The following is a 65,102-nucleotide window of genomic DNA, read 5'->3' as shown; positions in this document are numbered from 1 at the left end:
TTTAAAAATAATCTCGACCAACCCTCTCATTTTATAGATGACAATCCCAAGTCCCACAGTATAACTAGTTTCAACTCACAGAGAACCAAGTCTTTTTTTAAAAATTTTTTATTTTTTCAGTGTAACAGTATTCATTATTTTTGCACCACACCCAAGGCTCCGTGCCCTCTCCAATACCCACCACCTGGATCCCCCAACCTCCCACCCCCCGCCTCTTCAAAACCCTCAGATTGTTGTTCAGAAAACCAAGTCTTATTAGACTCTTATTCATCCTTTACATTGTCTAAAGTTCTTGATGGGTCAAAAGACATTTTTGCGTTTTCACTTTCATTGTTCACCAGAAAGAAGATTTTTGTGCTTCAGTTTTGCAGTTGAGGAAACCAGAGTTTTGAGAAGTCAGCTTACCTGCCTACTATTAAGAAGAGGATCCAAGATTTGAACAGTAGTCTTGCCTTCCCTGCCCAATTCTCTGAGAAAGAGCAAGTACCATAATATTTTAGTAAGTTTCAACAGAGGACTTATTTCATGTATAAATCATTTACAGACAGTCTTTCCTGATAAGTCCTTGCAGTGTGGCAAGGCGTTGTGCAGAATACAAACAAATATAAGACTGTAAGATATAATTCCTACTCCAACAAAGCAAATGCTCCTGTATATATGGTGACTGCTGCAGAGCAACTTTGAGATTAATGACTCAGTATTCAATAACTTTGTCAGCAGGAATTCTTCCTGGACACTACAGAACATGAATGGATCAGAGCACATTTGTTTTCAGCCTTGAGAGTGGGAGTTGGGTCTGCAGCCCACAGAGAGAGCGAGCCGCAGCCAATGTTCACTGGGCACTGAGCACAAGCTACAAGAAAGGCATGCTGTGAGGTCTGTGAAGGAATAGGCCATAGTCAATGCCATTCTTGCTTTGAGAGCAGCTTACAAACAGTGCAATAAAACAAGGCACATGCTTCCAGATAGATGGCAATTTGAGGCATTTTTGGTCATGGTTAAGTGAGCAGTATGGAAAATAATAATTAGAAATCTTCAAAGATGAATCCTATGGGCAGGGAAAGCTCCTTGGAGGAAGTGGAACTTGAGCTAAGCTCTGAAGGGGTAATGTAGAAAGAGCCCAGACTTCCAAAAGAGGAGACTTAGCTTCTAGTCAAAACCCTTCCATCTACTAATTGTGAGACCAGCTGAAGGCACTTATCTTGGAGCCAACTTCTTCCTCATCAAAATGAAGATAGTAGTAGGCCACACCTTCCTGAAGGATGTTGTAGGGTCAAAGGAGATAATGGAGAGGAAAGCATTTTTAAAGATGCTACCCTCTTGCTAATGATAGTACTGCTACTGACATTGAAATTATTACCATAGCTGAATGGGGAGTTTTTGACCGACAGGGACCCACTTAAACCAGGAATGAAGATGGGATTGCACATGGCAGGACCCTCTGTTGGCATAGGCTTGTAGGAAAAACAAACCACTCAGCTATCAAGTCAATGGACCACCAACTCCTCAGTCCATTACTTCTGCAGGCAGTTAGGACTTGTTCCCATCCAGCTGGATGAAGGGCCTGGGCCTCTGAGAGCAACTGTGCCTCTATAGACAAACTGTTTTTACTGCAAAACTTCTGTAGGATTCCACCATTCAGTTACTCAGATCCAAGTCCAAGAACCTCACCTCTTATTCATGACCTGAGATTTTTCTGTTGTTGGCCTGTGATTATTTCATAAGGGGTGTGTGTGTGTGTGTGTGTGTCTGTCTGTCTGTCTGTTTGTGGTGGGGTCAGGGTGAGGAGAGGGAGGTTATTTTCTGTAGTATATTTAACCAGCAAAAAATTAGCATCTACACATGTGTGTGTATGTATGTGTTTGTGTGAGTGTGTGTGTGTGTGTATAAACTTCTTACAAATCAGTGGGAAAAAGATAGACAGCCCAATAAAAACACACAAAATGGAATCTCTCAGTCAATTGTTCATGTTGATTTTACTTATCTCCAATTTAGGGTAATGATGAACAATGTCAATATGAACTTTTTGTCCTGTGTCCTGGCACACATACGCATTCAGCCACTTTTCTGTTGCTAGGTAAAAATAAAGCAAATCACAAACAAACAGAAACAGAATTATGGAATGAATACTTCTGCTTTATTCCTGACTTGGATGGTATCTATTGATATTTGCTTCATAACTATTATTAAACACAATCCAAGATCTATAAAGAACTCCTCAAACTCAACACACACAGAACAGATAATCACGTCAAAAAATGGGCAGAAGACATGAACGGACACTTTCCCAAAGAAGACCTACAAATGGCTATCAGACACATGAAAAAATGTTCATCATTAGCCATCGGGGAAATTCAAATCAAAACCACATTGGGATACCACCTTACACCAGTTAGAATGGCCAAAATTAGCAAGACAGTAAACAACGTGTGTTGGAGAGGATGTGGAGAAAGGGGAACCCTCTTACACTGTTGGTGGGAATGCAAGTTGGTGCAGCCACTTTGGAAAACAGTGTGGAGATGCCTTAAGAAATTAAAAATAGAGCTTCCCTATGACCCTGCAATTGCACTACAGCTTATTTACCCCAAAGATACAGATGTAGTGAAAAGAAGGGTCATCTGTACCCCAATGGTCAGAGCAGCAATGGCCATGGTCGCCAAACTGTGGAAAGAGCCAAGATGCCCTTCAATAGACAAATGGATAAAGAAGATATGGTCCATATATACAATGGAGCATTACACCTCTATCAGAAAGGATGAATACCCAACTTTTGAATCAACATGGATGGGACTGGAGGAGATTATGCTGAGTGAAATAAGTCAAGCAGAGAGAGTCAATTATCATATGGTTTCACTTACTTATGAAGCATAAGTAAGTGAATATTCTTAATAATATATTAATATTATATCTTAATAATATATTCTTAATAATATGGAGGACATTGGGAGTTGGAGAAGAGAAGTGAGTTGGGGGAAATTGGAGGGGGAGACAAACCATGAGAGACTGTGGACTCTGAGAAACAAACCGAGGATTTTGGAGGGGAGGAGGGTTGGGGGTTGGGTGAGCCTGGTGGTGGGTGTGGTGCATAAACAATGAATCTTGGAACACTGAAAAAAATTAAATTAAATTAAAAAAATACAACCTAGATGTTTGATGCACTTTTTTGAATATATCTGTGTATATATATACACACTTATATGTGTAAGACAAATATATATGTATGTAATCACAATAAAAATGTTAAAAAAAGAAAATGAAACAAAGTTCCTATATTCATCCCTATATTTCATCACAGAACTTTATGTACTTTTCCATTATGTGTCCTATTATGTACTATTCTGTATAAGATGTATTTCATAATACGAATGTTAAAAAAGAGTTCCTATATTTAAGAACTTTATAGCATAAACTGAAGTGGAGACAGCACCTACATATGAATAACTTTAATTCTATGTAGCAAATTATAAAGACCAGTAAGAGACGCAGATAAACTGTTATGGTAGATTGCAAAAAGACTAGATCCCTGGTGGGGGGTATTGCTGGTGGGCACTAAGGATGAAAACACTTGTTCTGGACAAGACACATGCAGTGAAATGAGAATGAAGCTATGCAGATGTATTCAGCAAAGTGTTCTGTTTGTCTGGAATGTAATATTCATGAAGAGAAGTAATGGAAAGTAAGTTTGGAATGCTGTAGGCTGGTGCCCAACTGTGGAGAACATTCTCTTTCAAGTTAAGATTTTCCAATTTAAACTAGATTCAAACTCAACTGAAAGTGGAAGGTCTAGATATTATGCAAATATCAGAAGCAGAGGCGGAATCCCAACTAGTGTAGACCATTTAGAGCAGTCTTGCTTATGCACCTATGTTAAGGCAAAGCATTTGTTTACTTCAGGCAAATTCAGACTTTCCCTTTGGAGAATGATGTCATAATCACTGGGTTGATGGGAGAATTCCCTGTGTCTGCCCAAGCCTATGGGAGGCAAAGTAAGGGGAATCTTTCCTTCTCCGTCCCTATAGAGAGATTTCCTGCAAAGAAATGCATAGAGGTGCACAGAGAGCAGGTATGAGTCCTAAGCTCAGCCAATTAAAAGTTCTCACTCTCCCAACTTTGAACCTGAAGCAAGTGATACATCCACCGCCTGAAGGCTTGGGGCTCATTTGCTCCCATGATGGGATTCCAGTTGGGCTATTTCAGACAGGATATAGTTTCTTTACCACTGACTTTTGTTCCTTAGTCCTCCAATGCTCCCAGTTCCTGCCTTTTGCCCTTTTGTCAATTGATTCTGTGAACCTCATATTCTTTTAATTACCTCCCTTTACCCCTTTATGGTAGCCAGAATTCGTCTGTACTGAAACACAACTGATATATCTAGCAAGTGAGGAACACTCCACTGGGGACCATAGAGTGGACAAGAGACAAGATGCCAGCCTCAAGAAATTGAGAAATAGAGTAGAAATGTAAAATGTTAAAAGAACAAGAAATAAAACCCTCAATAATTCAAGGGAAATCTTAAGCATTTTTACTAGGACGTTAGTAGGAAAATGAACACTGCTGAGAAAGCATAGCCATAAGATTTATCTTACCAGCAGAAAGCAAGGTAATGACCAAATCATCCATTTTATAATCATGTTTTCTTGCTAACGATGCTGATTATGATCTAGAATTATTGGTATAGAGATGGAAGGACCTCAGGGCTATTTTTGTTCTTCCATTACATGTTGCAAATGAGGAAGTTGAGGCCCTGGGAGGGGAAGTGGACTCGTGTCCAAGAAGTGGCTGAGCCAGATCTTGAGCCATGGTCCACCACTGCAGATCCTCACGCACACCACAGCTGCCCTGGCCACTGGCCACTTCCCATATCGTGCTTGCAAACACCTACTTTTGCTTCTTCCTGGATATTGAAAGGATCACTCTTTGTCCTTATGAACACAGTATTGGTTCTCTCTTCTGATAGTGGTTGCTTTATACCTGCATGACATGTGGACCCTACTAATTGTCTTTAGGGAACCCCTTCTTCCAAGGTAACCTGCAACCAAGACTGGCCAGTGAAAGATACAAAAGCCTGGCCCCTTGTCTTTTCTCTTTGAGATGATTCCTGAGATCTACCCCAGCTCAAGTTCCCCAAAGGATAGGCTGAAGCCCTCGTGTCTGATCCTGCCACCATCTCTCCTTCACCGGGGCTAATCCTGAAAGCAACCCCTGGTGAGCCACCTGCATGCAAATCTCAGTCTCAGAGCCTGCTTCCCAGAAAAGATGATCTAAGAGGTCTTCTCACCTGCTCTTAATTCTGCAAACTTATTATGGCCAGATAATATTGTTTTACCTTCTTTGGGATCATGCTTTGGGTTGCTCACAGTTTCAGAGATAAAATCCTAAATCTCCAGACATTTTTTCTTTTTTTTCAGTGAAACTTTGTTTATTTTATTTAAATTCAATTAATAATATATAATGTATTATTGGTTTCAGAGGCACAGGTCTGTGATTCGTCAATCTTATGTAACATCCAGGGCTCATTACATCATGTGCCCTCCTTAATGTCCATCACCCAGTTACTCCATCGCCCCCCTTCCCTCTGGCAACCCTCAGTTTATTTCCTGTGATTAACGGTCTCTCATGGTTTGTCTCCCTCTCTGATTTCGTCTTATTTTATTTTTTCCTCTCTTCCCCTATGATCCTCTGTTTTGCTTCTTAAATTCCACATATGAGTAAAATTATATGATAATTGTCTTTCTCTGATTGACTTACTTCACTTAACTTAATACCCTCTAGTTCCATCCACATTGTTGTAAATAACAAGATCTCATTTTTTGATGGCTGAGTAGTATTCCATTGTGTGTGTATATGTGTGTGTGTGTGTGCATGTATATATATACATTCCCCATCTTCTCTATCCATTCATCTATCGATGGACATCTGGGTTCTTTCCATAGTTGTGGACATTCCTGCTATGAACACTGGGGTGTAGGTGCCCCTTTGGATCACTACATTTGTATCTTTGGGGTAAATACCCAGTAGTGCAATTTCTGGGCCATAGGATAGCTATATTTTTAGTTTTTTTGAGTTAGCTCCATACTGTTTTCCAGAGTGGATTACCTTCGAGCTTGCATTCCCACCAATTGTGTAAGAGGGTTCCCCTTTCTCCACATCCTCACCAACGTCTGCTATTTCCCAAGTGGTTAATTTTAGTCCTTCTGACTGATGTGAGGCAGACTTGTTTTCTGCATAAGCAGAAAATAATAGCCCTGAGTTGAGTGCACACAACTTTCACATTTCCTGGAGATGTAAAGAGCTTTAGGGGCCATTACCTCCCTCCAACAAGTCTTCCCTAAAGGTTTCCAGGGTGCTAGGCACCCTGTCACTTTTGTTTCTTACACTTAATTTCTTAGCATTGAATTCAGTATCCTAATTTTATGGTTGATAAAACCAAGCCTCGGAGACATGAGGTCACTTACTAAAGGTCATCCACCTGGAGGAGCATATTCTAATAAATGATAAGGTTTTTGAGGATAGGCACTCTGTCATCTTCACCTTTGTGTCCCTAGTACCTAGCTTAGTACCTGGCACATAGCAGGTGTTCAAGGATGCTTACTGAATGGATAGATGATTGAACCCTCAAGGAAAGGGAATTATCATTTTATCGAGCACCTTTATCACACCAGATTTGTTTTCTATAATTCAATGTACATTATCTCCTTAAAGTTCACAACAAATGGGTGAGTGGTGAATTAAATTTCCCATTTGACAGATAGCAAAACCGAGGCTCAGGTACACAGACAGTAAGTGGTAGAACCAGAATTTAATCCTTATATTTTGGAGCCTCTACATGTCTTTTCCTGTACCTGGACCTCTGCACCATCTTCTGTCTCTTAGATAAGGAAACAGGTACAAAAGCCTTGAGTAGTTTTACCTAAGTCATGTTGCTCGAGTGGCTGTATCAAGGATCCACCCAGATTTCCCCTCTCCCCCTCCACAACACAAGCCAGTTCTCCTGCTCAGCAGGCTCAGAATCTGTAGGACTGTGGTCACCTTTTCCAAACATGGTTGGTAGGATGTCATTGTCACTTAGATCGCAAAACTTCTCACCAATTATAAAACTGAAAATGTAGGCCACCTGCCCATGTGATTGTATCTCATAACTCAGAGCTAAAAATAGCTCTCGGCTGACTTGACCTGTTTATAAGATATTAAAAGCTCATATTCAAATTCACTCGCCTCCTGGATTAATGTCAAGATTACGGCTTTCCAGGTTTCTTTCTCTCCCTGCCTCTACCTCCTCTAGCAGGGAGTGGATTATGCTGGCCCATGATATTTTCCACATAAATTACTAAGCGCTTATTTTCTTTTTTTTTTTTAAAGATTTTATTTATTTATTTGTCATAGAGAGAGAAGCGAGAGTGAGCACAGGCAGACAGAGTGGCAGGCAGAGGCAGAGGGAGAAGCAGGCTCCCTGCCAAGCAAAGAGCCCGATGTGGGACTCGATCCCAGGACGCCGGGATCATGACCTGAGCCGAAGGCAGCTGCTTAACCAACTGAGCCACCCAGGCGTCCCTAAGTGCTTATTTTCAAAGATGAATTTCATGGCCCTATTCTCTTTGCTGTACCTTCAGGATTCACTTCTGAAGGTGGAAGAGAGAAGTGGTTAAGGGTGTGGCCTCTAGAGCCATATGGGGCTTAAGGCTGTATGTTCTTGGGCAAGGCATGCAAACTTTGTCTTAGTTTCTTTGTCAGTGAAATGAAGATGAAACAATACCCATTTCCTAGGATCATTTTGAGGATTAAAAAATTAATTCATGGCAGTGTTTGACTCTATTTCCAACACATGGAGAGAGTGCATGAATAAGATAACTAAAACCAAAAATCAACAAAACAAAAAAATCACCACTGCCTGGCATGATGATTTTGTCCCAGTTTGCCTGGGACTTTCTGGATTTTGCACCGAGAGTCCCAAGTGCCAGGGACTTGGCAGTCCTGAGCAGATTGGGATGGCTGGTTACTCTATTCCCCATCAATGCAACAAACAAAAGTTTCTGATTTATTCCTTTACTCGCCAAGTATGTATTGATCACTAAGACAATCCAGGTGTTTCGATGGTATCTGAAAGGTAAATATAACAAAATGAGTCCTCACAGGGTGCTCAGGCTAATGGGACAGAATCATGAAAGTGAGAGTATTCTATATGGCTGAAAGCTGGCATGAAATGTTCAGAGTATAACCCTGAAATGCCTTGCTCTCAGGGGACAGTCTGTAAGAATTTCACAGGTTACACATTTCTATCTAGTAGGGATTTTTCCCCAAATGCTAATGCTATGGAGAGTTGGGGAGCCAATAGATTTACATAAGGAAATGTATTTCTATGAGGAGTAAGTTAAACAGCTTTTTTGGCTTCAATGCTTCTGGACATATTTAATAGGCTAATGAGAATTGAATTCTCTAGGATGGGGGTATTTTATTTTATTTTTATTTGACAGACAGAGATTACAAGTAGGCAGAGAGTCAGGCAGAGAGAGAGAGGAGGAAGCAGGCTCTCCGCCGAGCAGAGAGCCTGAGGTGGGGCTCGATCCCAGGACCCTGGGATCATGAGCTGAGGCAAAGGCAGAGGCTTTAACCCACTGACCCACCCAGGTGTGAGGATGGGGGTATTTTCAATACTGTCTCCAACTTTTAAAATTGTGATAGCACAGAATTTTTTTTTTTTTTTTTTTTTTTAGGACTTATGGGATGATTCCACTGTTGCATAGAGCTTTGACAGAAAGAAAATCTAGATGGCATCTGGCAGTGACTATAGAAATCTCAGAGGAGGGAGAAAGTCTCCAAACCCCAGCTTCTCATAAATGGCGCAGCCTGGCTTAGTCCTGACAGATTGAGCTGTGGTTTTTAACCTTCTTTTTTAGTTCATGAGCCTCCAATTTGATGAACACATAAATGCACAGAAGATCAAAGGCCTCAGTTCAGAGGCTTGAACTTTGCAAGAACATACTGGAGAGATGCTATGCCTCCTTAGGAATTGCAAAATCCTGTTCTCTAAGAGAATTTTGAGCTGTCATATCAGCAGGGATGGGGGAAAAAAGTCCACAAAGACTGAAATGAATTCCAACACAAGAAAAAAATACTCAGGTGATGAGTAGCATAACTTATCGTGGGGATAAACAAAAGCAGTACTTGCACAAAATAATAGTAATCCCTTTGATATATTGAGTGCTTGTGTGTGCATTACTTTAATCAGGAGCTAATTTCTCACAGTGGTTTAGGCTGTGGCTTCGGAGATCAGACTCCCAGTTTCAAATATTATTTTTGTTACTTGCTGGTGATGCAATGCTAGGGAAATTACTAGAATCTCTCTTAGCCCTAGAATTCCTGTCTAATCAGTGGCGATCATAACAGTATCTTTTTCATGAAGCTTGTGGATGTCACATGACCTAATTCTTGGAGCCTCGTGCCAACTCTAGTAAAGCTCAGGAAACATTGGTATTATTACCAGTATTATTATTAGGTGGGTACTATTATTAATTATTTTTATTTCATAGAAGAAGCAACTGAGGACAAGCGTGATCTGTAGCAGATTAATCTTACCAACCACACTCACCTCTGAGATAACCATCATTCATTAGTGAGGAAGAACTGAAAGCCAGGGTCATATTTTTTAAAGCCTATTTTAAGTGGAACCTAATTTTTTCTTCTCAGAAGAAATATTTAAATAAAACAAAATAATGTACTTGGGGTTCTTCTAAATTATTTTTATCCTAATGACTGCTTACCTATGTGAATCGTATTTATATCTTTGCAAATCATGTTTATTTGTCTATATGAATGGTATCTGGACTTGTGTGGGTTCTTTCCTTGGGTCGGATGTGCCTTGAGGGTGTCTCTGTATTTGGGGGACACCCAGAATTGTTCTTAACAAGACTTATATAATCTTAAGTTACTCTCTTCTGGTTTAAGAGACATTCTTAATGTCTTACTGTCTCTAGGATCTGATGCTGATGTCATTCTGCACAGGCTTCAGCATCCTTTATCTCTCTTCTGTCCAGGGACATGGCAGAAGCAAGACAGAGACACCAAGGGAGGGAGAGAGGGGGGCGGAGAGCCACTAAAACATCAACATCCTGTGACTACTTTAAGTTGGAAGCCCTTCCTTCCTTCCTTCCTTCCTTCCTTCCTTCCTTCCTTCCTTCCTTCCTTCCTTCCTTCTTTTCTCTGTCTTTGTCTCTTTCTTTCCTTCCTCTTCTCCCTCCCTTCTTTCTTTTCCTTCCTTCCTTTTTCCTTACTTTCTACCTCCCTCCCTCCTTCCTTCCCTCCCTTCCTTCTTTCTTCCCTCCCTCTTTTCTTTCTTCCTTTCTTTCTGCTCTGATGGTAAGAACGCTAACATGAGATCTGTCCTCTTAACTTTTTCAGTGCACACTAATGTATTTTTACCTATAGGCACTGTGTTGTACAGCACATCTCTAGAAATTCTTCATCTTGTATAACTGAAACTTTATACTCATTAAGCAGCAACTCCCCATTTCCCCGGCCCTTCAGCCCCTGGCAACCACCATTCTTCTCAGTTTCTTTGAGTTTTACTATTTTTGATACTGTGTGTAAGGGGAATCATGCAGTATTTTTCCTGTGACTGGCTTATTTCACTTAGCATAATGTCCTCCAAGTTCATTCATGTTGTCACATATGGCAGGAATCTCATTCTTTTTTAAGATTCAATAATATCCCATTGTGTATGTAGAAAGCACATTTTCTTTATCCATTCATCTGTTGACGGACATTTGGGTTGTTTCTATATCTTGGCTATTTATGAACAATGCAGCAGTGAACATGGGAATGCAGATGTCTTTTTGAGATCCTACTTTCATTTTCTCTGGATATATACACAGAAATGAGATTGCTAGATCATATGGTAGTTCCAATTTTAAGTTTTTTTTTTTTGAAGAAATTCTATACACTTTTCCATAGTGGCTGCATCATTCTGTATTCCCACCAACAGGGTAGTAGTGTTCCAATTTCTCCACATCCTTCCCAATACTTGTTATCTTTTGTGGTGTTTTGTTTTGTTTGTTTGGTTATCCTAACATCTGTGAGGCTCATTGTGGTTTTGATCTGCATTTCCCTGCTGATTAGTGATGTTGCATAAAACTGAAGGTCATTTCTGTGTTTTCTTTGGTGAAATGTCTATTCAAGTAGTTTGCCCATTTTTTAATCTGGTTGATATTTGCTTCTTTTGCTATTGTGTTGTCGGAGATTTTTATATATTTTGGATATTAACCTCTTTCTAGAGAGAGGTTTTGCAAATGTTTTCTCCCATTCCATTGGTCACCTTTTCAGTTTTTTTCATTGTTTCCTTTGCTGTGCAGCTTTTTAGTTTGACGTAGTCCCATGTGTCTATTTTCTGTTTTGTTGCCTCTGCTTTTGGTGGCAAATCCAAGAAATTGTTTCCGAGACTACTATCAAGATGTTTTCCCTTTATGTTTTCTTTGTGTTTTTCTTTATGTTTGCTTCCTTTAGAAGCAGAGAATAGAATAGTGATTGCCAGTGACTGGGAGAAGTGGAAATGGCAAGTTGCTTTTCAATAGGTACAAAGGTGCTTTTCCATTAGTACACAGTTTCTTTAATGCAAGATGAATAAATTCTAGAGATCTACTATGCAACATAGTACCTATAGTTTGTTGTATGGTATTGTGCATTTTACAGTCTAAAAGGAGGGGCACTTGAGTAGCTCAGTAGGTTAAGCATCTGACTCTTGATTTCAGCTAAAGTCATGATTTTAGGGTCATGAGATTGAGCTGCGTGTTGGGCTCAGTGTAGAGTCCTCTCGATATTCTCTCTCCCTTCCTCTCTGCCCCTCCCCCAACTTAAAAATAAAATCTAAGAAGAAAGATCTCACGTTAAGTATTCTTAAAATGAAACAAAACAAAATAAGAAACCCCACAAAAGAACACAAGGACATTTTGGGAAGTGATGAATATATTTAGTCTTTAGTTGTGGTGATGTTATCATGGATGTATGCAATGTCCAAACTCATCAAGATATATACATTAAAGTGTACAACATTTGTATTTCAATTACAGCTCAGTGAAGCTTTAAAAAAAGATCAGGGCGCCTGGGTGGCTCGGTGGGTTAAGGCCTCTGCCTTCGGCTCAGGTCATGATCCCAGGGTCCTGGAATAGAGTCCCACATCGGGCTCTCTGCTCAGCAGGGAGCCTGCTACCTCCGATCTCTCTCTGCCTGCCTCTCCGCCTACTTGAGACCTCTGTCTGTCAAATAAATAAATAAAATATAAAAAAATTCAGGGAAGGAATCTCACATTTGTCAAGTGTTGCCTCCCTTAGGCGTTGCTCTTGGTGCTTTACATTTTTTGTTTTATTCAATTTTCACAAAATCGTAATAAAATATATACTATAATTCCTATTATTTGAATGTGTAAATTAAAATTTAAAGGTATCCAATGACTTGCTAAACACCTGGTAAAGGCAGAGCCAGCATCCAAATTCGCTGTCTGACGTTAAAGCATACGTTCTTCGAAAAGCATATTCTTCATTTCTTCTGAATGGTCATTGCCAGATGAAGGTGTACATTTCTTGGCATCAGGGAGCAGTTCAATCCATCTCTCCAACTCTAGCAGCTAGCCTGGATGAAGGAGATGGCCAGGGAGTGCTGGAATGAATGTGCACAGTTACATAGAACTCCAGACAACTGGACAATATTGGCTCTCTTGTTGAAATGCTATGAAGCATTCCCTTGCCCATTGCCCAGATCTATATATATCTTCCAAGATATGTATTTGTGGCTGTTTCTGCTGACATATTTTTATAGCAGAAATAAACCCTCAATTTAGAAAATGCCTGCAAGGTAAAGAAACTCCACCAGAATTTTCTGTTGACTTTTTCTTCTTCTGGACATCATGGATAAATTTCATGGGACTATTATGACTGTCAGCCTGAGTGGATCTTGTCTTAAGACATTTCTTTCAGGTCTACACTCTGCTGACTTAGTTCCTTTTCAGGAGGAAAAGTTGCTTCTTCTCCCTTTTCTGTCATTTGAGCTACACTCTGCAATTCATTCCATCTCTTTTTCTGAGAAAGAAGTACTTTTTACTTAAAGAATTATATTGTGTGGGTGGTCATGTATTGAGGGTCAAACATGGTTGTATAAAAGCAAGCACTGTATGACTTGTGATGGTAAATATTACCATTGATTGATTGTCTTTTATACACTGGGCAGTGTGATGACAATTCAGAGAGGAAGCTAATCTAGGAGACTGTGGGTTTGAAGCAGAGTTCAATAAAGGGCTCCTCTTTTATGGGGGTGGGAAACATAGATTCATAAATTTGAGTTAATCATCCTCCTCAGTTCATCATAATCTACTTAAGTGGTCTTTGCAAGCCCCTCTATCCTATGATTTTGCCACTTTCCTCCTTAATTTCAACCAACCCCTGCCCCATTATCTTTACTGCAAAGGCACTAGTTCTAATATATTTAGATATATGCCTTTTCTTGAAAATGATTTAGTGGTATTACACCTGTATGCTTTAAATGTAAAATATGTTATAGATATCCTGTTTTCAGAGTTTTAAAATTGAGATAATTTAAGTTGAAGGTGTACAAAGTGCTGATTTGACATGTTTACTTATTGCAATATGGTTACACCTGTGGTGTTAGCCATTACCTCTATCAAATCACATAATTATCATTTCCTTTTTGTGATGAAAATACTTAGGTTTAGTCTCTTGGCAACTTTGATGTTTATAACACAGTACCAAAAGAAGAAGATTTTGCAGTTGATTGGGATTGGATTAGAGTACTTCTCACCACCTGTTTGGTCCACTGTATGATATTACAGCCTCCCTTACAATCAGATTGGTATTGTTCTAACTGATGCTTACTTTTGGATCATGGCAGAGACATGCTTGGGACAAGTGCATGCTTATGATATAATTCTTCTTTCTCGGCACAGAGACATTCCCTTGCAAATATGCTAGGATGTATGGATTGGTCCCCGCTAATGGCATTATGCATCCTATACATTTCTATCCACACTCTATCTTCTGACCCACAGAAACCTTTGGAGTCAGCAGGTACAAGAAGGCTGGGTCTCTATTTACTACTTGGTACTGAACCACTTGGAAAACCACACAACCTACATGTAATTGTAAGAAGGCCAAGAAATAAAATTTCCTTTGAAGTTGTGCCATATGCATAAAAAGAAAAAAAAGATTAGTGTTTGAGGAGAATAAAGTTGGAGTACCAGTCACTTGCCAGCTTTTAGTCCCAGTCAGGTAATATGGCTTCAGAAGTCAAAGGGCACAATAGACACAAGGACATTTACTGCCAAAAGGAAAGACAGGAAAAAAAAATCTCCACCTGATTTACAGGAGTAACATTGTCAGTAGCCTCTGTGACTGGTTGGAAGCCCACAACCTGCGTTTCTTTTCCTGCTCTGATAGCCACATCGTCTGCTGCCAAGAATGTGGGTAGCCTCTTTCTCTTCATTTTTGAGAACAGACGGATAGACTAGAGAAGAAATAACAGCTCACACACCCATGACGTTCCTTAGTAAGTTCACTTAGATCTTCGTCCCTATAGGCAAGATTTTAATTAAAATATTTAGTCTATGAAGCACGGACCTGTAGATGTGCTCGCAGGAGAATTTGTTCCCTAAGAGCTCCACAACAACGTCATCCCCTTCAAGACATCGGTCACTAGACCCTTAAGTCCCAATCTGGCTTTATTCAAGTTCACTAGGAAAAACCTGATGCGCGAGTTTATTATTATTATTATTATTATTATTTTTTATTTTAAGAAGGTCTTTTGGGTCTTGCTGCTGGAGCCCTTTTCTGTCACAGTGATGCTGCTGTGAGATGTTAGTCAGAATGACCTGGGACTCTCTGATAAGAAGAGTCCGTTTTTGTATAGGTTGAGCAAGTCACTAAACATTTCACATCATCTGTCTTATTTCATCCCCAAACCCCTCTGGAAACCATCAAGGGTGGGTATTACTAATTCCATTAAAAGGATATATAGAAAGTGAGGCTGAGTGAGGGGAAGGAATTCATTTTTTCCTATACAAAACATGAAATCTGGAATTTAAGACTTTCGTGGCTTGACATGTAGTGCCAAGTAATTCATTCATGGCCAGAAAGGTGTATTCAAAAAGTTGATATGAGATAATTCAGAAGGTACAAACTTCCAGTTATAAAGTACATAAGTCCTGGGGATGTAACATACAGCATGGTGACTACAGTTAATAACACTCTGTTGCATATTTGAAAGTTGTTAAGAAAGTAGATCCCAATAGTCTTCATCACAGGGAAAAAAATTTGTAACTATGTATGGGGACGGATGTTTACTAGACTTCTTGTGGTGATCATTCTGCAATGTATACAAATATTGAATCATTATGGTGTTCACCTGAAACTAACATAATGTTATATGTCAATTATACCTAAATAATAATAGTAATAATAATAATAATAATAATAATAATAATACAATTCTGGACTCAGCACAAAGAGGGAGCCATAATCTGTATTTCTTACTAAGTCATTATCCAATCTCACCTCATAAGGATGTTGATGGTTTTGGTGCTCCGACTGGAGCAGGAAAAAGCTGGTAGAAAGGGGTTGGGATTGCATCTTCTTAAGGTAGCCTTAAGGAAAGTTGAAGCTTCATTAGCATAAATTAAGGTCTGGCAGAAGCCATGTAGTCCCCTCTTTTTAAAATTAGAAAACGAGTGTTTTATGTGATCAGATTTGTGAAGCATAATAAAATAACACTCATGAATCAAGCTAAAGAACTAGAACATTAACAATGATATTATGGACAAGGCAGAGAAAAAAAGAGCCAGATGCCATAAAAAAAACTCTGGATTTGTGGGAAAATGTATGAAGTTAGATTTGGGGCTCAAACAAGGTCATTTCTTTGTATATGTTTGTATATGGAGTAGTGAATGCATTCTCTCCCCACGTATATGTGCAAAATCCTGGGACATTTTTCTGTTCCCAAATTGTAAACATGGATTCTGCTTAAATGGATATTTGACATAGTTTTTCTAGGCCACAAAAATGAGGAGCAATTGGAAGTTGTGAGTATGATCAGGAAGCTTGTTTCTAGTGCCTTCACTTCTTTAGAACCATCTATGAGGTATGACTCATCCCTTTATTCATATGTAATCTGACACCTTGATGGGCCAAAAGGGGGTATGTTTATTCTCTTTACCATTGGACTTCCAGAAATTTGATTCATTGCTCAATTTTAGAGAGAAATTGAGAAAGAGAGAGAGAGAGAAAAAAAGTGAGAGAGAGAGAGAGAAAGCATGCTAGTGGGGGTAGGGTTAGAGAGGGAATCTCAGATTCCCCACTCAAGCAGGGAGCCTGACACAGGGCTAGATCCCAGGATCCTGGGATCATGACCTGAGCTGAAGGCAGTTGCTTAACCCACTGAGCCACCTAGGCTCAGTGGCTTAAGCCACCTAGGTACCTAAACCACCTAGGTACCCCAGAACTTTGACTTTTAAAAATCCTTTCCCAAAACATTATTTCAAATGTCACTAATGCCTGGTGATAGGTATTAAGGAGGGCACGTATTGCATGGAATACTGGGTGTTATACGCAAACAATGAATCTTGGAATACTACATCAAAAACTAATGATGTACTGTATGGTGACTAACGTAACATAATAAAAAAGATAAATTTAAAAAATAAATTAAATAAGGCAATTAGCTACACTTGGGGTGAATGTACAGAGAAGCTGAATCACTCTTGCTATACTCTTAAAACTAATGTCACATTGTGCGCCAACTAGACTTAAATCTAAACATTTTTTCACAATGCGTATAATTGTTGGCATTTTACCTCATTTGGAAAAATAGATGTTACCATTGTATCGTTAAAAAATAAATAAAACAAGGCAATTTGACATTATAAGTTTTTTAATTATTCAGCTAGTGAGCAGCGGAGCTGTCTTAAAACAAGATTATCTGGCTCTGCTTCCAATGTTGTTTTCACTAACGCAGTAATCCTGTTACACAATTTGTCGGCTATTATTGGGTTTTGGTAGCAGAAACCAAAAGAGTGATGATTTAAATAAGACAGGAGCTTATTTCCTTTTGCCATAAAAGAAGTCTGGCTTATTCCAATGAATGGTGTTGTATAAAAAAGAATGTTCCTTTTTTCTTCTTTATAGATAAGTTAATCTTACAACCTGTCCTTTCTGGTTCTGTGGTCCATACCATTTATCCCTGCTGATAGTTTTGGTGTTTTGGATGAATACTTATGTTTTTGTTTGGTTTGTTTACAGATTTTGTCCCTAAAAGGACACGGAAACCAACTGCCAAGGAAGAGGTCTTAACCAACTACGCTGCAATCACTCTAACATCCTTATATTCCGCCAACTTCTTTGACAACCAAGCCCTTTACCACAGCTTCTCGCTTTGCTCAGGACAATCTTTTTCAAGCTGCCTCTTGTCATCCTTTAGGCATTGGCTGAAATGTGGATTCTCCTGAGAAGACATTCTGACCAATCAATTCAATCTAGATTTTTACTGTTCTCTCCCATGTTGGCATCTTGTTCTATTCATAATTATATGCTTATCTGTGTTTGTTTCATGTTTGTCTTCTCTGTTTGACTGAAGAATATGAGACTAAGAACCATGTTTGTTTTGCATGGGTATATATACCCAGGGGCCATGACAGTGGCTGATTCTCAATTGAGATCAATACACAGTTGAATGAATAGATAATTCTTATCAATGCTGCAAATATTTAAGGTGAATTAGATGATGCAATACTTTCTAGGATCCATTTGGTTTGTTTCATGACAGAGACTGTGTCTTTATCCCTCCATATTTATGTCCAATTGTGCCCTAGAGGTAATGATTGAACTTGCTTTTTTTTTTTTTTTTTGCATTATCAAAGGGAATTAGTACTAGTAATGTAAAAATATTCATAATCTCCCTCAATGGGCAGAGGTCGATCCCCATAGACATCTTATTTTTAAAATATTTTTATTTAATGAGTTTGACATGTTGCATTTTGTAAATTTAAGGTATTTAATTGCTGGTTGTGTAAGGTAAGTTTTTGTTGCTCTCCTTGGGGTGTTGTCCCTTGGGGGTTCCATGAATGTGGAACTTCTTCCTGGTTTCCAGCCTTGAACCTAGCCAGCCATGAAAATGCATCGAGGAATGCATATCACTAAGCAAAAGAAGCCAATTAGAAAAAGCTACATACTGTTTGATTCCAGCTGTGTGATCTTCCAGAAAAGGCAGAACTATGGAGACTACTGTGCTTTCCAGGAGTTGGGCGGAGGGAAGGATGAGTAGATGGAGCACAGAAAAACTTTAAGGCAGTGAAAATGCATTTCTTCTCAATATTGCTGTGAACCTAAAACTGCTCTAAAAAATAAAATCTATTAAAAGCTTAAGTCAGGGGCACCTGGGTGGCTCAGTGGGTTAAAGCCTCTGCCTTCGGCTCAGTTCATGATCCCAGGGTCCTGGGATCAAGCCCCACATCGGGTTCTCTGCTCCATGGGGAGCCTGCTTCCTCCTCTCTCTGTCTGCCTCTCTGCCTACTACTTGTGATCTCTGTCTGTCAAATAAATAAATAAAATCTTTGAAAAAAAAAAAAGCTTAAGCCAGAGATACATAAAATGTTTATGTAACATATATATTTCATGAACTTTATACATATATGCACACATAAGGTTATATATAAACAATATACATATTAATTTATAAGTGTATATATATTATCTTTCTGTGTATATATGTGTACATTTTTATATATACACAAAACCTTATATATATATAAAAATTAATAAGTATATATAGTCTCTCTCTATGTGTATATATAGTCTCTCTATGTGTATATATAATCTCTCTATGTGTATATATAGTCTGTGTGTGTATATATATATGTACCAAAATAGTGCATTAATATCAGAACTCTCCTGATTCCATCATGCTTCTTCCCATGAAGTAAATACTATTTGTAATTTCATGCTTATTCTACACAAAGTTCTATATATTAGCATTTCATCCTACATGTAGTTACATACTTCTTAGAGTGTTCACTCAGTGTCTGCTTTCTCTGTTAGACTTAAGTACCATGAATGCAAGAATGATGCTAATTTTGCATGGGTCTGTATTCCCATGGCTCATCATTATGGCTGAAACACATTTGGGATCAATAAACAGTTGAATAAATTGACATTTCTTCTCAGTAGTACAAACCTTTAAGGTGAGTAAATTCCTGAGGTCTGCTTTTCTTGGCTAATGGCAAAGCCCATTATCCCCATCCTTCAATATTTATGCAAACGCAGCCCTGGAGTCCGTGGTATGGCTTGATTTCCACATTATCAAAGAGAATTACTACAAATAATGTGAATATACTGATGACCTCCCTCAACAAGCAGAGTGGCTCCCCGTAGACACTTTAATCACTTCTTCCCTGGTTAGGTGAGATAGAGTTTTGTAGCCCTCATAGGATATTTGTTCCCTGGGACTTCCATGATTATACAACTCCTTCCTGGTTCTTATTACTTAACCTTTCAAGGTCCCACATGACTCCATCTGGCTTCATTTTAGAGGGAGCAGCCCAAGAACCAGACTCACTTTGGCCATTCATTTATTCATGTGATTTGTTAATAGTTGTCTAGTAGCAACAATGACCTCTCCCCAAACTGATCTTACTAAGAGCATGCAACAAGGTCCAGGGAAAATAATCCCAAATAATAATGATGTTGGCTGTGATTATGATGATCACCCCTTACAAGTATAAGGCATTTCAGATATTTTCTTATTTTCTTATCACAGCAGAAGTCATCAGGGAAGACAGCATTGGAGCTAACTTCTTATTATTCCCATTTTATAAATGAAGATATCAAAGCTCAAAGAGGTTACATGATGTATCTAAGAAGCATGTGCAGTAGATCCAGAACTGGAATTCTATTAGCTGATTCCAAAGCTAATAGCATTTTTACTTTCTTCAGTTTCTTCCTGCCTCTAGAGAACTTTAAACAATTTGGCCAAACATTAAAGAAGAACACTGAAATAAGGCGTTCCCTTTCTTTCACAGCCTGAGTTTCTGATTTGAGTCCACACACATATGAAGGTGCCAGACTTACACGTTGCATCGTTCAGGGAATAAGGTAAACCTAGACATCTACTAGATAAAATCTACTGTCTACTTAAACTTGCCTGGAGAGAGGTAATCAGGAAAAAGTGATTTCTGCTTTGATTTATTTAGAGCTTGGGCTTGAATATTTTGAATATTTCTTGTATCTGTATTGCACAATCAAGGATTATATGTCTCAACACTGTAGAGGTCTTATTAGAACATGTATACTTACCATGTAACATAGATAAAAAGCCCAAGAGGACCTTATAGCTCTGCTAATTATAAGCTTGTTCAACTTTGAGCAAATTATTTTAAGTATTTCAATCTGTTTTTTCTTTTAGGAACTATGATAATATTAGTTATTTTGATTAATTTCAGAGTTGTTAAGAGATCAAATGAGTATCAATATAAAATGTTATTGTATTCTGGGAGCTCATATAATATCTAAGAAGAGAGGGAGAATGGATAGAGAATAATAATAAGGGAAAAATCAGGGTAATAATCAGCTGTAAAATCCACCAAAATGGATGCAACGTCACACAAGACATATTATGGAAATGAATAAATTGAATCTCAAATTCCAATTCTGCCACTAAAAACTTATCTGGGTTGAGCACTCAATTCATTAACTATTACATGGACTTCTTTGTGATTATAGTGTCAATGAGATCAGCCACCATTACACGGTTCTGAGCAAATGAGAAAACAGTGTTCTCTAGGGATGGAGAATGAGAACAGTACACAGTAGTCATCAGTTTATATATGTGTCTCAGAGCACTAGGTATCCTGAGGTCAGGGATGATTCTTGTTCATCACTGTAAGCCTGGGACCTGGGCACACCCCCTGGTGCACCATACAGACTTAGTTGTGCTTCTACAGGGAATGAAGGAATGAAGAGCATCCAACACTTTATGCGGCTTATTGGTTGGTGTTACTAAGGAATTGGGTTCCTTTTTTAACCATGTGAGGAATTTTGGAGGGTTAAAGTATGTTGCAAACTTTTGTAGATCTATTTCTGGTTATTCAGCTAAGATCCAGAAAGGTAGGTTATTTGCACAAAGTTCACACAAACTGGTAAGTATATATGATTTCCAAGTCTGTGCTTTTTAATTCTCCCCCATTGACTTCCGATGATAGATTTAATCACCCAGTCATCAGCCAATCAACCAAGTGTGTTACTTTGTGCCCAGTTTAGTTTATTTATTAATTTTTTAAAAAGATTTTATTTATTTATTTATTTGACAGGCAGAGATCACAAGTAGGCAGAGAGACAGGCAGAGAGAGAGGGGGAAGCAGGCTCCCTGCCGAGCAAGGAGCCCAATGTGGCACTCGATCCCAGGACCCTGGGACCACGACCTGAGCTGAAAGCAGAGGCTTTAACCCACTGAGCCACCCAGGCACCCCTGTGCCCAGTTTAGTTTAAATGGTAAAAAATCAAAAGAATATTTAATCATGCTAAGGAGCTAAGACTTCAATTCAGAATGACTTGGCTTCAAGTCCCAGCTCTGCTACTTTCTTCAACCACAAGCAAGTAACTAAATGTCAGAAATTTTCAGCTTCCATACCTGTAAAGTGGGGATAACATCTTCCACGATGCATGAGGATTAAGTGAGGTAAAATATCACAGCCTCTAACTTGATGATGGGAACAGGGCAAATGCTCAATAAATCATATCTATAAGAGCTGAAGTCATTATTAATCACTAGTTCCACTTACACAAAATGATAAATTATGATAAGATTTTTTTAGAGTAATGAAGTAATGCATTTGATTGATTATAATGACAGTGTTGTGTCTGAAGAGATAGGAGCTGGGGAAGACTTCAGGGAAGCTTTGGAACTTGTGTTATTCTTTGAAGACATGAGATTTTGTTTCAGGGGCAGAGGACATTTTGTCAGGAAGATTGCATTTTTTAGTTTGTACTGAGCACCAACAATATAGTGGTCCATTCCATCAGAAGTTTCCATCTGTGGTGCAAAGAATGATAACAGGTCAACAAAGGCCTCCAAGAAACCATGTAGTTCTTAATTTCTCTCAATGGATTAAAACGAGTTTTAACTTTCTTTTTCCTCCAGGAAGATGTTGATTAAAACTCATGATTTCATTTGTGGAAAACAAAGTTGGTAAAAAGTTTTGAAGTGATTCCTAGCACACTGTTGTTGCTTTTCCAGAATTTGGGAACTCTGTATCTATGTTATCAATTCAAGTGAGCAGTTTGTTAAGGAACCAAGAGGGTTTCCTTGTCACCCTGCTCTGTAAAAGTGGCCCTCCTACCACTAATAACAGCAGGGAACTCTGCCTGTCATGGCTCTTAACTGACTAAATTGCCTTTCCAAATCCTACCCTACCTTGAGACCCATAGGACTAATCTCTTTATTAGATTTAGCACTATGTCACTCATCACAAAGCTGAGGATGGTCACCTAAGCCCTCAACTCTTACAAAATAATGTATTGCATGGAGCACTGGGTGTGGTGCATAAATAATGAATCTTGGAATACTGAAAAAAAAATTAAAATTAAGATGTTAAAAAAAATAAAGTCTGTACATCTCTACAAATCCCTTCATTGACCTTGGCTCCCACTCCTGCCCAACTCCTGAAATTATTCTCTGTGCCTTCTGGGATTTGTAGTCATTCATCAGTATGACTTGATGCATACTTAATCTCTCCTCTGAAAGTCTCTTTGCCTACTTGGTCTGAGCAAATCTCCTGTCCTGGGGCAGTGGTTTTCTCTCCTGCACCCCCCCACCACTGAATCTCGTGATCCTTTCGACCTTGTGAACATTAGAATACTCTGATTTTTGTCTGTCTGTCTGTACTCTTTTCTTTGATGGTGTGCATTTAATATATGCATTAAAAATTGGCAGCCTAGTTCAAATTAATATAATTTGAGGCACAGACCTCTCCTCTAAACTCTGGATTGCATACCCAATTATTTATGCAACGTTCTACTTGGATGGGCAAAAGGTATCTCAGACTCAATTAAATGATCTCTTTCCCCCTTTCCCCAAACACCTGCTTCTTTTACACTATTTTTTTTGTATCACTATACAAAACTTGGAGTCTATGTGGACCCCTCTCTTCCTCTCATGACCCTTTTTCAATATATTAGGAAATTCGGTCAGCTCTACTTTGGAAATACGTCCCAAAGTGTATGGATTTCTCATTACCTCTCTCACAACCATCTTGGTTCAGGCATCCTTTACTTAGAATATTACAATGGCCTAATTTTTCCAGCACCTTCTATCCTTATTCTGTTAAATTCAATTACCAACAGATCTACAAGAGTGACCTTTTTTAAAAAAAGAAGTCAGATTATGTCCCCTTTTGGTCCAGATCCTGTAATGTTTTCCAATATCACTCAAAATAAAAGCTTCATAATTTAATGTAGTGTATGGCTCCCCCTGCTCTATGTCTCTCACAAAAACTTTCCTTCCCACTGTAGCTTTATTGGTTTTGTTGTTGTTCCTAGAATAATCTCAGCATGTTCAAACCCCAGGATCATGTATTTGTTGTTGCCTCTACCTGAAATTCTCTTTTCCCAAATACAGGCTTGCTCCCCTACTTATTTCATGTGTTTGCTCAACGATATCATCTTAGGCTACAGACATGCTTTATTTAACTATCTTTTACTAACATATACATTATTCTTGACACAATGGTAAGACAAAGAAAAAAAAGCTCAGTTGAAGCAAAATTAACTCATTTTCACATTAATTTTACTAAGCTATTCTAGTTTGATACAAAGAGTAATTTATGGTTTGTTGCGAGTTTTGATGTGGGAGTCTGAGCTGTTCCAGTTAGCAACAACTTGGTGACATTACATAAGTCCTTTCTGTTCTTTCTTTTGCTTTAATTCGGTCTTCTATGAAGTTAAGAGATTGGGATGCATTATCTCCAAATCCTTTTTCTGGCATATTCTATAATAATTTAAGATTGCATTTTGTTGTCACAATCATGCTTTAGTTCCTAGAGTGTCCTGGAAACAAGTTCTTGCAATACCAAAATAAGGCACAGAGTGGACATGCTGACTGATTTCAGTGGAGTCCACTCCGTTAATAATTCTGATCCGATTTTCTCACTGCTACAGGGCAGGCACATAATTCCCAACTGACTCTCATGGAGAACAGTACAGAGGTGACTGAGTTCATTCTTGTGGGCTTAACCAATGACCCGAAACTGCAGATTCCTCTCTTCTTAATCTTCTCCCTCATCTACCTCACCACTCTGGCTGGGAACCTGAGCATGATGGTACTGATTCTCTTGGACTCCCATCTCCACACTCCCATGTACTTTTTCCTCAGTAACCTGTCTCTGGTGGACTTTGGTTACTCTACAGCTGTCACTCCCAAGGTCATGGCTGGATTACTTATAGGAGACAAGGTCATCTCTTACAATGCTTGTGTCACCCAGTTCTTTTTTCTTGTAACCTTTATCACTGTAGAAAGTTTCCTCTTGGCCTCAATGGCCTATGACCGCTATGCAGCAGTGTGCAAACCCCTCTATTACACCATCACCATGACAACAGGGGTGTGTGCTCGTCTGGTCATGGGCTGCTACATCTGTGGCTTTCTGAATGCCTCCATCCACACTGGGAATATTTTCAGGCTCTCCTTCTGTAGAGCTGATGTGGTTGATCACTTCTTCTGTGATGCTCCTCCTCTCCTGGCTCTCTCATGTTCAGACAACTACATCAGTGAGATGGTTATTTTTTTGGTGGTGGGCTTCAATGTCCTCTTTTCTGTCTTGGTCATCTTGATCTCCTACCTGCTTATATTTATCACTATTCTGAGGATGCACTCATCTGAAGGACGCCAGAAGGCCTTTTCCACCTGTGCCTCCCACCTCACTACAGTGTTCATCTTCTATGGGACAGGCACCTTCATGTACTTACAGCCCAGCTCCAGCCATTCCATGGACACGGACAAAGTGGCATCCATGTTCTATACCATGGTTATCCCCATGCTAAACCCAGTGGTCTATAGCCTGAGGAACAAAGAGGTCAAGAGTGCCTTTAAAAAGACTGTGGAGAAGGCGAAGTCTTCTATAGGATTCATATTTTAACTACAAAGATCTACAATAAGGCACTTTCATCCACCTCAGATCTATCTAGAGAAAATATTTACCTGACCGGCCCACAAGTTTCTAATTTCTTTCTTTCTTTTTTTTTTTTTTAAGATTTATTTATTTATTTATTTATTTGACAGGCAGAGATCACAAGTAGGCAGAGAGGCAGGCAGAGAGAGAGAGAGAGAGAGAGAGAGAGAGAGGAGGAGGAAGCAGGCTCCTCGCTGAGCAGAAAGCCTGATATAGGGCTTGATCCCAGGACCCTGGGATCATGACCCAAGCCGAAGGCAGAGGCTTTAACCCACTTAGCCACCTAGGTGCCCCATGTTTCTAATTTCTTATAGTAATATTCCCAGATATTGATTAAGTTTACACAATTTACATATTTTTTTAATAAAGTTTACATCTTTAAAAATATGATACCTAAGAATAATAGGTTAAGAAGAATAACCCATAAATATGTTCTTATCTTAAAAATTCTTCTTAATAAACACGTTCCTCCGCACTCCCACATGAACATGTATACTCACAGGTATGTAGCACAGGCACACGCATAGATAATTCATGAGGAACTCATGAAATCCACATATACACCGTAGAAGAAAAAACTAGTTAAGACATACATGAGAAGGTCTGTTGTTACAGTAGAATTTAAAACAATTATTTGGTGTCTGAGAGCACAATCTTATCATACATAAATAGTCGACTTAATGGAAAAAAAACTATATATGTCTAGGTTTCTTTTTTTAGATTTTTATTTATTTGACAGGGAGAGAAAAAGGAGCACGAATGGTGGGGGGGATGGTGTGCAGCAGAGAGAGAGGGAGAAGCAGGCTCTCTAGTGAACAGAAAGACTGATGTTGGGCTTGGTGTGGGGCTTGATTCCAGGACCCTGGGATCATGACCTGAGCAACCGACTGAGCCAGCCAGGGACCCCATATGTCTGGTTTTTAATAATTATTTTTACATTCTCTTTTTGCATATGAAAAGCAATGCTTTATATTTAAAAATTTAAACTTTATGAAAATACTTCCAAAGTTCTTTGAATGTAGATTTATTGTTGATTTTTATCTGTTCTTCTTTTCAGTAAAAATTCAAGCCAAGGGACGCCTGGGTAGCTCAGTCGGTTAAGTGGCTGCCTTCAGCTCAGGTCATGATCCCAGAGTCCTGGGATCGAGTCCCACACTGGGCTCGCTGCTCGGCAGGGAGCCTGCTTCTCTCTCTACCTCTGCCTGCTGCTCCCCTGCTCATGCGAGCGCTCTCTCTCTATCCCTGACAATTAAATAAAATCTTAAAAAAAAAATGCAAGCGAAAAGAGACCCTTAAGCATAGGGAAGAAACTGAGGGTTAGTGGAGGGGAAGTGGGTGGGGGATGGGGTAAACAGATGATGGGCATGAAGGAGGGCACCTGTGGTGAGCACTGGGTATTGTATGCAAGTGATGAATCACTTAATTCTATCCCTGAAACTAATGCTATACTATATGTTAACTAACTTGAATTGAAATAAAATCTTGATAGCAAAAAAAAACCCAACAACATGTCTTTACATGGGTATTTATTTTCTTAGCCAAATTTCCATATTAATGAGCCCTATATGACAGTGTAATACAGAAAACATATCACACAATACAGGAAAAAGAAAAAGATGACAAGGCACGTATTTATTCACTTAAATAAAAACGTAACAATGTTTAAAGTTAAAGCACCAGGAATTACAATGGTTATTAATAACTTACTTGCATGCAATACTATGAATTTGTTAATGTACAAATCTGATAAAATTTTGAGTCTCACTATGTCAAAAATTCTGAATCCATATGAATGTACATTCCTTTCCCCTGATTTGGGAGTTTTGGGCTATTGTTTTTTCAAATATCCTTTCTGCCCCTTTCTTCCCTCTCATTAGGTGTATGTTGGTGTTCTTACAGTATCCCACTGTTCTTTGAGACCATTTATTTTTATTGATTTAAAAAAAATTTCTGTTTTTCAGGCTGGATGTTCTCAACTGACTATCTTAAAGCTTACTGAATTTTTTTTTCTGCCAGCTTCTATCTGCTACTGATCCACTTATTAAACATTATATTTCATTTATTTTTCTTTTCAACTCAAGAATTTCTATTTCTGTTATTAAAAATAATTTCATATCTTTATTACTATTCCATATTTGGTGACACATTGTTCTCATACTTTCCTTAATTCTTTTTTCCCTTTTAATTCTTTCGACCTGGTTTCCTTTAGTTCTCTGACCACATTTACAATATCTTAAATCTTTTCCTATTAAACCCAAAGTTAGCTCAACCTTCAAAATCAATGTAATTCTTTGTATTAATAGACTCAGGACTACAATTATATAATCACCTCAATAGATGCAGAAAAACCTTTGACAAAAATTCATCATATATTTATGATAAAAATTCAGCAAACTATTAATGGTGGAGAATTTCCTAAACATAGTAAGAGATATCCATGAAAAACTTGCAGCTAGCTTCACACTTCCTCGTGGAAGACTGAATGCTTTTCTCCAAGATTAGAATAAGGCAAGGATGCCCCTCTTAATACTTCTATCCAACATCACGATAGACATCAGTACCCTAAGGCAAGAAAAATAAATGAAAAACATACCAGTTGGAATGGAATACATAAAATTCTCTCAATTCAGAGAAGACACAACTTTCTCCTTAGAAAATCCCAGAGAATCTGGCAAGAAGGTACAAAACTAACAAGTTTATCAAGTTCTGAAGAAACAAAGTCAATACACAAAAATCTGTCATAATTCTATGTAATTTTAATAAACATTTAGAAATTAGAATTTAAAACAGTACCGCTTGCAATGGCACCACCAACATGAAGTATTTAAGTAAAAATTTTGCAAGCTATGTGCAAGATATGCTGAAAAATGGATTAAATAAGTCAAAGCAGATCTAGATAAATGGAGAATTTTACCATGTTCATAGATTGGAGGCCTAGATAATTTAAAGATGTCTGTCTTCCCCAAACTAATCAACAAAATTTCAGCCAAAATTCCAGAAAGAATTTTTATAAAAATTGGCAAGCTCATTGTAAAATTTACATGGCAAGTAAAAAAAAAAAAACTAGAATAACTAAAACAATTTTGAAGCAGAACAACAAAATTGGAGCACTCACTCTACCTTCTTTCCAGATTCACTACACAGCTACAGTAGTCAAGTAGTATGGTATTGAACAAAGGATAGATGTATTACATTAAATATTACTGAAACGAGTATTAGTTCAAGTTTTTTATTCCAGAAAACAAGACAAGTCCAAAAAAAAAAAAAAAGACAAGTCATAGACTTGGAGAAAGGATCTTCAAATTTCACCAGTCCTTATCAGTAAAGGGCTCCTATTTTGGATACATAAAGTAGTCTCAAATCCCAGTAATAAAAAAAACAAATACAATGAAATACAATAAAAATGGACAGAATTTTTTTTACAGTTTTTATTTAAATTCCATAGGTTAAGGTACAATGTAATATTAGTTTCAGGTGTCTAATGTAGTTATTCAACACTTCCATACATCATGGGTGCTCATCACAGCAAGGGTGTTCCTTAATACCCATCACCTATTTCACCCATCCCCTACCTATCTCCCTTCTGTTAACCATCAGTTTGTTATCTATAGTTAAGAATCTGTTTTTTGGTTTGCTTCTTTCTCTTTTTTCTTTCCTTTGCTTGTTTTGTTCCTTAAATTTCACATATGAGTGAAACCAATGGTATTTGTCTGTCTTTGACTTACTTATTTCGCTTAGCATAATTCTCTGTAACTCTATCCATGCCATTGCAAATGGCAAGATTTCATTCTTCTTTTTTTTTTTTTTTAAGATTTTTATTTACTTATTTGACAGAGATCACAAGTAGGCAGAGAGAGAGGGGGAAGCAGGCTCCCCGCTAAGCAGAGAGCCCGATGCGGGGCTCGATCCCAGGACCCTGAGATCATGACCCGAGCTGAAGACAGAGGCTTTAACCCACTGAGCCACCCAGGCGCCCCAGATTTCATTCTTCTTGATGGCTGAGTAATATTCCATTATAGATTCCATATATAGATTCCATAATGGAATATTCCATTAGTCTACATGGAAATAGTCTATATGGAAATTATAATAGTCTATATGGAAATTAGTCTATATATATATGTATGTATGAATATATATGTATGTGGGTATATATATCATATCTCCTTTGTTCAGTTGATGGACTCTTGGGCTCTTTCCATAATTTGGTTTTGTAGATTATGCTACTATAAACATCAGGGTGCATGTATCAAAAACAGGCAAAAGATTTTACACAGACATTTCACAAAAGAAGATGCCTGGGATGGCAAGTAAGCACATAAAAAGATGCTCAGCATCATTAGTCAAATGCAAATTAATACAACAAGGAGATATACTACAAACCTATTAGAATAACTAATGTAAAAAAAAAAAAGCCCACCTGTAAATATAAAATACCATAAAGGATGTGAAGCAGTTGGAACTCTCCCTACATTGCTGGTGGGAATGCAAAAATAATATGTTATTTTAGAAAATAGGTTGGCAGTTTCACAAAACCTAGAAATCTCATTCCTAACAATCTACCCAGGTGAAATAAAAACACATGTTCACACAAAATCCTGGGTGTGAATGTTCATAGGATCCTTATTTGTATTAGTTAAAAACTGGAAATAACCCATTTCCCTCAACTGAAAAATGGATAAATAATCTGAATTCATAGAGTGCATCTCAGAAATAAAAAGGAACCAATTACAAAACAACTACACAACTCCATAAATTTCAAATGCATTATGTTAAGGGAGAGAAGCATGATTGAGGAGATGACTTACTGTATTATTCTTTTTTTGTGACATTCTTACAAAGCCAAAACCACAGGGACTGAAAACAAATTAGCAGTTGTGAGGAGGTGGAAGGAGGGGTCAATTACAAAAGGTGGTGGAAAATTTGGGGGATTACTAAACTGTTCTATATCATGATGTGATGTGGTTATATGGCCAATTACATTTGTACATAAGTACAAACTTTTAGAACATTGCATTGCAAAGTGTGGATATAGCTATGTAAATTACACCTTAATTGGAAAAAGGGGGAAAAAAAAGAGAGACAAATAATGCAATGGGTCAGTGCTCTTACTCAACAGACACTTCAGTTCCCCACTGACAGTTTAATTGCTCCTTCCCTAAATAAGTGAGATGAGGAGCCGTGGATGTTCTCATAGGGGGCCTGTTCCCTTGAGAACTCTGTGTCCCTATAACTAACTAACTAACTTTCTTTCTTTCTTTTTTCCTTTTCTTTTCCTTCCTTCCTTCCTTCCTTCCTTCCTTCCTTCCTTCCTTCCTTCCTTCCTTCCTTCCTTCCTCTCTCTCTCTTTCTTACTCTTCCTTCCTCCCTTCCTTTCTTCTTCTTTCTTTCTTTCTTTTTAACTTTCTCCTGATTCCCATTCATTAGCCTTGGGAATCCCAAAATCACTCCATTTGACACCATTTTAGAGGACTTGCCTGTGTGCAGAACTCTTTTGTTCATTTGCATATTCATCTGAAAGTTAGTTGTTTCTGGTATCCATCCCTACTGTCTTCCTCCAAACAAGATTTGTTTCCAGGCTGCAACCACAGCTAAAAAAACAAAACAAAACACCAAAAAACCCACTCCAAGATAAGAATTATACTGATTCAAGTTAAAATGATAATCCCCTTACCAGCTTGGTTTATAGACCCTCCCTCATCAGCTATTCACACACAGAATTCTGTTAAGGTGTGCAGGAGATGCACTTTTATTGGTTTCACTTCACATATCAGGAACTGAGCTTGACAGGGGTAAGTGACTCTTCCAGGGGATCATAAAGAATACATGGGAGATGTGGGACTTGGACTGTGTTCCTAGCTCCACGCCAGTGATTTCTCCTCCATTCTTCCATGCTTCGGAGATCTTAAAGCCTTTTTACCAGTACTAGAGAGGGAATCTTCAGTAGGATATACACATTCTACCCTGGCAGAAGTTCTGATATCAGAGACAAAATTCGTGGGGGCTTTCCCTTTTTGTCAAGGAGCAAGGTAAGATTCTACATATTCTAGACATTTTCAGTAAGAAGTATAATTCATGCAAGAACATTTGGGAAGCTGTGTCTGCCATGAATTATTTTAGCGAAGTAATGGATGCTGTGAGTATTTTTCTGAAACAGTGAGGTAAAGCAGGTCTTAAATGCCCAAGTGTACATCATTATTTAACAAATAAGGAGTTTAGTGGTATTTAGGAAACAATATATTGCTTTCCTAAAGAGGATGAACAGCAACAAGAAACAGATGGTAGGGGTCCCTGTGTGGCTCAGTCATTAAGCATCTGCCTTCCGCTCAGGTCATGATCCTGGGGTCCTAGGATCAAGCCCCACACTGAGTCCCACATCAGGCTCTCTGCTCAGCAGGAAGCCTGCTTCTCCCTCTCCCAAATCCCCTATGCTTGTATTCCCCCCCTCACGATCTCTCTCTGTCAAATAAATAAAATCTTAAAAAAAAAAAGAAAGAAAGAAACAGAGGTTAGCTTATGCTCCAATGGAATAGGTAGTAATTTCTTTCTGTTTACTAATTTTAGGTCTGTTATAGAAGGGAAGTTAAGTAGAACAGGGTGATATGATATTTCTTTAGTCTCCAAGAGGATCTTCATGATTATAAAGTTCCGTACACTAGTTTAACCTTCTTTTCCTCTCTAACCTCCCTCATATTTCTGACGCACATGAAAAAGCTGAAAGTGTATTGGCTAGAGGCCCAGGGGTATGATCATTCTCATCTGGATATGAATCTTGGGTTTATTTCTTGCTAGGTGTAGAGTAGTCTTCTGTAAACTCACCTAACTTCTCAAATTCTCATTTCTTTGATCACAAGTGTAGATAGTAATACTCTATATCTTATAACATTGTAGGATAAAGTTGCAGGATGCTATAACTTTTAAGGTTATACTTGTCAATTTATAAGCTATTCTTATAAAATCATGAGGATGAAGAAAGAATACACACCCACACTCGGAATGCTCTTATCAGAGGTTATAGAACATAGTATTTGCTTAAAAAAAAGTTTGTCAAAGGTGAACAAACACAAATGTCTTTAGGAACTGGGTATGAAAGGGGAAATTGTGATACCCCTTCAGGTGGTAGAGAAGAGTGGTTACCAGTGAGGGAAAGCTGTGGCATAGGTTTAATTCAGTTCAAATGAGAAAAATCACAGCATGGAGCTCATCTCAAAGGCAGATCTGAAAGCTGGAGTCAAACCCAGGGACAAGAGATTTCAACCCTGGATATTTGTCAACCAGCTTAGGGAGTCAGAGTAATGATAGTAAGAGTGAGTTCAAAACAGAAGGAAATTGTTTCAACCCAAGGTAAAAATATGGATCTCAAGGAAGAAACTGAACAAATGGCTGGTATGGCCAATGATATGGTCAGAGGAAGGAGAGAGTGAGACACATGGGGGGATCAGAAGATCTGAGTGGATGTGGTGTGTGGGGAAAGACAAATCAGTGTGAGGCTCTCAGACTTCAAAACTAATCCATAACCTAGAAACTGGATATGGCTTCCCACCTTTATCCAACCAAGACAGAGACTGCCATTTCATGACATTAGAACCAACACTTATGAGATTTATAATTACTGTTTTTCACACATTATTTTATAAACTCTCACAATTGCTCCTTCATGTTACTGCTCCATTTTTAGAGATAGAAAAACTGAGGCTCAGAGAATTTAGGTTGGGACAGTGTCTCCCAGATAGTAAATGTTAGGGTACAATTTGAGCACACATGTCCCCTTTCCCAGAGCCTTGAGCTCTTGTGCTTAGTGCATTACCTTCTCTTCAGTAGCGTCTTTGCTGGTCGTCCATGTCTGCAGCTGCAGCTCCCCCACTGAATCCACTCTACCTCTCTGCTTCCGTCACCCTATTGCAAGCCTCAAATCCAGGAGTAGTGTCTTCGTCGTTTCAGTCAGTACTCCTGACAACTAATATTAAGATGGGTCCAATGGAGTCAGTGGCATCATGTGAATAGAATTAATTCAATTCAATTCAAATTTCAGTTACTGTCATGGGATTCTGGAATCATCTGCCTGGGTACACAGCTTGATTCTGCAGTTAATATTTGGGTAAGCTTGGACAAATTACACAACCTTTTTGAGCCTAATTGCCCTCGCAAAATAAATGAGCATAATGACTAGTGGTTTTGCCTTGTGTGTGTTTTAGATTTGAAGAACAAATTATTGCCATAATTGAAACAACCCACAGAGTATTTACACAGTTCAACTTCACTCTATTTTCTTTTCCATTTAACACTCTGTTCCTTTACTTCTCATCACTACGGGGCATCCTGTGATTCCCTACTGGCATCCACGGAGAAGAGCACAGAAGTGACTGAGTTCATCCTTGTAGGACATACAGATGCCCCAGAACTGCAGGTCTCACTCATTATTGACATTCATCCTTTTCTACCTTTTCACCCTAGTTGGAAATCTGGGGGTGATTGTGTTGGTTCTGTTGGAGTCTAGTGTGGGTGGCTCATTCAGTTAAGTGAGTGACTATTGGTTTCTGCTCATGTCATGATCTCAAGGTCGTGATGTGGAGCCGCACATTGGGCTGGGGATGGAGCTTGCTTGAGATTCTCTTTCTCCCTCTCTCTCTGCCCCTCCTCCATTCCTTGCTCTAAAAAAAAAAAAAAAAAGACTGTGTTTGACTGTGCTAGGATGGTCATGCTGACACTAGCATGGGCAAGGGGTTATAATGTAAATGTTCTTTTGGCTCTAGATCTTTGATGATGGTGATGTATCTTCTGCTGGAATCATTTAAGAAATTACATTTAATAAAAAACTTTTGGGGGTGCCTGGGTGACTCAGTGGGTTAAAGCCTCTGCCTTTGGCTCAGATCATGATCCCAGGGTCCTGGGATCAAGCCCCGCATTGGGCTCTCTGCTCGGCAGGGAGCCTGCTTCCCTTCCTCTCTCTCTGCCTGCCTCTCTGCCTCCTTGTGATTTCTGTCTGTCAAATAAATAAATAAAATCTTAAAAAAAAACTTTTGGAATAGTTTTAGGCTTATAGAAAATGTGCAAAGACTGTATAAGAGTTCCCATATACTCCTTACCCGGTTTACCCTGATGTTATCATCTATATTACCTTGGTACACATGTCAATACAAAGAGTCCAACATTCATACATTCCTGTTAACTGAATCCCATACTTACTTGGATTCCCCAATTTTTTTTCTGATGTCCCATTTGTTCCTATATCCTACCCATGATACTACGTAAGGAAATAAAAATGGTATTGTTTTATGCCATTGTTTGGGTGATGTTCTACAATCAGTGTATGAGTGAAAGAGAAGGTCATGGGGGTAAGGAGACAAAGAAGGCGAAGTAGTTACGTATAAGAAAAAAATTGAGGGGATGCCTGGGTGGCTCAGTCGGTTAAGCATCTGCCTTTGGCTCAGGTCATGATCTCAGGGTTCTGGGATCTAGCCCCACATTGGGCTCCTTGCTCAGTACGGAGTCTGCTTCTCCCCATCCCTCTGCACCCCCCACTTGTGCTCTATCTCTCACACACTGTCTCTCAAATAAGTAAATAAAATCTTTAAAAGGAAGGGAGATAGGGAGGGAAGGAAGGAGGAAAGAAGAAAATTTAGATATAGTGACCAATATTGGATCTAGTAGTAGAAATTGAAAACACATCTTCAGGTTATTGAGGGAATTGCATTAGTAAGAAAGCTATGAGCATTGGCTGAGTAAAATCAAAACAAAACAAACAAAACAAAACAAGACTCTAGAATTAAAATTGTGTGTGCAGAAGTAAGCTATAAAAACTGAATATTCCTCAAAGAGCTCATAATCCCCCACTTAAACTGCCTGATGTGGCCATCAGCTTCCTGTAAAAACATTACACAATAGCACTCATTTTATCCCCGACTTGTTCTGGGACATGGCCAGACTCTAATACCCCAGGTGCCTAGCCACGGACAGTCCTTTCTCTTTTGAACTGTCCCGGACTGCTCACTTGAACTCTGCAACAAACCAAGGCCCATCAAAGGTACCTGAAAACCAATTAGAAAGTCTCCTTTTCCAAAAATCCCATCTTTATAACATGCTTGTCAATTTTATACATCTCAGTATTTTTTCTTTTTAATCTATAAAACTTCCTTTCCTTTATAACATTTTTATAACCCCTGCTAAAACTCAGAATAGAGGATGGTTTCCCTTGCTGACACAAAGTAGAACAAGGCAAAACAAAACAAAACCAGCCTGTTAATTTTGTCTCGGATTTCATTTTGTCTTGATACACTTCAGAAATGATCTTAAAGAATAATGGATAAGAAAAAAAAAATCCAACAGGACTAGGGGCCAGGAAAAACAATGGAAAGTAGAACTCTCCCAGAAAACAGGATCTCATAAAGAGATATCTCCCTTGTCAAGGTTAAGAGTGGGGGAGGGTCTTCATAAGGCTGACTTAGCAAGATTTCAAAAGTGACCATTGTATCTCTGTTCTTTACTTTCATGAAAGGGAACTTTTTTTTCCCACCTATATTCATCCTGTCTGTTATATACTGAGTATGATGTGAGGTAAGCTGTTTGGTTTTTGTTTGTTTGTTTAGTTTCTAAGTTCCTGGACCATGAGGAGCCACATCTGAACTGAATGGAGAGAACCATTGAACCCCTTTGGTATCCCAGGCATTGAGCCGTTATACTGATTAGTTGGGATTTAGGTTGTCTCCCTAGCGGAATCAGATAATATGGTCTGTGGGAGCAGGGGGAGTCAAATGGATATTTGATGAACATAAATATCACAGTAGAAGACACTTGTTCTTTCTGTGCCAAACTATTTTCTTTTTCCTCTTAAGCACATAGCTATACTTAATTTCTCAGTCTGCATGCAATTAGTGAAAGTCACGTCATTTTATTCTTGTTGGTGAAAGTGAGCGTAAGTTACATGTGCCACTTCCAAGTCTGGTCCGGGAAAACTCCCAGGTGACCCTTTGCTTATTCTCTCTTCCACTGTCACTTAACGGATAGAGAATCCAGGTCGTATAGAACAACTAACCGAACTGTATGTGAGCAAGGAAAGTCTCTCTGGTTAAGCCACTGTGATTTGGGAGTTTCCTTGTCTAGCAGCTAGTATTATTTACAACAACGAATATAAAGGGATTCCCATAAGACAGTCTGAAGGCTGCTGGCAAGAAGTAGATGGATATATGACGGGAAATACTGCTAAATGTCTACAACACAATTCCACAAATATTTAACATTAATCCCCACCTAGCTTCTGAACATAATTAAAGTGGATAGGACATGCATTTTCTCTGTCACATGCAATATAAACCTACATGAGACGCAGGGGGCACACAAGCCTATGAATAAAAGTACTGCAAAGTTCCATCCATACACGTACATGTAGGAGTAGGAAACTTGTCAAAGAAGTAAATATAGTGTGGCTAATGTTTGATGAAAAACATAACAAATCAGTTGAGGTATCAGAATATGAACTTATGTCAAATCATGGTTATATGTTTATTTGAAAAACGGTTCTAAGAGTCCCAAATGTAGAAAAAAGTACTCTAGTATTTTTTTAAGCTTTATTTTTATTTATTTATTTATTTATTTATTTATTTATTTATTTTTTGGATTTTGGATTCTTTTTTTTTATTAATTTTATTTTTTATAAACATATATTTTTATCCCCAGGGGTACAGGACTGTGAATCACCAGGTTTACACACTTCACAGCACTCACCATAGCACATACCCTCCCCAGTGTCCATAATCCCAACCCCCTCCCAACCCCCCTCCCCCCATCAACCCTCAGTTTGTTTTGTGAGATTAAGAGTCACTTATGGTTTGTCTCCCTCCCAATCCCATCTTGTTTCATTGACTCTTCTCCTACCCCCTTAACCCCCCATGTTGCATCTCCTCTCCCTCATATCAGGGAGATCATATGATAGTTGTCTTTCTCCGATTGACTTATTTCGCTAAGCACGATACCCTCTAATTCCATCCACGTCGTCGCAAATGGCAAGATTTCACTTCTTTTGATGGCTGCATAGTATTCCATTGTGTATATATACCACATCTTCTTTATCCATTCGTCTGTAGATGGACATCTAGGTTCTTTCCATAGTTTGGCTATTGTAGACATTGCTGCTATAAACATTCGGGTGCACGTGCCCCTTCAGATCACTACGTTTGTATCTTTAGGGTAAATACCCAGCAGTGCAATTGCAGGGTCATAGGGTAGTTTTATTTTCAACATTTTGAGGAACCTCCATGCTGTTTTCCAGAGTGGTTGCACCAGCTTGCATTCCCACCAACAGTGTAGGAGGGTTCCCCTTTCTCTGCATCCTCGCCAGCATCTGTCATTTCCTGACTTGTTAATTTTAGCCATTCTGACTGGTGTGAGGTGATATCTCATGGTGGTTTTGATTTGTATTTCCCTGATGCCGAGTGATATGGAGCACTTTTTCATGTGTCTGTTGGCCATCTGGATGTCTTCTTTGCAGAAATGTCTGTTCATGTCTTCTGCCCATTTCTTGAGGCTGTTCCATTGGACATTCTTTCCTGCTTTGTTGAAGATTAGTTGACCATAGAGTTGAGGGTCTATTTCTGGGCTCTCTATTCTGTTCCATTGATCTATGTGTCTGTTTTTGTGCCAGTACCATGCTGTCTTGATGATGACAGCTTTGTAATAAAGCTTGAAGTCCGGAATTGTGATGCCACCAACTTTGGCTTTCTTTTTCAATATTCCTTTGGCTATTCGAGGTCTTTTCTGGTTCCATATAAATTTTAGGATTATTTGTTCCATTTCTTTGAAAAAAAATGGATGGTACTTTGATAGGAATTGCATTAAATGTGTAGATTGCTTTAGGTAGCATAGACATTTTCACAATATTTATTCTTCCAATCCAGGAGCATGGAACATTTTTCCATTTCTTTGTGTCTTCCTCAATTTCTTTCATGAGTACTTCATAGTTTTCTGTGTATAGATTCTTAGTCTCTTTGGTTAGGTTTATTCCTAGGTATCTTATAGTTTTGGGTGCAATTGTTAATGGGATGGGCTCCTTAATTTCTCTTTCTTCTGTCTTGTTGTTGGTGTAGAGAAATGCAACTGATTTCTGTGCATTGATTTTATATCCTGACACTTTACTGAATTCCTGTACAAGTTCTAGCAGTTTTGGAGTGGAGTCTTTTGGGTTTTCCACATAGAGTATCATATCATCTGCGAAGAGTGATAGTTTGACTTCTTCTTTGCCGATTTGGATGCCTTTAATGTCCTTTTGTTGTCTGATTGCTGAGGCTAGGACTTCTAGTACTATGTTGAATAGCAGTGGTGATAACGGACATCCCTGCCGTGTTCCTGACCTTAGCGGGAAAGCTTTCAGTTTTTCTCCATTGAGAATGATATTTGCGGTGGGTTTTTCATAGATGGCTTTGATAATATTGAGGTATGTGCCCTCTATCCCTACACTTTGAAGAGTTTTGATCAGGAAGGGATGCTGTACTTTGTCAAATGCTTTTTCAGCATCTATGGAGAGTATCATATGGTTCTTGTTCTTTCTTTTATTAATGTGTTGTATCACATTGATTGATTTGCGGATGTTGAACCAGCCTTGCAGCCCTGGAATAAATCCCACTTGGTCGTGGTGAATAATCGTTTTAATGTACTGTTGAATCCTATTGGCTAGTATTTTGGCGAGAATTTTTGCATCTGTGTTCATCAAGGATATTGGTCTGTAGTTCTCTTTTTTGATGGGATCCTTGTCTGGTTTTGGGATCAAGGTGATGCTGGCCTCATAAAATGAGTTTGGAAGTTTTCCTTCCATTTCTATTTTTTGGAACAGTTTCAGGAGAATAGGAATTAGTTCTTCTTTAAATGTTTGGTAGAATTCCCCTGGGAAGCCATCTGGCCCTGGGCTTTTGTTTGTTTGGAGATTTTTGATGACTGTTTCAATCTCCTTACTGCTTATGGGTCTGTTGAGGCTTTCTATTTCTTCCTGGTTCAGTTGTGGTAGTTTATATGTCTCTAGGAATGCATCCATTTCTTCCAGATTGTCAAATTTGTTGGCGTAGAGTTGCTCATAGTATGTTCTTATAATTGTCTGTATTTCTTTGGTGTTCGTTGTGATCTCTCCTCTTTCATTCATGATTTTATTTATTTGGGTCCTCTCTCTTTTCTTTTTGATAAGTCTGGCCAGGGGTTTATCAATCTTATTAATTCTTTCAAAGAACCAGCTCCTAGTTTCGTTGATTTGTTCTATTGTTTTTTTGGTTTCTATTTCATTGATTTCTGCTCTGATCTTTATGATTTCTCTTCTCCTGCTGGGTTTAGGGTTTCTTTCTTGTTCTTTCTCCAGCTCCTTTAGGTGTAGGGTTAGGTTGTGTACCTGAGACCTTTCTTGTTTCTTGAGAAAGGCTTGTACCGCTCTATATTTTCCTCTTAGGACTGCCTTTGTTGTGTCCCTCATATTTTGAACCATTGTGTTTTCATTATCATTTGTTTCCATGAATTTTTTCAATTCTTCTTTAATTTCCTGGTTGACCCATTCATTCTTTAGAAGGATGCTGTTTAGTCTCCATGTATTTGGGTTCTTTCCAAATTTCCTCTTGTGATTGAGTTCTAGCTTCAGAGCATTGTGGTCTGAAAATATGCAGGGAATGATTCCAATCTTTTGATAACAGTTGAGACCTGATTTAGGACCAAGAATGTGATCTATTCTGGAGAATGTTCCATGTGCACTAGAGAAGAATGTGTATTCTGTTGCTTTGGGATGAAAAGTTCTGAATATATCTGTGATGTCCAACTGGTCCAGTGTGTCATTTAAGGCCTTGATTTCCTTGTTGATCTTTTGCTTTGATGATCTGTCCATTTCAAGAGGGGAGTGTTAAAGTCCCCTACTATTATTGTATTATTGTCAATATGTTTCTTTGATTTTGTTATTAATTGGTTTATATAGTTGGCTGCTCCCACGTTAGGGGCATAGATATTTAAAATTGTTAGATCTTCTTGTTGGATAGTTCCTTTGAGTATGATATAGTGTCCTTCCTCATCTCTTGTTATAGTCTTTGGCTTAAAATCTAATTGATCTGACATAAGGATTGCCACTCCTGCTTTCTTCTGATGTCCATTAGCATGGTAAATTCTTTTCCACCCCCTCACTTTAAATCTGGAGGTGTCTTCAGGTTTAAGATGAGTTTCTTGTAGGCAACATATAGATGGGTTTTGTTTTTTTATCCATTCTGATACCCTGTGTCTTTTGATTGGGGCATTTAGCCCATTAACATTCAGGGTAAGTATTGAGAGATATGAATTTAGTGCCATTGTATTTCCTGTAAGGCGACTGTTATTGTATATTGTCTCTGTTTCTTTCTGATCTACTACTTTTAGGGTCTCTCTTTGCTTAGAGGACCCCTTTCAATATTTCCTGTAGAGCTGGTTTGGTATTTGCAAATTCTTTCAGTTTTTGTTTGTCCTGGAAGCTTTTAATCTCTCCTTCTATTTTCAATGATAGCCTAGCTGTATATAGTATTCTTGGCTGCATGTTTTTCTCATTTAGTACTCTGAATATATCATGCCAGCTCCTTCTGGCCTGCCAGGTCTCTGTGGATAAGTCTGCTGCCAATCTAATATTTTTACCGTTGTACGTTACAGACTTCTTTTCCCGGGCTGCTTTCAGGATCTTTTCTTTGTCACTAAGACTTGTCAATTTTACTATTAGGTGACGGGGTGTGGACCTATTCTTATTGATTTTGAGGGGGGTTCTCTGAACCTCCTGGATTTTGATGCTTGTTCCCTTTGCCATATTGGGGAAATTCTCTCCAATGATTCTCTCCAACATACCTTCTGCTCCCCTCTCTGTTTCCTCTTCTTCTGGAATCCCAATTATTCTAATGTTGTTTCGTCTTATGGTGTCACTTATCTCTCGAATTCTCCCCTCGTGGTCCAGTAGCTGTTTGTCCCTCTTTTGCTCAGCTTCTTTATTCTCTGTCATTTGGTCTTCTATATCGCTAATTCTTTCTTCTGCCTCATTTATCCTAGCAGTGAGAGCCTCCATTTTTGATTGCACCTCATTAATAGCTTTTTTGATTTCAACTTGGTTAGATTTTAGTTCTTTTATTTCTCCAGAAAGGGCTTTTATGTTTCCCGAGAGGGTTTCTCTAATATCTTCCATGCCTTTTTCGAGCCTGGCTAGAACCTTGAGAATCGTCATTCTGAACTCTGGATCTGACATATTACCAATGTCTGTATTGATTAGGTCCCTAGCCTTTGGTACTGCCTCTTGTTCTTTTTTTTTTTGTGGTGAATTTTTCCGCCTTGTCATTTTGTCCAGATAAGAGTATATGAAGGAGCAAGTAAAATACTAAAAGGGTGGCAACAACCCCAGGAAAATATGCTTTAGCCAAACCAGAAGAGATCCCAAATCGTGGGGGGGGGGGGGAGAAAGGGGATAAAAAGAGGTTCAGAAAGAAAGAAAAAAAAATTAAAAAAAGAAAACCAATAAAAAAAAGTATAAAAAGGAAAATATATATATATATATATACATATATATATATATATATATATATTAGATAAACTAGTTAAAAAACCTTAAAAAAGAAAAGGGTAAAAGTTAAAACAATTTGGCAGAAGAAGAGAAAAAAAATTGAAAAAGAAAAAAAAATTAAATTAACTGCAAGGCTAAAGAATCATGGGGAGAAAGCCATGAATTCCGTGCTTTGCTTTCTTCTCCTGTGGAATTCCGCCGCTCTTCTTGGTATTGAAACTGTACTCCTTGGTAGGTGAACTTGGTCCTGGCTGGGTTTCTCGTTGCTCTTCTGGGGGAGGGGCCTGTTGTTTGATTCTCAAGCGTCTTTGCCCCAGGCGGAGTTGCACCGCCCTTACCCGGGGCCGGGCTGAGTAATCCGCTCGGGTTTGCTTTCGGGAGCTTTTGTTCCCTGAGCGCTTTCCGTAGAGTTCTGGAGGGCGGGAATGAAGATGGAGGCCTCCCGGTCTCCGGCCTGGAGGAGCCGAGAGCCCGGGGCCCCACTCCTCAGTGCGCCCCCAGTTAACAGCGCCCAATGACTCCCGCCACCCTGGCCTCTGGCCGCGCTCTGAGCTGACCGAGCCTGTGACCGGTTCAAGGTAACCCCGAGCTGAGAGTCACTCCTCGGCTCTGTCTCTGTAGCTGGCTTCCCCGTTCTAATACCTGTGAGCTCTGCGACGCTCAGAGACCCCCGATCCTTCTGCGACCCTGCGGGACCTGAGGCCACGCTGACCCCGCGTGGGCTTCACCCCGGTTAAGCCTCTGGAGCGATGTCCCTCAGTGGAACAGACTTTTAAAAGTCCTGATTTTGTGCTCCGTTGCTCCGCCGCTCGCCGGCAGCCGGCCCCTCCCCCCGCGGTCTATCTTCCCGTCGCTTTGGATTCACTTCTCCGCCAGTCCTACCTTGCAGAAAGTGGTTGATTTTCTGTTTCTAGAATTGCTGTTCTTCTTCTCTTCGATCTCCAGTAGGATTTGTAGGTGTTTGTAATCTTTAGATAAGCTATCTAGCTGATCTCCCGCTACCTGAAGTAGTCTCAGCCTGCTACTTCTCCATCTTGACTCCTCCTTTTTAATGAATGTGTATTAGTCAGTATGTTCTATGGAAAGTTACGGAAGTATAGCACTTAAATGAATTCCACCTTGACTGAGCCATTATGTAGAAGCAGCAGGTGCAAATGATAATTCTCAAGATAAAGTGACCAGAGTAGAAGAAAACTAGAGAGATAATACAGCTCTTTTTCCATTTATGTGTACATGACTACCAACTCCTTTCACTGAGTAAAAATAATGCACTAAGAAGAATAACAAACACACATTTTTTATGTCTATAAATGCTTTGAAATGGTTATTGTCCCTCATTTACTTATACCCTAGTTGATCTGAACCATCTGCCATCACTCTCCCAGTCACAGACTCCACACCATTCACACTGACTTCCTTGTTTCTTCGCAACTCCAAGCATACCCCTACCTCACGACATTTGCACCTGCTATTTCTTTTCCTTGGAATGTTCCCTTGCTTCTTCAGCACTCTCCCTAAATGTTACATGTCCTATAGGTATGACTCCCCTTATAAAATGGTCACTTCGATCCTCATGGATCTCCTCACCTCAGCCTGCTCTTTTTTCATTGTTCTTATTAACACTCAGTTTTATGTTCACCTGTTCATCTGTATCTGCTAACCAGAATGTAAACTCTCCAAGAACTATAGTTTCATCTACTGTGTTCACAACTCTATTCCCAATATCTAGCAGAATATCTAGTTCAGGGTTCTTTTGTGGAATGAATGAAGTGACTGTCATGAATACACTATGTTAATATGTTGGATCTTTGAGCCACTGATAATTCTATCACACCACTAATAAACAATCCTTCTAAATATAATTTAGAATGTTTCAAAATATATGACTGCTTTTCTCCTTTGTGGAATATTTTTATTTACAATCTCACTCAGTGTTTGGACTCCCAATTTTAGATGCAATGATCTTTTGGAACCCACACCATCCAATGGGTCATCTGAAACCATCTCTTATTTTTCCCTTAGGAATTGTCTCATTAAGTGGCAAGTCACACAACCAAATAAATTCTATTTAGTAAATTGTAAAAAGACCTAAAAGAGGAAACTATTAAAAGTTTAATATCTGTTTCGATTTGGAAAATTGCTTCATATATGCTGAATGTACAATTAACTTCAATTATTCTAAACATTTATATTGAATGTAAACATAACCTGCATTCAGTATCCTGGTGTGAGAGAAAGCAATTATCATTTGAGTTTAGTTCTGTTAGCTATAATAAAACTACCCAAGGGTATTTGTATCTGTGTCTTTTCTTTCTATCTCTATACAATCAGAAGCTTTCAACATCTCAAGATTTATAAAACTGTGCTTGTATGCCTTAAGGCAGTCATGCAGACACTAACATGAAAAGTATCAGTTTTTCTCACTAGTAGCATATATTAGTGGGATACTAGCAAGCATTCCCTTCTGGCTCTAAAGTCTATAGAAATGGTGATGTTTCTTCTGCTGGAGCCATTTTATTATTATCACTTTAAATATTTTTTAAGTTCTAGAATGTTCTAAATTTTCAAAAACTTACAAAGATATTATTGTCAGTTTCCTTATACTCCTGCCCTACTTTCCCCTATTACTAATGTATTACTTTAACATGGTACCTTTGTCAAAGCTAAGAAGCCAACCTCAACTTTACTGTTGTCTAAACTTTAGATTTTACTTGGATTTTATCATTTTTCCCCAGTAATGCCCTTTTCTCTTTCAGGCTACAATTCAGGAACAACACTGAATTGAGTTGTCATAGCTCCTTGGTTTCCTATAACAGTGTCTCAGTCTTTCCTTGTCTCTTGTGACTTGGACAGTTTTGAGAGGTACTAGTCAGATATTTTGTAGAATGGCTTTCAATTTGCAGCTGTCTGGGGTTTTTTGGGTCACAGTTAAATAAGGGATATGTGTTTTCTGTCACAAGAAGTTCCCTTTTCATCATGTTTTATCAGGGGGACACGTTCACAGCATGATTTGGTACTGTGATAACCTTGGGTCATCTGGCCAAGATAGCTTTGCCACATTGTCCCGAGTGAAGCTATGTTCTCCCTTTATATTCTATTTTTTCTAAGTACCTGAATAAGACTACCTTAGACTCCAGGCAGCAGAGACTAAGATCCACCTCTGGGAGTAGAGGGGAACATATAAATAAATAATGTAGAATTCTTCTGAAGGGAGAATCTGTCTCTTTTCACCATTTACTTATTTCTTCAATCATTTGTTTATATCAGTATGGGACCCCACATTTATTGTATATTTTAGGTTATAACTGGATATTATGTTATTTATTTGCTGGATATTATGTTACTTATTTGCTCAAATGGTTCCATGTCTGGTCATTGGGTGCTCTTTGAGTTTGTCTCATTTCCTTTTGACATGTAACAATTCTTTGTGTTAGAGCATTACGAGATGCTCAGAATCTTGCAGTGGACCCTTTCCAGTCCTAGAATCAGTTATTTCTCCATCTAGTAGAGAATACTATTTAGATACAAGATCTAGGAGCTGGGTAGGCTCATTGCTACTTGGCTGTCATCTCCAGATGGTATTAGAAAACAAAACTAGGAAATATACATACACACATTTATGCTTATTTCTATATCTACAAATCTATCTCTGTAATAAACTAAATATTTCTGACTCTAATTTTGTTCTTTCCAGCCTCCCCCACTTTCTCTGCAACTTCTTTTCCTCTAGTGCTAGCTCAATGACAGTTTTTACCATGAATCTGTATTGGATTTTGTCAGTTGCTTTTTTGGCAGCAAGCGATATGATCACGTTTAATTTTCTTTATTAGCATATTGATATGGTTGATTACATCGATTGATTTTCAAATGTTGGCTTAGCCTTGCATATCTGGAATAATTGCCACTTAGTCCTTGTGTATAATTCTTTTATACACTGCTGGATTTGGTTTGGTAATATTTTGCTGAGGATTTTTGTATCTATGTTCATGAGAAATATTTGCTTGTAGCTTTCCTTAGTAGTAAAGCATTTATCTTATCTGGCATTAGGATTTGGGTACTCTCTATGCTTTGGCTTTTTTGGGTCATTTTCTTAGTAAAATAAATTATTATAAATTATATTTACATTTTGCTGGATTTGGAAACCTGCTGATAAGTAAGTAGGCCAAGATGTGAGTAAGGAGGGGGAAAAAAAGCATGTCAGCCTTTCCCATATTTAAGACATAAAATCTGTAATTTAAGATTCTTGACGTTTGGGGGCACCTGGGTGGTTTAGTGAGTTAAGCCTCTGCCTTCAGCTCAGGTCATGGTCTCAGGGTCCTGGGATCAAGGCCCACATCATCAGCCTCTTTGCTCAAGAGGGAACCTGCTCCGCCCTTCTCCCTGCCCCCTCCTTCTCCCTGCCCCCCCCCCCCGCCCCCCCGTCTCTGCCTGCCTTTCTGCCTACTTGTGATCTCACTCTCTCTGTCAAATGAATAAATTCTTAAAAATCTTAAAAAAAAAAAGATTCTTGATGTTTGCAATGTTGTGTCAAGGAGTCTAGTCATGCCCATTTGGGAATTAAAAGTTGAAACAATACAACTCAGGACTTTGAGCAAAAGTGGTAGTCGCAGTCTGCTTTTCATGGTTAGACTCCCTCCGCTGTCACCACCCCTGCCTATCACATAGATGTGGGTGATAATTTGGGGGAGAGAGGCGATCTTGGGTGTACACAACAGAAATCAACTCTGGCTAATTTAAGTGGAAGAGAAATTTATTAGAAGAATAAAGGAGTGCTCACAAAACCGAAGAGAAAATGGGATCATTTAGGCTAAAAAAATTGGTGTTAAACAAAGAAAGCCAGAAGGCAGGAACCATAGGCAAGACAAAATCCCTGGAACAGGTTTGTTAAGACAATACCCCTGGCATATCCACCATTTCTGACTTGGACACTATCACTGACGGCTCCCTCTACCGCAACCGTTGGACCCTTGCTAATGTCATACGCCATAACACCTACTGCAAATAAATTCTAACTATCCTAACTTCTGTAAGAATTCATTGGATCCCTTTGGCTGAAATACATTCTTTTGCTGCTTGCTGAGCTGGGAGCGTGGTAAGCATAATAGTAATTACTGCTCTCAAATACAACACTTCCTAGTACATTGACCATGTTTTTTGTTCAGTCCCTGGGTTGTTCAGCTTAGTCTGGAAGTCAGGGGCCCAACCAAATATGCTACAGATGAATTCTTATTTTGCTGCTTTGTCAATTTAAGCAGCTTGTATTTGAATTCTTATTTTCTCACTTGCATTCTTACTTCTCAGTTTGCTAATTATAAACATACACCTCCCACACTAGGTTGGGTCTCTGGAATTGAGTCACGGTGACTCCTAAAGGCCCCTCGGGGATAAATTATTTCTTTTAGAGACAGTGGGTACTTTCAGAAACGAATGGAGGCTCTCTCACAAAAAAGTAAGACTTTGCGATTATTTTTTACAATGTTTGGTGAGAGTTTACTGTATACCAGACTTGTTTTAAAAGCATATAAATGTTAATTTATTTGTTTCTCGTAACAACGGTACGAAGCAGGCACTCTCATTGTCTTCATTTTACTAATGAGGGAACTGAAGTGCAGAGGGCTTATATAACCTGTAACCTTCTTCACATGAATTTTGGGAGGTCGTGTGGCTGTGGGATAACACAACTTCCACAATGCTCCAGCCTGGTTTTCACGACCTCTCTCATGATTCTATCTCACTGTCACTGGGAAAGTTAATGCTGAATCTCTTCTGAAGATATCTGTACTGTCAAGAAGAAATAATCCCAAGTTATGTAAATACATCAATGTTATGCCTTAACAAACTGAAATGGGTCTCTAATTGTTTCTTCCCAATGTAAATGGACTCAGAGGCTATGGTCTCTCTCTTAGGTAGCTATTCCACCGAGAATTTCATGTATGTATAAATTCCTCCGGTTCCCCATCATTAGCTTCTAACATCCCAACGTGACTCTATTTGACATCACTTTGGAGGGACCAGTCTGTATGTCAAAGGTTCTTTGGTGTTCTTTTTGTGAATCTTCATGTAAAAGGTTGTCCATTTTACTAAGTGACCTTATTTCACAGACTTAATACTCTGAGCCTGTTAAATGAGCAGGGATAAAAATCCCAAGCTATAATGTCGTCCATGGTGGGTAGGATGATTCTTTCTTGGAATGGTTCAGCACTTTACAGAGTCCATTCAGAAACTTTCTCCTGTTTTTCCTCATGGCAGCATCTCTGTGTGACAAGTTGGAGAATATTTTATAATACCCATTGAGTAATTACCTTTTCTTTGTATCTCCCCTCCTCTAGAGAACCTCAAGCTTTGTGACCAGACATTAAGCAAGGAGATCAATGGGACACTTTCTTTCTTTTTGAGTGGCACTAGCAATTTGAAGATCATAAATGAAATTGTGTCACCTTCCTTGAAGGGCAAGGTAAATATATAGCTCAGTTCTCTGTTCTGTTTAGATTGTAGTATCAGAAGATGTGCTATGTGAAGTTACAAGGGCAACACCTTCCCATGGATTTTTCAGAGTTTAATATCCCAGGCTTTAATATTCTCATGCTTCCAAACTGCTCAGCTACAGTTCAGATGTTACAGCAACCTTTATTGATTAGGAAAATGGTGCTTTTTTTCAAATAATAGAGATAGTATTTTTCTCATCATTTAACATCCCTGCACTTAGGAGAGCATTTAGAAACTGGTGAGGACTCCGTCCACGTTTATTGAGGTAATGAGTGAACAGATGAATAAATGAATACATGAATGAATGAGTGAATCTCTGAATGATTTGTTTATTGAGCCTGTTAATGAAGCACATTCTGAAGTGTCTGGTCCTGTGCTATTAAAGCATAGTCTCGTGTATGACTTAGCACAGGCTTTGCAGAAGCTCTCTATCAAAGGTTGTAGACCTCTGTGAATAAGTAGCAGTAATGCCTGGCTACCCATTACTGCTTGTATTATTGTTTTTTTTCCCAAGATCTGTTTATTTATTTTGAGAGAGTGAGAGAGAGCACAAGTGAGCAGCAGTAGGGAAGAGCAGAGGGAGAGGGAAAGAGAATCTCAAGCAGACTCCATGCTGAGCATGGAGCCTGGTACAGGGCTTGAGCTCATGATCCCAAGAACATGACCCTGAGATCACAACCCTGAGATCATGACCTGAGCTGAAACCAAGAGTCTGACGCTCAACTGACTGAGCCACCCAGATGCTCTGCTAATATTATTATTGTTAGTATTAAAAAGACATGGCCTATGGGACAGATTTATCAACTACTTGAAAAGACAAAACTTTGGCATCTCCAATAGCTACTCCTTGGTTCCCACCATCTTTCAGCTCCCGTATCTGCATCTCACCTCAGACTTTCTCTTCTTACCTTTCCCAGTGACCCACTGCAGGACTAGTTCTTACCACACATGGCCTAAGTGATGGCATGGCTTAGAGCAGGTACACGAGAGTTGGTGACAAGGACATTAATTTGGGCTATAATTTGAAGGTAGAGATAACAAGATATACTCATGGACTACAAGTGGAGTGTGAGGGAAGGAGAGCCAGGACTGAATAATTCTGGCATTAAGGGATTCTTTGTGGAAGACTTCATTAGTGTTAACCAGATATGTAGCCTGGATTCTGAGAATTGTGGAGGCTATTTTATGATGAGATTATACAGTTGGCTGAAATAATTGGTATAACTTTCAACAGATTCCTTTTGCAGTAGTCAGGCCATGAATGATGGCATCTCAACATTTGTACCTATTATCATTCCTGATGCTCAACTCCCAATTTTTTGTTGTTAATATTTTAAAAAATAGTATGCTTGTTTAAACATATTTGAATTTAAGTTATGAGGTCATTCAACCACGTAAATTTCTTTAGTAGTATGGGTCCAATAATTGTGTTGGGTTTCTTTTGTTATTTTTTCCAACAACCTTATATATACTATTAATAATATTTAATAATAATAAAACATGATTTATTACATGCTATTAAGCCGTATTTTGGGTGATTTAAACATATCAACTCATTAAATTCTCCAAACAGCCTTGTGAAGTACTATTATTGTCACCTGTTTTAAACTGACACATAGAAAGACTGTGACTTGCCCAGAGTTACCAGCTTGCAAGTGGAAATGTCAGGATTTGAATGCAGACAGGTCACCCAGAGACCATGATCTTCACTATAACAATATGCTGCCTTTGGAAATACCTGTGTTGTTTTCAAAGTGCCTTTTAAAATTGCTGTAAGAATCTTGTAATATTGTAAAAGTAGGAAACACAGTGCCCACTTAATTTTTTCATGCAAAGAAATTAAAGCTCAGGAACATTTATGTTGTTTTTCCAAGGTGATAATATGAAGATCACAGAAAACTTCAACCCACATAAAAAAAAGCAATAGTGGGGCACCTGGTTGGCTCAGTGGGTTAAGCCGCTGCCTTCAGCTCAGGTCATGATCCCAGGTTCTGGGTTCAAGCCCCACATCGGGCTTTCTGCTCAGCAGGGAGCCTGCTTCCTCCTCTCTCTCTGCCTGCCTCTCTGCCTACTTGTGATTTCTCTCTGTCAAATAAATAAATAAAATCTTTAAAAAAAAAAGCAATAGTCATTTTGAAGATAACTGAGTGGTAATTTGGAATATCTCAGTGGGGTCAGGAACTGACAAGTATGTATGTACCCTTACACATTGAAAGATGAAGGTCAGAAGATGCCAGTCTCTGGGTTACTGGGAACCCTGTACTGGTAATGGTGTCATGATGCACTCATGACATTTGGGTCATTTTCCATGCATAAGTAATTTATCCATTTTGCCTTCTGGTTTTGACAGGTGAACCATAGTTTCAAATAGTATCTATGGAGAACAGCACCGAGGTGAATGAGTTTAGGCTCTTGGGACTGACTGACAGCCCAGAAATGCAAGTCCCTCTTTTCATAACATTCACTTTCATTTATCTTGCTACTCTCATTGGAAATCTTGGGATGATCACGTTGATTCTGTTGGACTCTCGCCTCCACACTCCCATGTATATTTTCCTCAGTAACCTCTCTCTGGTGGACTGTGCTTACTCCTCGGCTGTTACTCCCAAGGTGATGGCTGCGTTTCTCACAGGGGATAAAGTCATCTGCTATGGTGGATGTGTTGCTCAGATGTTCTTCTTTGTGGCTTTTGCCAGTGTAGACTGTTTCCTGTTAGCTGCCATGGCTTATGATCGGCATGCTGCGGTATGTAAACCCTTACATTATACCACTTCTATGACCACGAGCTTGTGTGCTCAAATGGCAGTAGGCTGCTATGCCTGGGGCTTTGTTGAATCTGCTATCCACACTGGATTCACCTTCTGCCTCTCCTTCTGCCATTCCAATGTGGTCCATCATTTTTTCTGTGATATCCCCCCAATTCTGGCTCTCTCCTGCTCTGATATCTATATAAATGAGATTGTACTCTTTATATTAGCAGCTTTCAATGTCTGTTTTGCCCTTATAGTTATCTTGACCTCCTATCTGTTCATCTTCATTGTCATCCTGAGGATGCGCTCAGCTGAGGGAAGGAAGAAAGCCTTCTCTACCTGTGCCTCACACTTCACTGCTGTAACCATCTTCTACGGGACTGTCATGTTCATGTACTTACAACCCAATTCTAGTCATTCTATGGACAATGATCAAATGGCATCTGTGTTCTATACAATAATAGTCCCCATGTTGAACCCCATTGTCTATAGTCTGAGGAATAAAGAGGTGAATAATGCTTTCAGGAAAACCGCTAAGAAACTGAAGATTCTGTTCAACCCATAGATCAATTAGAGACATTATAAAAGCTGTATAGTTAATCAGTTATCTATTGTTGTGTAGCAAAATATCACAATTCCAAAAACAACAGTTTATTATTTCTCATAATTCCGTGGTTGGCGGGATAGTTCCTTTGCTGTTTTCATATAGGCTCACTCATGAGGTTGCATGTCTTCTGCATGGTCAGCTGGGCTGAAGGGTTCAAATTTCTAACTCACATTTCTATTCACATTTCTAACTGTTGAATTTGGTTGCCGTCCATCTCTTTTCCAGATGCTCTTCCATCCTCCAGAGGATGGACCAACTTTGTTACATGTTTTCAGTGTGAAAGTAAAACTGAATGGTTTCTTTCTAGACTCCCGACTCAAACATTTTCTCTACCACATTATACTAATCATTGGTGTCAAAGAGTTGGCCCCAATGTAAGCATGAAGAAAGGCTCCACCTCTTGAGGGAAACAGTTGCAAAGAATTTGTGCCCATAGTTTATCTCCCACAATTAGAAATTAGATTAAACAAAGAAAGCGAAAATACAGTGGCTTAAATGCCATAGCAATTTATTCTCAAATAGTGGAAGCGAATGTAGCAATGTGAAAATGAACTGTCTGGCTAGCTGGTGTGTCTTTGTCATTCAGGGCCAGGTTCAGTCCACCTAACCTCTCTCTACCATCTCCTATAATGTTGAGTGTTGAGCCTGTCCTCATCATTGCTCTTCTGTCTGGAGGAAAGGAGGAACAGATAAGTTGAAGGAAAAATATTGTCTTTTTAAGAAAGTGATATAGTCATTGTCTTTATGACTTCTGAGTACATTCCGTTGGCAAGGATTCAGTCATAAGGCCACAAAAACAACCAGCAAAATCAACTTCAAAATTGAATCTCTGTCTAAAAGACAGGTTGCTTTGCTGAAATCTCAATACTATGGGAAAAAAAATTGTTTTCTGGGGAAAGGCAGGATACTGCCACATAGCTAGTAACTGAACCTGAGTTTCTAAGACCTGGAACTTTCTCAATAAAAGATCAGAGAGATGAATAGCCAGTGGAGGTGAGTGGCATTCTAGAAACCAAGTGATGAGAAATGCATTAAGTGGAAATGATTGTGTCAGAGCCACTGGTAGTTTAAGCAATAGTAAGACTAAGAACTGGAAATAGGCCATAGTGATAGGAAGTTGGTGGGTGACTTTGAGTGGTTTGGGCTGGATGGTGGGAGCACAAATCTCATTAAATATATTCTCTACAGGGACGCCTGGGTGGCTCAGTTGGTTAAGCAGCTGCTTTCGGCTCAGGTCATGATCCCAGCGTCCTGGGATCGAGTCCTGCATCGGGCTCCTTGCTCGGCAGGGAGCCTGCTTCTCCCTCTGCCTCTGCCTGCCATTCTGTCTGCCTGCGCTCGCTCTCTCTTCCTCTCTCTCTGACAAATAAATAAAATCTTAAAAAAATATATATATATTCTCTACAATCTAGTCCATGATTATTCTTTGCTTTACCGTGTTTCTAATTATTTTCCCAACATGCATTACTGATGATGCAAATGTATGTTGTCTTTTCCCAGAACAGCTAGGGGGATAGGGCTTTGAGACTTTGAACTTTGAGAAGAGAGATGGACAGAGCTTAACAATATGATGGGAAGCCAAGGTTTCAGGAGATGACTGAGAAGAGATGTTTTGACAACAGATGATGCTTCATGAACCTGAGCATCAGTTATAGCAAATGCCTACTTTGCAGCAAGTCACTGTTCTTGGCTTCACTTCCCCTCCATTTTGCTGAGTACAAGATTATTGCAACAAGTTCTTTGGAAGAATGAAGGAGGGGGAGGAAAGCACCTTTGGGAAAAGCAGTGTAGAGACAGGAAAAGAAGAAACACAGAAGGTAGTATAGTGCTTGAAGTGATGAACAAGTGAGATAAAGACAGGGATTTGGAACAGAAACTGAGGGACAAAAAGAAAGCTTAAACACACACACACAGTCTCTACTCAAAGACACCTCAAAACCATTTAGGAAGGTACTCAGCCTCCTGTAGCTAGTTGTTATTTAATCTACTAGTTAAAGGAAAGAAGGCTAGAGGATTTGGGTTCTTTTGAGTTACAACTGAGAGTGAGATGGGCCCTTTGGAGAAAGAGCTGATTACTGGGTTAGGACAGGAATACCACAAGAGGAGTCTGGAGTGTCTCGTAGTTCCAGAAAGTAAGGAGGAGCTCAGAAAACAAGAGGGTTGGGTGTATCAAAAGGCAGCAAGAGTAAAACTGAAAGTGCTCCCAGTGGCCAAAGATGGAACCATTTGAAAAAGAAAGTAAATAACACAGGACTACATTGTACCCCAAAGTATAAAGCAGAAAAATGTTAAGTACATGCTGATATAAACAAACAAACTAATCTCCCTTATAAAAAAATCCTTGACATTGGGGAGGGTATGTGCTATGGTGACTGCTGTGAAATGTGTAAGCCTGATGATTCACAGACCTGTACCCCTGGGGCAAATGATACATTATATGTTAATAAAAATAATTTTTAAAAATCCTAAATAATATATTTAGCCTTCTCTTAGGAGGTGGAGTATAGTCCCTTTTACCATGAGTATGGCCTGAACTTAGTGACTTATTTCTAAAATACACAGCACAGTGGGAAAAGGTAGCATTACACTGAAGCACCTGGCAAATGTATCTGGTTTAGGTGATTAAGGTTAAGATCCCCAGTGACGAGTCATGTTGGTAATATGTGTCTCCTGATCAGATGTGATAAGAACAGCAATTCTCTCTTTCAATAATAAACCTTTGTGTAGTCATGACCAACAAAATCAGACAAATCTAAATTGAAATACCTTCTACCTGAGCAGTAACCCTCAAAGCTATTAAGATAGTGAAAATCCAGGAAAGCCTGAGACACTGTCACAGATCAGAGAAGACTAAGGAGACAGGACAATATATACAGGGTTGGATCCTGGACTGGACCCTATAAGAGCAAAATGACATAAGTCAAAAATAATAATCTGAATGAGTTCTTGAAGTTTAGAGACCAGTAGTGTATCAATGCTGGTTTCTTTGTTTTGACTAGTGTATTATGATAAAGTAAGATGTTAACACTAGGGGAAGCTGGGTGAGAGGTATGCAGGACTTGTCTATAATATCTCAGAAAATATTTTGAAAATCTGAAATTATTTTCAAAATTAAAGATACATTACCTGGTGCTCACCAGCCCCTCCAACCTCAAGAGAGTTCAGCAGTTCCCTAGTTCTTTGTGGGAGGTATAGTTTGGCTCTCTCATATGCTAATTACTCCTTTAAAAGGAATTTTTTTTTCTTCCCTGAGCCCAGGCATCCAGGGCTGGTGTGGGTTCAGGTTCTACTGAGGGATAGACCTGCTGTGGCATCAGGATCTTGCTCCCTTTGGTGCTCTCAGCAGGGAGGAGGATTGTGAACTCTTGTACTCACCAGACCTCTGACCAAGAGTTCTGGTAGCTTCCCTGCTTCGGCAGGGCACTAAAGCTAGAACTTTTATATTCTAGTTGCTCTTGTAAACCAAGTCTATTTTTTATGCCCCAGTGCTAATAAATCTGCTCCTGGTCCTCCCCAACACTCCACTGCAGTTCTAAGCATTGTGGGTGAAGGCTCCCTTATTTCCCATATGTCTAATAATTCCACTACTAGTTATTACCCAAATAAATGAAAACACTAATTATAAAATATGCTAATTACACTAATGCTAATTATGCAAATAACATTAATTAGAATATATGCACCCCTATGTTAACTGCAGCATTATTTACAGTAGCCAAGATATGGAAGTACCCCAAGTGTCCATCTGTAGAAGAATGGATGAAGAAGGTGTTGTACATACATACAATGGAGTATTACTCCTCCATAAGAAAAGATGAGATCTTGCCACTTGTGACAACACAGGGTATTATGTTAAGTGAAATAAGTTGGAGAAAGACAAATACCATATGATTTCTCTTATAGGTGGAATCTAAAGAACAAAACAAATCATCAACAAACAAAAGCTGAATCAGACATATAAATACAAAGAACAATTGATGCTTGCCAGAGGGAAGAGGCTTTGGGGAATGGGCAAATGGTTTAAGGGGAGTGGGAGACACAGGCTTCCAGTTACGAAATGAATAAGTCATGAGAATAAAAGGTACAGTATGGAGAATGTAGGCAATGGTATTGTAATAGCATGGCATGCTGCTGGATGGGAGCTACACTTGTGAGCATGGCATAACATATAGTGGTTGAATCACAATTGTTGTACACCTAAAACTAATGTGACAATGAATGTCAACTATGCTTAAATGAAATAAAGCAAAAGAAAAAAAATTATTTCAAATAACAGTTAAGAAATGGTTCCAGAAGAGAAACCACCATTTTCACAGACTTTAGGCCCAGACACTTGTGTGATACCACTCTATCCCCACTAACACCAGCATGACCCTCTCAGGACATTCAAGCACAATTTTGCAAGTCTTCAGAAGTTAAGTACTTCTAATTTTATAAAGATAGGAAAAGAACACATGGATAAAAATTCCTTTGGGTACCTTTATAATAAAATTGAGCTCAACTGAACATCAAATAAAATACAGAGTTATTAGCACATTGAGGTAGTTTACATTTAATGTGGTAAAACATTATCTTACATTGCTTGTTATCTTGCTTACATTTTCAGTGGGTATTTGAAATAACTGGAAATAGATGAATAATCATTATTAAAGAATTTTATAAATTGAATCAGGAAATCTGTAGTCCCATTTTTGGCTGTTAATGATGTACTAAACAGAATTTATTTCATGTATTATTTTTCATCTAATGAGATATTCCTAATAGAAAAGAATTAAGATGGTTTGATATGATCCACTTGATAGTGTAATTTCCAAAAATTAATTTGTCCAAAAGTGGGAAATTCAGATACCAAATGAAAGAATATAGAAGAAAACCAACCATGTCTCATGAAATGTTCTAGAATTCTTTTGTAAAGAATATTATAATGGATAATTGGTATATTTATCAGTGTTCAAGTATATTTGCTGCTGGACTCAAACAATTAGTTTATTCATTAACTAGTGTTTGTTGAGGAATTAGTACAAACCAGACCATAATTTAGTTATTGGGGATACAGTTGTTAATAAAGTAGACAAAGCCACTCTTTTTGTGCAGTGTATATTCTAGGTAGATAGGTAAATGAATAAACAAGCTAACAAATAAATAGAAAGAGTTGAGGAGTAATCAGGACTATAAAGAGTAAAGCAAGCTGGGAACAGTGTCCATGGGGGGTGGAGTGACTATGATATGTTAACATTTAAGCAAAGACCTAAGGGAAGTGAGGAAGCTTTCTGAGCATTGGCAGTAGCAAATACAAAGACCCTGAGGCAGGAGGGAGTTTGGATTGTCCAGGAACAGCAGGGAACTCAATGTGAGTGAAGAGGAGGGATGGAGTAGGAGAATGGCAGGGCATAATGTAGCTCATCTGGAACTAATGTGTCCCTGCATGGGGAGCACTAGCTTTCTTATAGCATTTCCAGAAAGAAAAATAGATAACATGATCATTACTTAGGGCATTTATCTTACACTTTTGAAGAGTTGGTAGTCTTTATGCTTTATTATCAATTGATCTCCCCTTTCTTCTCACTTTAAAAAAGTTATCATGTGACCATACTTTTTGTACCAAATGACTTACTGAAGCCAAAGATATTAACTCCTTTAAGTTATTATATATCTCTGAGGAAATATGCCAAGAGAAAGCATATGTCTTTATTTAAAAGTTTTTCTTTTTCTTTCCATTCATGTTTTTCTTCATTTTGTATACTTAGGATTTTTTTTTAACTAGAGAAATAAAAAATATATACACAATTGGTAAATTATTGAACACTACACTGAAAATAATGATGTACTATAAGTTGGCTAATTGAATTTAAATTTAAAAGTGTTAGACATTAATTTATATTCTGATCTAGATTAATTTAACTTTTTAAATTAAAAACTAGTGATACCACAGCTACTTCCTTTAACAAATTTCCCAATCTTGCCTGTATGTGCACACATGGGATCTTTGCATACACTTGTCTTCATGGGTTTGAGCTCTGTTTTCCATATATACTTCCATTAGAATATGGTACAGAAAATGTGAACATATGAATAAGTCACATAAAATTAAAGAGGTTCATCATAAACATCATCATTAAATATTTAAGGCCCTCATGGTTATTCTCATCCAGATATTACTCAACTGGACACCCTCTCTTCTTTTTCAATGACAGAGTATTGAAGAGGAAAGTATGTTAGTAATACAAATGCTGTGTAGGCTGTAAACTGTGAGTTAGTGCATGAAGAAGATCTGACAAGAATGAAACTGGGTCACTGTGGATCCTACAACCCTAAAAGATTAAGCTTAGAGATGATTTTGTCTTCTCAACAACCTTCTTGAAAACATTCTTGACTTCTTTGTCTTAGGCTATACACCACAGGATTTAGCATGGGGATGACCATAGTATAGAAAACAGATGTGATTTTGTTTGTTTCCATGGAGTACATGAACATTGCTGTCCTATAGAAGATGGACACTGCAGTAAGGTGGGAGGCACAAGTGGATGTATATAGTCTTCAGGTACCCCTCCACTAAAGGCATCTTCAGGATGGTGATAAAAATAACAGGTAGGGGTGCCTGGATGGCTCGGTGGGTTAAAGCCTCTGCCTTCGGCTCAGGTCATGATCTCAGGGTCCTGGAGTCGAGGCCCGCATCAGGCTCTCTGCTCATCAGGGAGCCTGCTTCCCTCCTCTCTCTCTGCCTGCCTCTCTGCCTACTTGTGATCTCTGTCAAATAAATAAATAAAAACTTTTTAAAGAAAATGAACAGGTAGGAAATCAAGATAACCAGAAGAGCAAAAAAGATGTGGAAGATTGCCACAAAGACAAGAATCAACTCACTGACATGTCTATCAAACAAGAGAGAGCCATGAGTACAGGAATAGCACAAAAAAAGTGATGGATAGGAGGGGTGGTACTTACAGTAGGAAAATGGAATGTGTCTCCTACATCAAAAGAAGCAATCAGAAAACCATAGACATAGCAGCCTATGGCCAGACAAACTCATCCACCTGTTGTCATGGTGGTATTCTAATGCTGTGTAGCAGTCTTAAGCCATTGAGGCTAAAATGTAATTTTCCCCATGGGAAAGACTACAACAAGGAACATCTGGACAGCAAATGCAAGGTAGGAGATGACCTTGTCTTCCATAAGGAGTCCAGCCATGACTTTGGAAGTGACTGTTGAGGAATAACAAAAGTCCACCAGAGATAGGTTACTGAGGGAAATGTACACGGGAGTGTGGAGATGAGGTTTTAGCAAGATCAATATGATCATCTCCAGTTCCCAACCAGAGTGACAAAGTAAATGAGGGTGAACATTATAAAGAGAGAACTCTGCAGTTCTGGGGCAGTGGTTAGTCCCCGCAGGATGAAATCAGTCACCTCTGTATTGTTCTTCATGGATGTGAAATTTGAGAATCATGAGATGCTCTGTGGCAACAAGAAGTAGGAGAACAGAATGATCAATAAAGAAAAGTTGCATGAGCATTTCTTTATTATTGCTGTAATTTATTTTTGAATATTCTCCATTTTAAGCATGTGAATGACAATGCAATTTAGTGATAACTTATCCAAACAAGAATAGACTTTTGTAGAGTAAGGTTCATCACCAATCATCTTCCTACCTTCTTATTTTTGTATATGAGTAAATTGAGTCACAGGAAGTGACAATGAGCTGTCCAAGCTCACATGCCTGGAATGGATGGAACTCCTAAATCAGATGTTTTGAGTCCTCTAATTATATTCACTTCAGTATGCTCATGTGTATTTATTTATTCAGTCCTTTTATTATCCCCATTTGATTGATTAGTTATGCCCATATATATAACAGGAAACTTAGCAACAAAGAGATTGAATATTCAAGTTTACATAGTTATGGAGATCCATGCCTTAGGTACATTCAGAATGGGTCCCAAACATAATGGCATCAGTGAATTTGAATTGATTTCAATCTCATTCAAATTACACTTAATCATGGTATGCATTCTACCAAGCTTAATGTTTGATGTCACACAACAAAGAAATCCACAAACATATGCGTATATGCAGTGAGATACATGCAACGTTAGAGACAAATATAGTCAACAAAAGCTAAATATTGGGCTCTGGGCTGATGTGCATGTGTATTCACACAGAAGAACTCCCATTTACCACCTGGGAGACATTGGTCCTAAACTAAGTTTCCTGTGCCTTATTTTATCCATCAGTAGGGTGAAGGTGATACAGGAACCTACCTGCATGTTCCTGTGAGTGTTCAAAGAAGTAATCATAACAGACAGTTTGCACATGTGGGTATTCAGCACCATCCTGATGAGTTCTACCTATAATATTACAAGTAGGATGGAACAATGGTGTCTGTTAGTTTAGGAAGGTTAGTGGCAACTGCATGGCTTCAAGGTGTGAGTGAGTTTTGATGTCTGGTAGGTTTGCCCTCTGATTTGCATATTTTCACACACTTCATCCACCCAGATCTCTTGTTTCTTCCAGTATTTTTTCATTCTGTCCTACCTCTCCAATGTTAATGGTTTTGTCATCCCTTCTGTGTGAGAACCCTTACACAGACCTCTTTTGCATAATTTCTTCCTTTTGATCCACATTTTAGGTTAGGTTGAAAGACTCTTATTTAATCTTAGACACATTCTTACTGTCATTTTTGTCAATAAGTAGCTGGATCATAAATATCGAGGGCTGAAAATCCATGTCTGGGGAGTTGACTCTAGTCTGTAGATTGTTTTTGAGCAAGCACAATGTTTCAAATCTTTTTATTTAAATTTGAAGTCTCTGGAGAGATATCCATTTTCTGAAAGTATTATTGTCACTATCTTCCTTCTGGCCCCTCTATACATTGCATGTATGGAATTTACAGTATTTGTTTTGTGAACCCAACACTCAATAATATTATAAGCTATTATTTCTTGTTTAACATTTGTTATGTTTTTTTTCTAATTTTTTAAATTTATTTTTCAGTGTTCCAAGATTCATTGATAACTGGAATGTTCTTATTAGGCCCACATGGATAATCCAATATAATATTGCCATCTCAAAATCCTTAATATGTACATAATACCATTTTCCTTGCAAGAGAATATAATCACAAACTCCAGGATTAGTGTGTGGGCTTACTGAGGAGGATTTTTCTAACTGCCACAATAGAGATGAAAAGAATATATAATTAGTAAATTGCCTAGAGAGTTAGAGATTGTTGAAGCTAAGACACCTTCACAGATCTTTTGACCAACTTTCTGATTGTGTATAATAATCAACATAAGAACAGAAAGAGGTATTAACTTCTCCAAGGTTACATATCTGGAATAAATCCATTCTTAGATCTGATTTCCAGGGGATAGTAAGACCCATAACACCCTGCTTATGTGCTAGTTTATCTCGTATATAGTCAGAAATCAGAAAAGGCAGATAGACAAACAGGCAGGCAGACAGACATCGCAGACAGAAAGATAGAAGATAGAGAGCTAATGAATGGAAAGAGGGATGGATGGATGGATGGATGGATGGACAGATACACAGGTAGATAAACAGATATATATCAAAAGATAGAGAAAGAGAGAGTATGTACACACACACACACACACACACACACACACACACACATACACACCCCTCCCATTTAAGGCTAAGGAAGTGGAGAATTCAAGAGGTTGTATGCTTTCCTCACATTGTACATCTAGTATGAGATCAGTTCAGATTCAGACTCATGTCTTACTTATTTCAATGTCTGTAGCTTCAGTCACTGCCCTTGTCAGATTTTCCAGATGAGCAAGTAATGAAAGTGTAGGTTGTGGGAAAGTGACAGTGAAAATGGAGTCAGGATCTTGGTGGCTTCATGAAGATCCTTCTGGAGTCTAAAGAATTATCATTTCACCCTGTTGGTTAGGTGTCCCTTCGAGAGCAAGTCAGCACATAGTAAACAGGAAGAATTTACCACCTTCTCAATGAGAATATCATCTATCATAGGTGCAGTGTAGCCCTGACAGCTGGTTTTTCTTTTTTCTTTTTCTTTTTTCTTTTTCTTTTTGTAATGCAAGTGCCTGACTTGGGCTTTGATTATTGAGGCAACCGCTTCAAGGACAGCAATCTCAATAAGCACTTTGCTAGTCACTGGATGAGAAGCTAGACTCAATCTCCTCTCTGGCTCCTTGTTTTAGAGTTTGTGATTGGTTTAGATAATCTATTGCTTGAAATTGGAATACTAATTATATGCTTCTCTGGCCATGCTTTAAATTTACCCTCTTATGTTTTAAATTCACCAGTAAAGAGTGAACCCAAGTCCCTACTTTGACCTCAATAAAAGAGAATCCAGACCTGCTCTCTCTCACTACCCATGACCCTGCTGTGTGGCCCCAGGTGTGCCACTTGACTTCCAGGACCTGTGAGTCTTGGAAACCTTGTCTCTTTCAGGGTTTCCTGGTGGTTATTGCTGAGCACCTCTTGCAATTAATATAAGAACCACAAGGATCCATCCAGCCACACCATTGGTTGTCAGTAGCCAGAGACCAGCACAAAATAATAGGTTTTTGATATCCTCTTAAGGAAAGCAGCATAAAATTTCATAAATAACATACTACTCTCTGCTGATTAAAATGTTTTTGCATATGAATACTATACTTAAATCTGTGTTTCAGAAAAAGTATCCAAACAACTAGATACGAGCTTAAAAACTCAAGAAGAGGTAGCTGCCTCAGTGCTTCCGCATCAGTTACATTTTTCACTGAAAGTACATATCAAACATAGAAGTTTACTTTGTTCTTTTTTTTAATTTTTTATTTCTTTTCAGCATAACAGAATTCATTGTTTATGCACCACACCCAGTGCTCCATGCAATATGTGCTACTTTGTTCTTGAAAAGAAGGAGAAGACAATCCTGAACTGTGAGTCTAAAATCAGAAATTCAGACTATAAGAATATATAAACAATTTTGGAGTATATCTCAGATATTGCTCAAAATGTTCCAAGGTGCCTGAGACATGGAGAGATGAAGAAGGATCATGAACATGGAGCTAGGAAGCCTAGCTTCAAGTCTTGCAACTACCTTGGATTTTTCTTTGTGTTAGGAGAGTTTGTTTATCTTACAGTGAGATCAATTTCCTTGTTTTTGGCATAGAAATAATAAAATTAATTCTCCTACGATTTCACAAAATTTTGTCTATGAATAGTGAATAGGGAGGATCTATGGAGACTTTAGTAAGGTTAGTCCTTTCAACATAATTCACTATGTTATTATCTTAGGGAGTTTCCCCCAGGTCTGGTTGCAGAGTCACTGCCAACACTCAGTTTGGAGAAAGACCATTGTGTATACTTAAAAGCATTAACATTCATTTGGATAAGTGGTGGCTGAATGTGTCTACCCAGAGTCTGGTCCCTTTAAAATATTGTCAGGTGAAGTCATGGTATGATTTCAGACCTTAATGAGTGGGAACCAGGAGAAAATCTGTAGTTGTGAAATTCCTAGGGGATAGGCCCCTATGAGGGCAATCACTTCTATCCAGGGAAGAAGCAATTAAACTGGATACAGGAGCATAGTTTTTTCTATTGAGTAGCACACAGATGTATTTGTGGTAATTATTTTTCTTCTCTCAGTTTTATTAAGTTGTTATTCAGTACATGACTAGTGGGTTTATTACATTTACATTTTTATATTATTTATACTTATAATCTAAAAACTTGTTTTCTGTTTGCCATGATTTTACTCATTTCCTTTTTCTCCTTTCCATTCTTTTACTTGTTATAATTAAATTTTAGGCTACTGGAGTTTTTAGAGGTTGATAAATAAAATCCTTGTTTTTCCTTTTTATGTTTACAACAAATGGACAATGTGACATATAGGTCACATTGGAGATTAAAATGAAATATGGAGATTAAAATGGCCTTATTAGTCATTACTCAATTCAAAAATTTGATTCTGATCTGCAGGCAGACAGGCTTCTTTTCTGTCCTAAATGCCTTTTTGTAGCAGCTCTTATTGGTGCTCTGTCCATATCAACTTGGCATTCTTTGTCTATGAACAAGCCAATGTTCATTATGAAAAAAAAAATGTCTGCATCTCTTAGGCTAAAATTTTTATTTTTACTTCAAGGGCATGCTTAGCCCATGTGGGGAACATTTAATTTTTCTAGTGCCAATGATCAATAAATGAAAGATAGAAACAGAGTGATAAATACTTGATTTCTGATCTTTCAGATGATATAACTCTGAGGTATGTTGTTTATAGTCTTCCAGTGGTTTCTAGTAGATCAAGCCTTTTTCACAGATATCACCTAATAACTAATGAAACTCTATTGGCATCCGTCCCTGACTCACTTTTTCACTACTGTATAAACTACTTGAACTCAAATCACCGACTGTGGATCTGCTTCTGGGGAAACTAAACTCATATGCACCCCACGATTATAGGTATTCCCTTAGCAATACTACCTCATTGTCTTTACCAAATAAATAGAGAAGGAGAGGACAGAAGGTGTCCTTCCTGCAGATAAGCCAGTCCAAAAGAGAAAGAGAAAAGAACAAAACATGCTCTATTCCATCTTCCAAATTCCTTAATTAAGATAAATTACATCTCTTCCTTCTGATGAAACACTTTCACTATTCGACTGCACCTGTAGGTAGTATACTGATTTCTGATTTTTGTATATATGCTAATGTCTGATTTTGCCATTAAATTCAAATGGTAATTCGTCTAGGTATAAAAACCTGGACTGATATTTTTTCCCTCAGCTTTTTGAAGTTATCAGTCTACTGTCTGCTAACTTCTGTTTCTTTCTGATGAAAAGACTGATAACAAGATTATATTATTTTGTAGGTTTATCTCTCTGGAATCTGAAATGTTTGACATTGTCCTTGTTTTTCTGCACAATAAAAGAATCAATAAAATGAAAAGGGAACCTACAGAATGGGACAAAATATTTGCAAACCACATATGGTAATGAGATCATATCCCAATATATAAAGAACTCATACTCAGAGAAAAAACAATTATTCAAAAAAAAATGGGTAAAGGACCTAAATGACATTTTTCCAAAGAAGATACTGGAATGGTGGGTAGCTACACAAAAATGTGGTCAACACAACTAATCATCAGGAAAAGGCAAATAAAAAACACAAGATATCACCTCACACCAGTTAGGATGGCTATTGTCAAAAAGGAAAGAGAAGACAAATACTGGCGAGGATGTGGATAAAAGGGAATACTTGTGGTAACTTATTTCTGGTAATGTAATTGGTACAGTCACTATGAAAAACATCATGGGGGTTTCTCAAAAAATTAAAAATAAAATTATCGGGGCGCCTGGGTGGCTCAGTGGGTTAAGCCGCTGCCTTCGGCTCAGGTCATGATCTCGGAGTCCTGGGATCGAGCCCCGCATCGGGCTCTCTGCTCTCTCGGGGAGCCTGCTTCCTCCTCTCTCTCTGCCTGCCTCTCTGCCTGCTTGTGATCTCTCTGTCAAATAAAAAAAAAAAAATCTTAAAAAAAAAATAAAATTATCACATGATCCAACAATTCCAA

At 38.6% G+C, this 65,102-nt stretch overlaps 2 protein-coding genes and 1 pseudogene across 2 annotated transcripts; 2 read left to right on the top strand and 1 right to left on the bottom strand.

Annotated features, from left to right (window-relative positions):
• Positions 1-24,220: 24,220 nt before the first annotated feature.
• On the top strand, positions 24,221-25,168 carry LOC125078807 (olfactory receptor 5B12-like). Its single transcript, XM_047691999.1, has one exon. It carries the CDS (start codon positions 24,224-24,226, stop codon positions 25,166-25,168), a length of 945 nt encoding a protein of 314 aa, XP_047547955.1. The 5' UTR covers positions 24,221-24,223.
• Positions 25,169-50,582: 25,414 nt separating this feature from the next.
• On the top strand, positions 50,583-51,524 carry LOC125078992 (olfactory receptor 5B12-like). Its single transcript, XM_047692294.1, has one exon. The coding sequence runs from the start codon at positions 50,586-50,588 to the stop codon at positions 51,522-51,524; it is 939 nt and encodes a 312-aa protein (XP_047548250.1). The 5' UTR covers positions 50,583-50,585.
• Positions 51,525-57,877: 6,353 nt separating this feature from the next.
• Positions 57,878-58,987, bottom strand: LOC125079258 (olfactory receptor 5B17-like; annotated as a pseudogene).
• Between the last annotated feature and the right edge of the window lie 6,115 nt (positions 58,988-65,102).

Source organism: Lutra lutra, chromosome 10 (genome assembly GCF_902655055.1).
Source record: "Lutra lutra chromosome 10, mLutLut1.2, whole genome shotgun sequence".
NCBI lineage: Eukaryota > Metazoa > Chordata > Mammalia > Carnivora > Mustelidae > Lutra > Lutra lutra.
Note: the sequence above shows the minus strand (reverse complement) of the source record. Positions and strands in the feature narration are given on the sequence as shown.

Excerpts from the sequence above, each read along its gene's own strand:
- LOC125078807 (XM_047691999.1), top strand. The coding sequence starts at position 24,224 with ATGGAGAACAGTACAGAGGTGACTGAGTTCATTCTTGTGGGCTTAACC.
- LOC125078992 (XM_047692294.1), top strand. The coding sequence starts at position 50,586 with ATGGAGAACAGCACCGAGGTGAATGAGTTTAGGCTCTTGGGACTGACT.